We start from the raw sequence: 72,089 nt of genomic DNA, 5'->3' as shown, positions 1-72,089 counted from the left end.
AGCACTTGCTTCACTGAGATAACTTGCCTGGATGAATCCAGTTTGAACAGCACTGCAAACACTTGGCACCATCCAGGACAAAGCATCCCACTTCATTCGCTTCCCATGCATAAAGCTTCACTCCCTCCATTACGGACACAAAATGGCAGCAGTGTGCACCATCTACAAGATCCACTGCAGCAACAAAGCAAGGCTCCTTTGCCAGCACCTTCCAAACCCACGACCACGACAGCCTGGAAGTACAAGCGCAGCAGACACATCAGAATAACACCACCAGGTTACAGGGCACTGATATTTATTTATAGATTGTAGTTATTTATAAGTTGTTGTTGTTGCACGTGTGTGTTCTTTAATCTTCGTGATCTTCAAAAGAAGCGAAATATCTAATTGAAAAAGATGCTACTATTTCTAACCCAGTCAGCGAACGTCGTGTCAAACTTTAAGAAAGCCCCTGGGGTTTGCGATTTATTTTTGAGTCAGTGGTTTCCCTGGGAGCCAAGTAAACAGAAGCAGCATGGAGAGATGGCAGAGCAGGAAATGTCGGTGCCGAAGCTGAATCACATCAACGGAGCAGCAACCTGCTTTCTACTTATCGGATCCAAAGCCCGATTCTGGTGGGACTGAAACCCACAACCTTTGAATAGCTGACTTGCCATTATTTAGATGTCTAACGCGCAACCCATCGCGCCACAGAGCCACATGCTGGAAGTTTGCTCTACTTGTCCATATATAGATTTTTGACGATGTGGAAACTATTGGCAAGTTCAACAATCTCATCGTTAAAAAGTCAAGGACTGTTAAGAGGGACTTTATTGATTGCAAGTTATGTTGCTACATCTTATGTCTGTTAAAACAGCTGTGGGAATACAGACCATTTTGTCCTTTGTACATGAAATCTCTCCATCACAGAATGATCCTCCCTCTTTCTCTTCCTTATTCTCGTGTACAGCTTGGAGTGTAATCTCACAGCCTTGATAGTCGGGGGCACATTCTACTCTATCTGTCACAGCGCTGATCAGAATCTGTTCCCTGTTCCAGTAAAACATGTGCACAGAACACAACGCAAAGCTGGAAGCTGGAAACCAGAATCAAAAACCGAAAGTGCTGGATATGCTCAGCAGGTGATGGATTAATGGAGATTCCTGTAAAAGAGATCTTGGGGTACAGGTTCATAGCTCCTTGAAAGTGGAGTCACAGGTGGACAGAGTGGTGAAGAAGGCATTCGGCATGCTTGGTTTCATTGGTCAGAACATTGAATTCAGGATTTGAGACGTCTTGTTGAAGTTGTACAAGACATTGGTAAGGCCACACTTGGAATACTGTGTACAGTTCTGGTTCCCCCTATTATAGAAAGGATATTATTAAACTAGAAAGAGTGCAAAAAAGATTTACTGGGATGCTATCAGGACTTGATGGTTCGAGTGAGAAGGAGAGGCAGGATAGACTGGCACTTTTGTCTCTGGACTGTCGAAGGCTCAGGGGTGATCTTATAGAGGTCTATAAAATAATGAGTGGCATAGAGCAGCGAGATAGTTAATATATTTTCCCAAAGGTAGGGGAATCTAAAACTAGAGGGCATCGCTGTCAGGTGAGAGGGGGGAGATACTAAAGGGTCCAGAGGGGCAATTTGTTTCACACAGAGGGTGGTGAGTGTCTGGAACAAGCTGCCAGAGGCAGTAGTAGAGGCGGGTACAAATGTGTCTTTTAAAACGCATTTAGAGAGTTACATGGTTAAGATGGGTATAGAGGGATATGGGCCAAATGCGGGCAATTGGGACTAGCTTTGGCGTTTTGAAAAAAGGGCGGCATGGACAAGTTGGGCCAAGGGCCTGTTTTCATGCTGCAAACCTCTATGACTCTGTGACAACTCTCTGAAGCACAGCACAGTTGCACAGTTTAAAGTTTCCTTTCATCTACAATGGATAATCCATTCTAGTATTTTGAACAATTCAAATTGAAAATGTGCATTGTTATTCTAGTCGCTACAGCCTGAAAACAACTCCAGGCATTGATCTCTCCCTTGGATTTTAAATTTGTAAATCCATTCTCTATCTTTTAAAGCTACTATTGAAACTGTATCCATCACCCGCTCATTTCCTTGTGAATGAGCAGGAGAATTGAAGATATATTTGGATAATTTTCCTTTGACTACATTTGTACAGAAGCATCAAGGAGGGAACCACACACAGCACGTCATGAAATTCACCCACTAAAAGGTGACAGTATTTAATCAAGGGATGGTTCTATTTATTCATTTATTATTAATAGAGAATATAAAAGTTGGAACGTCTGCAATCTGGGCATTGTAACTGAGCACAGTGAAACACAATGCGGACTGGGCAGGAAAAGCCGAGCATGGGCAATGGACAGAGTGGACGTGCGACGTTAGCTGGCTTGTGAGACGGAGCAGGGAGATGTTGCAAGGTGAAGGTACACAGGAAAATGGGAGTGTAAAATGTTGAATGATGAATGTGCAAGTAGAATGTTCAATGTAGACTGCAGGCTGGATATTCAATGGGTTATGTGATGAGTGAATAGACTGTGGAATCTTGGCATGGTAAAGGTGCAATGGGGATGAGGACGGGTAAAGGTGTATCCTTTATTTTATATCACCTCTCCTCGATCTTCGGACCAAAATGCATCACTTCACACTTCCTGACATTAGTGACATTGCATCTGTCACGTGTTTGCCCATTCCACCAGCCTGTCTATATCTTCTTGCAGATTATCAATATCCTCCTCACTAAAAATCATAATATCTTCAAATTTTGCACCACTGACAATTTTTGAGATCGAAACCTAAGCACCCAGATATAGGTCAGTAATATATATCAAGAAAAACAAATTTCTCTCTATATAATATCCCCAATCAGAAATAGGTAAAACTTTCTGTAAAATATGCTTTAATAGGTTTGTACTAATAATTAAACTGTTGCTTAATGAAATTCTAACTGAGCTAATGATTCAAATGCCATTTGGTTCCAAACAAAATGCCAACCGGCACTAATACATTCAATTATAAGCATAGCCGTGCTCATTTATCAAGATTTAAATGACGAATACAGAGGGAAGCAGCGTACTGGTAGATTTCAAAATGATATGGCCAACAGATTTCTAAATTTCTAAATATTTCTAAATTCCTCCGTCCAGATTCAATATAATGTGAACAATTCTTGTCTGTTGTGTCCCTCTCTGATGTCTGAACTTCAGCCGACCAGAGTGTGCTGCCATCCACTGGCCGCAATACAGAACTGCAGTAGAGCGGAAAAATGCATCTTAACTGTCGCTGTTGCAGAGACAGATCAAACAGGAGTTAATGATTGGATATCGGCATTACATTCCATAGAGAAATCAATATTAATGTAGTTTTAAATGCAGTCAGTATAACTTCGAATTTGCTATTACCTGGAGCAGTTGAGTCGACGAGCACAGATGTACGAAAGGAAAATCTCGGTAATGAGACGATGGAGAATGAATTTCAGAGATAAGCAGATGACGTTGCGTTGAAGATTTTGAGGAGAGGATCGTGTGGAATCATGTACTAATTAGAACAAAAGGCCCTGTTTCAATTATGTACCTTCCAGATAGAATGTGTATAGATTTGCAAAGTCTCTCAGAGAGATTCATAATGAATATCACACACATATGTCGCACCAGAGACAGAGCGATACAGAATGAGTCCAACACTCATACATCTCGAATCTTAGAATGGATACAACAAAGAGAGGGAGACCATTCGGCCCTTTGTCTCTATGCTGCTCTGTACAAGAACAACTCAGCTCATCCCTTTCCCGTCCTTGTCTCATAACCATGGAAATCCTTTCACTTCAGGTGCTGATTCCATTCCCCCTTGACAGCCCTGATTTGATGCTGCCTCTGCCACCCTCTCAGGCAGTGCATCCCAGGTCCTAAACACTCTGCACATTAAAAGCCATCCTTCTCTCCTCTGGCAATGGGAGCAATATTTCTTCATCTACTCTTCTTAGACTGCACCCACAAGCCCACCACCTCTACCAGGGTAGAGGCAGAGAGATTCTTTCCACTTAGAAAGGAAACAAGAACTTGAGGACACAGCCTCAAAATAAGGGGGAGTCAGTTTAGGACAGAGTTGAGGAGGAACCTCTCCTCTCGGAGGGGAGTGAATCTCTGGAATTATCTGCTCATTGAGGCAGTGGAGGCTACCTCGTTAAATATGTTTAAGTCACAGGTAGATAGATTTCTGATCAATAAGGGAATTAACGGTTTTGGGGAGCGGGCGGGTAAGTGGAACTGAACCACTATCAGATCAGCCATGATCTTATTGAATGGCGGGGCAGGCTCGAGGGGCTAGATGGCCTACTCCTGCTCCAATTTCTTATGTTCTTATGTTCTTACCATCTCGAAGGACAGCGGCAATAGGTACATGGGAACACTAGCACTGCAAGCTCCCCCTCAAGCCACTCACCATCCTGACTTGGAAATACATCGCGGCTCTTTCACTGACAGGGTGGCAAAATCCTGAAAGACTGTTTGACTAACGGCACTGTGGCTGTACCGACACCTCATGGACTGCAGCAGTTCAAGAAGGCAGCAAACCATCACCTTCTTAATGTCATTTGGTTATTGGCAATGAATGGAACATTCGTGTGCCAAAAGCACACAATATGGAACATCATGTTTCCATGTTGTAAACCTCTATATCATAGAGCACAGCAGGAAAAACAGTGAAACACTTTGCACAACAACAGTGAACATCTTTGAACAGCAGAGAGCACAGTTACACGGCGGGAAATATATTTATAAACATATTTACAAGAGAAAGCTCCTTTCAAACATAGAAATCCTACAGTGCGGGAGGAGGCCATTCGGCCCATCGAGTCTGCACCGACCACAATCCCACCCAGGCCCTATCCCCACATATTTACTTGCTAATCCCTCGAACCTACGCATCTCACGACTCTAAGGGGCAATTTTTAACCTGGGCAATCAACCTAACCCGCACATCTTTGGACTGGTGGGAGGAAACCGGAGCACCCGGAGGGAACCCACGCAGACACGCGAAGAATGTGCAAACTCCACACAGACAGTGACCCGAGCCGGGAATCGAACCCAGGACGCTGGAGCTGTGAAGCAGCAGTGCTAACCACTGTGCTACCGTGCCGCCCCTCAGTGATCTGCCGGTCTGGCAACATCAGTGATCAATTCCGTGACTGTCGTTACACGTGAACAAAAAGCCTCTTTGGCTGCTTTTGTGTGTGTCTTTCTCTGACCCTTTATTCTTGGTGTTATGCAGTGGAATTGTGTAACCAGACTGAGCCTCCTGACACTGGTGATGGTGTTAAACAACAGTGTGGAAGTGAATATCTGACGTATTGCATTGATAGGCAGCGGGGGTGGGGGGTATGGTGAGGAGGAGGAGGAGAGGGTGGAGTGGGAAGGAGGGAGGGGGAACGGGGAGGAAGAGAGGGGAGTGGAAGGGGGAGGGGGATGGGGGAGAGGGAGGAGGAGGGGGAGAGGGAGGGGAGGGGAAGATGGGAGGGTGAGGGGAAAGGGGGAAGGGAGCAGGGCATAGGAGGGGGCGGGGGAGGGGAGATGGCAAGGGGGAGGAGGGGAAGGGAGGTGGAGGTGGAGGGGGAGGGGAAGGAGGGGGAACGGGGGAGGAAGGGGAGGGGGGAGGAGAGGAGGGAGGAGGGGGCAGGGGTCGTGGGGGAGGTGGCGGGGACTGGGGAGCGGAGGAGGGGGGTGGAAGCGAAGATGGACTTTGTGTCGCAGAGAGGCGCAGCTGAAGAGTGCTGGGCCCATAGCTCAGAGGCTGATGGATCGAAACCATCCTCTGTTACTTCCTCTCAACAACAATAACAAAACCACTTGACGACAATTCTGCAGCATTTACGTGGAATATGCAGGCAGGTATCTGCATTGGCTCCACTTTTCTGTTATAAGCCTCAACCCAGTTTGATATGCACACAAGGTGTAGATACTGTGAACATGCACCAGGATATATTAGACAGAGGTAATGGTGCACAGGGCACAATTTCAGAATTTGTGGACAATGTGAAACTTGGAAGCATTGTGAACTGTGAGGAGGATAGTGTAAAACTTCAAAAAGGACAAAGGCAAGTTGCCGGAATGAGTGGACAAGTTACAGATGAAATTCAAAGCTGAGAATTGTGAAGTGATTCATTCTGGTAGGAAGATTACAGAGAGACAATGAAAAGTCAAAGGAAAACTGTTCCAAAGTATCGAATCAATTTCATTCGTGACGTTTCTAAGTCCTACAACTCTAAATGAGGTGCAATAGAACAACTCTAAAATAACACCAAATTTACTGCGGATGCTGTCATCTGAACCCAAAAGAGAAAATGTTGGAAAATCTCTGCCGGTCTGGCAGCTTCTGTAAGGAGTGAAATGAGCTAATATTTCGAGTTCAGATGACCCTTTGACGAAGGGTTATCTGGATTGGTTTACTGCCAATTGGTAACTTCCTTAAACTCAATAATAATCCATTCAAAATATTCGCATATGCATTTTACAATCATAATTACTCGTTTGAATCAATTACTGCATCTCACATTGATTCTTATTAGCTCATAAACGTATTTAAATGTCATTTAACTGAATGCTGCGAGTTTTATCAATGCCTTAATGTCTACTGGTTTAAATATCTTACCACTCCATCAGGGGTTCCACTTACTGGTATTAAATGTCATGAGATGTCTGGACAGAATGGTTAGGGACAAACTGTTCACACTCGTGGAATGATGAAGAATGAGAGAGAACAGATTGAACATCATGAGCAAAGGACGGAATAGGAAGACGAGGAAAACATTTTTCACACAGTGAGTATTTAAAGTTTGGAATGCACTGCTGGAAAGTGCGGTGGATACAGTTTCAATTGAAACGTTCGAAAGGAATTAGATTGTTTTCTGCCGCGTTCCAGGGAGAAGGCGGAGATGTTCATTTTCTGTCACAACTCCTCACATAATTTCGCATTCATCATTCATCACTGAATCGAGTGTGAACTGTTGTCTTGTCGTTTCTAAATAAGTAGAAGTGCAGCACTGATTAAATGACAAGACAGTTGGTGGTCTAAGTCACTGGAGAGTTAAAAAATTACAAATATCTGTCTAAAAGGAGATGAGGATGGCACAGTGACGGAATTTGAAATAAAAATAGAAAATGCGAGAAACCTCATGCAGGTCTGGCAGCATCTATCGGGGAGAAACAGAATTAATGCTTTCGGTGTCTGTGACTCTTCCTCAGAGTTGAGGAGAGTTTGAAATGTGACGGATTTAAAATGTTCTGCAGAATTCGGAGGACAATCTGGATTATTCATTCAAGCAATTACAAAGGCAAATGGCATGTTTGGGTTTATTGCAAGTGATACACTGAGGGAGAATTTAACATGGTCAATGCACTTAACAAGTGCATTTTTTGGACTGTGGGAGGAAAATGGAGCACCCGGAGAACACTCACGCAGACACAGGGAGAATGTGCAGACAGTGCACAGAGAGTGATCCAAGCCTGGAATCAAACCCGGGTCACTGGCGCTGTGAGGCAGCAGTGCTAACCACTGTGCCACCATGGGGAGAGAGTGGTGACACATGTCCGTGAGAAGCCAAGTCTGACGATAATAGCGAGAGTCATACAGTACAGAAGAGGCGCTTTGACCCATCACATCTGCACCAACAAACCTACATTAAATCTACAAGTATTCCTACCTTCCAGCACTTGGCTCGTAGCATTGAAAGTTATGACATTTCAAGTGTTCATCCACATACTTTGTAAAATTAGTGAGTTTTCCCACCTCTGCTACCTCTCCAGGCATTGCAATCCAGACTCTGACCATGCTTTGGATGAAAAAATGTTTCTCTCAAATCCCCTCTAAACTCTCTGCCCCTCACCTTAAAATTCTGCTTCCTTGGTATCAACCCTGCAACTATGAGGTACAGCTGCTTCCTATCCACCCTTTCCATAACCCTCATAATGTTATATACCTCAATCAGGTCTCCCCTCAGCCTTCTCTGCTGTAAAGAAAATGACGCGAGCCAATATAGTCTCTCTTCATAGTTCAAATTCTCCATCCCAGTCAACATCCTGGTGAATGGCCTCTGCACCCTCTCCAGTACAATCATATCCTTTCTCCAGTGATTTGACCAGAACTGCACTCAGTGCTCCAACTATGGCCTCACCAAAGTTTTGTACAGCTCCAACATTGTCTTGCTGCTCTTATAATCATACATTAGTACAGCATCACTCATGTTTCATGCATCTTTGCAACTCACAGAGTGAAAGGCTCTTTTATCATCAAAAAATACAATGTACGGCAGCTGGAGCTTTCCCTTGTATTTTCAGGGATCGAGGAATCAGTGGATCATCTAGAGATAGAACGAAAAGAATATTTTCACAGTATTTGTTCACATGGTACTAACATCAGGTTGCAGTAGTTATGAGCCGACTGTGTGGCCTTATGGATAAAGTGTCTGACTTTGGTGTTTGTAGTAATGATATCAGAAAATTGCAGGTTTGAGTTCTGTCACGGTCGTTTCTGGTGGAGCTTCCTGGGAACCGATCTCCCACGTCATATTAAATCCACATTTTCTTCCAAACATTGCAGGGTGCTTTCTCAGAATGTACGTCCTTGTTATTTTATGAGTTCAATTCTAAAATAATCTTAGCTCGGAACAATTCCACAATATCTGTTTGATCTGCATAAATTATTGATGTTCCCAACTAGAGCAAAATGCTTTGTATTGATTGGGTGATTGAAATTCAGTGGAGGTAATTCTAATCTCCTCAGGACGAGGTTTAATAATGAGCTGAATGAAGTGTTTTTGTTTCCAGGGATGAAAGGTTATGTCACTGGGCTGGTAAACCAGAGGCCCGCACTGATCTTTGGAGGCATGGAGTAAGTCCCACCATGGCAGCTGGTGAAATTTAAATTAACTGATTTGATACACAGAATTATTGATCAAAAACAGAAACAGGAGTAGGCCATTCGGCCGAAATAAGTCTGGACTTGAAACCAAGCCTCAGAAATGGCGGCCTTGAAATTCCTGTTGATTGTTTTCCCAAAGAAAACATCTTCACTGAACAACAGAGAACATTTCACACAACAAGAAACACCTTTGCAGAACAGAAAATAAAAATTCCGCTCAAGGTGGCACATATTTACATAACCGGGAATCTGGTCACACCCCATTTGGAATATTGTGAGCTGTTTTGGGCCCCATATCTAAGGAAGGATGTGCTCGCCTTGGAAAGGGTCCAGAGGAGATTCACAAGAATGATCCCTGGAATGAAGAGCTTGTCGTATAAGGAACAGTTGAGAACTCTGGATCTGTATTCCTTTGAGTTTAGAAGAACGAGGGGGGATCTTATTGAAACTTACAGGATACTGCGAGGCCCGGATAGAGTGGGCAAAGAGAGGATGTTTCCACTCGAAGGAAAAATTAGAAACAGAGGGCACAACCTCAGGCAAAAGGGACGATTCTTTAAAACAGAGATGAGGATGAATTTATTCAGCCAGAGAGTGGTGAATCTGTGGAACTCTTTGCTGCAGAAGGCTGTGGAGGTCAGGTCATTGCGTGTCTTTAAGAGAGAAATAGATAGATTATTGATTAATAAGGGGACCATGGGTTATGGGGAAAAGGCAGGATAATGAGGATGAGGGAAATATATGATTGAATGGTGGAGCAGACTCAAAGGTCCAAGTGGCATAATTCTGCTCGCATGTCTTATGAATATATTTACACAACAGGGATGAATTTGACACAACCACAGCAAAGATCTGTCAACGGCAGAGACATAGTTTTACAACAGAGAGAACAGTTACACAGCAGAGAGTGCAGTTACACTTACATGAAATTAATTTTAAAACAAGGTCTATCTTTATGTAACAGAAGATCCCTTTTCAAACATAATCAGTTGTTCCATCTCAGTATCTTGTTGGTTTGTTGGGTACCTTCTCTGTCTATCGCTCTGTGTGTGTCCTGATCATCTCTTACTGCATCTCCGTGTGTCTTTCTCTGTCTGTTTGATTCGGGCTGATGTTAAGTGTTATTGTCCAGCCAGGGTGCGCTTCCCAACACGTGGGTCTTGTTTGAAATACAAATACAATGAATAGTTTCCTCTCACCCGCGCAACAGGAATAGACAGGAAGCGGCAACGTTTCGGGGCAGAGTGGCTGGACCCATAACCCAGAGGTCGATGGATCGAAACCATCATCTGCTATCATGTTCTCACGAACATCAAATCGTAACATTCGGCTGCTGCCCAAAGGTAAATCTGGGTTTTCTCGACAGTAAATTTGTTTCATCATCTTGATTTTCATTAACTGGGAACACAGCGCATATGTCCCAGGTTCACAGGAAGTAGTCTCACAACACCAACTCTCCGAAAGTCCAACAGGTTTATTTGGTAGCATGGGCTTTCGGAGAGTTGCCCTTTCATTAAATGGTTGGACAGCTTATTCAGCCAAAAGCACGGGATTAATTCCTGTATCGGTTGAGATTGTTCATGAAGGCCCGGCTTCGAAGCCTTGCTCCTCTCTTGACGTGTGAATCATCCTGTTAAATCGCCACAGTCAGCTGTCTCCTTTGATGACCCATAGGAACATCTGAGTCTGTGGACCTTGCATTAATTTTGCAAGCAATGAACACCTCACAACTCTGACACATTGTTTCAGATATAAAACTGTGCAAAAACAAAACTGAGCATGCGAACCGGAAGCATCCCTAAAATATCATTTCTACCATCGTTTTGAAATTTTTCATTTCGGGAACAATCGCAAACAATCAACTTCACCAAGATACCAAAGAAAAGCTTCATGAGCCTGACGTGATTTGAACACGCAACCTTCTGATCTGGAGTCAGACGCGCTACCGTTGCGCCACAAGCTCCGATTGGTCGCTGCATTTTACATCCGGGTTATGTTCGGTGATTTCAAAATCAAACTGGGACCAGGGAATGGAACTGTCTCCCTCTTTACTTTCTGTGGTTACACATCGAATGGAAGAGTAGCAGCGAACCGGATTAACAAGAAAGCAGCAACACAGCATTATCCTGTGGGAGAAATATGTTCTTTGTTACGGGTGTTAAAACACCCTGGTTTGGTGAGAAGTCAAAAGAGAAAACGCTAGAAAATCTCAGCAGGTCTGGCAGTGTCCGCAATGAGAGAAAAGAGCTGACATTTCAAGCCCAGACATTTCAAGCCCTTTGTCAAAGTTTGATGAAAAGTCATTGCCGAGTGGCCGAGTGGTTAAGGCGATGGACTGCTAATCTATTGTGCTCTGCACGCGTGGGTTCGAATCCCATCCTCGTCGGTGATGGTTTGTTCAGTGTTTTGAGGTTCACGGAACCATGATGAAGTTTGAACACACAGGCTTGAGAGAATAGTCCAGAACAATTCCATGTTCCCATAATTTTCATCCTCTGAGAAACTCGATCTGACAGTCAATTCAAATCAGGGCACCCGCTTTGGACACGAGTTTGCCACCATGTCAACATGTGGTTTCAGAAGCTCCAAAGCAGACGCCAGTGGCAGATTTTGTCTTTCCAGAATCGGCAGGTCAGCCATGAAAATTAGTGCTATATTAGCTGGTTTGGCCATGCTAAATAGCCCCTCAGTGTCAGGGGGCTGACATATGGTAAACATATGGGGTCACGGGGATTCATTCTGGGTGGGATTGTTGTGGGTGTAGGCTTGATGGGCCGAATGTCCTCCAAGTTCGAGGTGGCAGTTTCGCTTCTCTGAGAAGATTGACACACCAGTTCCTAATTTCTTCAAATTTTACCCAGAAAGCTGACTCCGATGAGATTCGGACCCACAACCTTTGAACATTTCACAAGACAATGACTTGCAGTCTAACATGCTGGGACCCACTGCCCCAAACAGGTCCACAGCAGACGCCATTTCCCTGGCCCTGCACTCAACCCTGGAACACCGAGATAACAAGGATACCTCTGTCAGACTCCTATTTATTGACTACAGCTCAGCCTTCAACACCATTATTCCCACGAAACTCATCTCCAAACTCTGTGGCCTGGGCCTCAGCACCTCCCTCTGCGACTGGATCCTGAACTTCCGAACTCACAGACTTACCTCGAATGGGCTTACTTTGCATGAAGTTGATCTTTCTCTCCACCCTCGCTATGACTGTAACACTACATTCTGCACTCTCTTGTTTCCTTCGCAATGAATGGTATGCCTTGTCTATATAGTGCACAAGAAACAATACTTTAACAATACTTTTTCACTGTATGTTAACACATGTGACAATAATAAATCAAATGAAATCAAATCAAAAATGCCATTCTTTGTGCCACAGAGACATTGCTGCAGCAACTATTCCCCGTTCCCATCTGGCAATTTCTGATGTCGTCGAACAGACAGTTGAAAAGTTCAGCAATTGGGCAGCGATTACATTTCAAAAATACCTTATCATCATTAAAATATTTTGGGACGTCCTATGGTTGTGAAAAGAGCTACAGAAATTCCAGTCGAACTCCGAAAGGACACAGACAGGTTGGTGGAATGGGAGGACATGTGGCAGATGATGAATGAAGTGATTCATTTTGGTGGGAATAACACAAAGCGACAATATAAAATAAAGGATTTCATTCCAAAAGGGGGTGCAAGAACAGCAGGACATATTTGGACATGTGTATATGTCATTGAAGGTGGCAGGACAGTTTTTAAGTGCCGTTAATAAAACATACTGTATCCTCCAGTTTATAACTGAAAACAAGAAGTTTATACAAATTTACGGCAAAGAAAATGCAGATGTGCTGTTAGATATTTTCAGTCTTGCCCCTCGCCTGAGGTGTAGTAATCCTGAGGCTAAATCAACACCATTAAGCTCTCCCTGTTGAGATGGGGAACAGCGGATGGTCATTTGGGATTATGGTGACTTTACCTTTATATCTGTGCCATATTCAGAATATGTTTTGCATTATCTGCTGATTTTCGAGGATTGGGCTCTTTCTGATTCTGTTGGTAGAACGGTGCGTGTGGAAGCAATTTGTTCTGGCGGTCAGCTCCCGGAACAGTAAACTAGTTTGGAATCCATTCTGTATTTGCAAACTCTGGGATTGTAAACGAGTTGATGGATCTCCTCATTCTGAATCTTCAATGCATTTTTTCAGCGTCGCTGACTGGGCTTGCATTTTTTAAATGCAAGCCCAGTATTTATTGCCCAACTCTAGTTGCCTGTGGGCAATTGAGAGTCAACCACATTGCTGTGGCTCTGGAATCACATGTCGGCCAGACTGTGTAATGACGGCAGATTTTAGTCCCCAGAGGACCAGATAGATTAATACAACAATCGACAAAGGTTTCATGGTCATCAGGAGATCCTTAATTCCACATATTTTTTATTGAATTCAAATTCCACTGCCTTGTCAGGATTTGAACCCGGGTCCCCAGAATACGAGCTAAGTTTCAGATTTCAGCGATGATTCCACAAGGCCAAGGTCTCCAAATTTCCTTTGAGCTGAGTGGCTTGGTAGGCCACCTCCGAGGGCCTACAACATTGTTGTGGGTCGGGAGTTGTATGTAAGCCAGTCCAGGTAAGAATTCCTTCCCTGAAGAGCATTAGTGCTTCAGTTGTCTTTTTTTACGAAAGTTGATTCAAGGCCATTAATTCCAGATATTTTTATTGATTTTTGAATTTCGCCATCTGTCGTGGTGGGAGATGTGTGAGTGTTGGTCTGTGAGAGGTTGTGTGGGTGTGTGTGTGTGTGTGAGAGAGAGAGAGTGATGGAGATTCATTCATTTTCAGTGAATGTGAATTAACCCCTTATATTCATACACGGACACTGTGATCCCCTTGCCCTTGCGAATTCTTAAGACGTAATTATACCACTGATATCCATTGTCGTAGCGTCTGCATGGTTTCCCCAATGTGCCATGCCTCGGGACATCCTTTCCTGCAGCGTATCAGGTACCTGCAGACGCGACGACAACGGATGAATGAACACCGCTCGACAATCACCAGGCAAGTCTGTTCTCTTCCTGTGGGAGAGCACTTCAGCAGTCACGGGCATTCAGCCTTGGATCTTGAGGTAAGCGTTCTCCAAGGCGGCCTTCACGACACACGACAGCGCACAGTCGCTGAGCAGAAACTGATAGCCAAGTTCCGCACACATGAGGACGGCCTAAACCAGGATGTTGGATTTATGTCACATTATCAGTAACCCCCACAGCTTTCCCCCTGATCTTGCAGAATCTTACTAGTTGTTCTGTCTGGAGACAATACACATCTCTTTATCCTGTGTTTAATGTTCCCTCCACCCACATTATCTGTACCTTTAAGACCTGGCTGGCTGTAGAGATTTGCATTCTAATTAGTATTCTGCAACTTGATTTCTGTGTCTCTGTGCACTGTTGGAGAACAGATTTTCACTCCATCTGACGAAGGGGCAGCGCTCCGAAAGCTTATGGTATTTGCTACCAAATAAACCTGTTGGACTTTAACCTGGTGTTGTGAGACTTCTTACTGTCCTTTCCCTCTGCCTGACATGATGATTCTTCACTCAGTTCTCTGCACAATGTGAGAGGACATCTTTCAGGCTCCTTTTATACAGCCCGCCCCGACCTGACTGGGGAAGGCGGAGTGAGAGAGCAGAGAGGGGAGGAGACAGAATGAAGATTAAACACTGAGCGGGAGGGAGGAGAGAGCCGGACTGACACACACACACAGAACGGCCCCTGATCTTTCAGCTCCACCTCCAGTTTGTGCAACTGCCAATTTCAACCCGTTTATTAACAATGGAAGCGAAACACAGCTCCCCACACAAACCCGTCACAAACAAGTGTTTCCACAAACCCGCAGCTTTGAAATATGGAATCAAACAGAAAATGCTGCAAATAATCAGCAGCTCCGGCTGCTTTTGTGAAGAGAGAGACAGACAGAGTTAACGTTTCGGGTCGTGACTTTGTTCTTTTGTGTTTTTAAACCTGGTCCCGTAATAATTCCCAGTCAGTAATATTCCGACCTAAACACAGTCGATTCTATAGCAAGAATCTTCCTCCGGAACATCCTCACACACATCTGCTTCTCGCTGTTTGCAAACACTTTATTGAAGCTGCTTGGGGCAATCTCCTGTGTTAAAATTAATGGAGTCAGGATGGCCGAGCGGTCGAAGGCCGCAGTCTCCTTTGGAGGCGTGGGTTCAAATCCCACTCCTGACATTGATGTTTGGCGAAGAATTGTCGTCTCACAGCGCCAGGCACCTGGGTTCGATTCCGGGCTGAGGTCACTGTCTGTGTGGAGTTTGAACATTCTCCCTCGGCTTTCTCCGGTTTCCTCCCGCACACCAAAGTGCGTGTTAGGTTGATTGGCCATGCTAAATTGCACAGGAGTGTCGGGGAGTAAGTCCGGTCAATAAATAGGGTCATGGGGATCCGGACTGGGTGGGATTGTGGTCGGTGCAGACTCGATGGGACGATTGGCCTCCTTCTGCACTGCAGGGATTCAGTTAAAAATGAGGCGCGAATGCGGTGTTTAGCCGCCAGTGTTACTGTCTCACACTGAATCTACCAGACATCTTTATTATGAGAGAAAGTGGCGATTGAGCAAATGAAATTCAGCCTCTTCTCTGTTTTGCTTTAGTCTGAATTTGAAATGATCTCTATTGAGAATGAGCCGGGCCGCGGGACAGGAATCATTTCCTTGCGGGATCAGCTCTTTCCTGAGAGATGTGGGTGGCTCTGAGAAGAGCCTTTGGGTTCAGAGGTTTACAATTTGCTCGAGTTCTTTCACTTCTTTCCTGACGCTTTCTTCGCTTTTGCTGCTTTCAGTTTGGGTTTGGCCTTCGATTTAGTCACTTTTTTGACAGACTTTCCGCCCGTCACCTTCTTCACAGGGGACTTTTTCTTCGCGGCTGCTTTCTTCACCGCCTTTTTTGGAGTTGCCGCCTTCTTGCTGCTTGTTTTCTTCACTGTTGATTTCTTCACTGGAGTTTTCTTTGCTGCGCGTTTCTTGACTGCGCGTTTCTTGGCTGCTGCTTTCTTTGTTGTCACCTTCTTGGCCGCTGTTTTCTTTACTAAAAATTTCTTGGCTGTTGGTTTGTTCGCCTTCTTTCCCATTTTCCCCGTGCTTTCCTTCTTAGCGAGTTTGAAGGAGCCGGAGGCCCCCTGTCCCTTTGTCTGCACGAGAGACCCTGTCTCCATCTTCCTCTTGATAGTTAACCTGATCTGGGAGCCGCGCTTCCCCACATCCACTCCACTGCCAGCCAAAGCTTTCTTTATCGCGATCGCTGCAACCCGGCAGAACACTGAGGATCTGCTCGCCTAACTTGGGACCGGCTGCCGCAGGTCGGGGAGCCGCCTTCTTCTTCCTGGGAGACTTCACTTGAGCGGGAGCGGCTGGAGGAGCCGTTTCGGCGGCTGTCGTTTCAGTCGTATCCGAGAGTGTGTGGAAAATCTGTGTGAGTCAGAACTGGATCCGAAATGAACCCAGTGGTGGCGGCACAGAGCAACTTAAAGGCAGAGAGCGGACGGAGCAGAGACAAGCTGCTGTCAGCTCCCGGCTCCTCCAGCCTCTCTGTGTTTCTCTCTCCTAACAAACTCGCCCATTGCAATGAAATTCCGCCTCTCCAGAGATCCAGCTCACATCCTTCATGTCTCTGACACACGAATGTTTGCTGTTGAAAAGGTTTCACTCGAACTGAGAACTCCATTTTCCACTGAAACCCGTTTTCCTGCTGCACTGATCGCGCTCTCACACGCGATAGCTGACATGTTCTCTACTTTTCCAATGAAATTTTGAATTTAGCGAACCATTTGCCTTGAAATCTCACTTTGGGGCTCAGCAGGGGGATTAAGGGAATCTTTGATTGGAAAATTGTTTTATTTTACACAAGAGAGACTCGGTGATCTCATGATCAGAACAGACACACAAACACAGTTGGATTAGTCTGACTCTCCCGTCCCTTTCATACACTCTCTCTTACACAATATTCACACCTACACATTCACAGGACAAAACATTTACCAACTGTAAGGTCCCAGGACGGAATTTCTGCTCCTTTTAGCCTTTGCTCTATATCCCGGGGGCGTCGTTATAGTTTTTCGCCTCAGTAACTGTTAAACACTCTGAAGCCCGCTCCCCGCAGATTGTCTTTGAATTCATTCATGGAATGTGAGTGTCGCTGTCTGGGTCAGCATTTATTGCCCATCCCTAATTGCCCTTGGAAAGGTGGTGATGAGCTGCCTTCTGGAACCGCTGCAGTCCATGGGGTGTACGGCCACATCTGTAAACCAGATTCCGCGGCAACAGCCAGTTATATCTGTTTTTTTCAGTTATTATAGCGATTGCAGACATCATTGTGTTTCTTTAGGGTGAAGATACAAATTAACTGCTCTCGGAGTCTCTCAATTTTCCTGTTTTATTTGTTTTTCCTGCACTGACAGGTAACAGTAAATCACAACCTCAACAACCAGTGACAGCCAGTTAAATGATCATCCCCCACTCGCTGATAATGGAGTTTCTGACAGTGGCAGACATGTTCTGACCATCCTCCGATTGGGCCCGAAGGTGACCAGATTCACTGTCAGAGCTGGACTTTCAGACTGAGGGGGTGGCAGAGCCAGGTGAGTGATGGTGGTGACTGTGCGAACATTTGACCAAGGGTCAGTTCCTGGCCATCACAGTGGTAATTCATTTAATTATCTATCGCAGGTCAGAACAGTAGGTGGGCACTCCTAAAATAAAATTGACTAAAAATTCTCATCATCGCTGTGTTTCTAATGGAAAATCCACATTCAATTTGCTTTCAGCTGAAATGTTGTTTTAATGAAATTAAAGGCCTCAAAACTAATCAATGAGTTCTCAGTCAGAAACAATAGTAAAAAGAAAGGTGGCCTAAACTGTCCAGAACTACGAGACAAGCCAAGTTCAGTTTACAAACTGTGCTATGGACACATCTGGTATCTGATGAAATCAGCAACTCAGGAAGTTCAGTAATTATAACTAATGAAAATAACGGTTGTTTAAGCAGAGTGAGCGATGGTGGTATAGGGGTGAGCATAACTGCCTTCCAAGCAGATGACCCAGGTTTGATTCCTGGCCAATGCATTGGTCATTTATTTTGAACCTTATCCACGGCCTCTTGTGTTTTAAACTGAGTGGACAAAAACAGGGCGAACGAAACATTTGACAGGAATGAAATAAAATGCAGATACCTTTTTCATTTTTTGTTCGGACATAATTATTTTTTAATGAAAAATATTGGAAGAGAAAATCAAGTCTCTGACCGAATAAATGAATTTTCAGCCAGACACAAAGACTCAAAGTAAAAGTAGAGGAACAAATTTCAGCTCCCGCACTGTGCATTGCGCAATCCTGGTGCCTGATGAAGTTAATATGAACTTTACTGAGGTGGTTACATTATTCTGACAAATAAGATCTGCCAAAAGATAAAACACTGGAAAATCTCAGCAGGTCTGACAGCATCTGTAAAGAAAGAAAAGAGCTGATGTTTCGAGTCCAGATGACTCTTTGTCAAAGCTTTGACAACGGGTCGTCTGGACTCGAAACGTCAGGTCTTTTCTCTCCTGACAGATGCTGCCAAACTTGCTGAGATTTTCCAGCATTTTCTCTTTTGGTTTCAGATTCCAGCATCCGCAGTGATTTGCTTTCATTTGTTAAATAAGCAGCTGCTGTGGCGGCGTGGTTAAGGCGTTGGATTTGAAACCCGATGGGGTTTCTCCGTGCAGATTCGAACCCCGCTGGCAGCGAGTGTGATTGGAAATGTTTGCTTTAGACAGCCACAGAGTTGCAAATCCTATTTTTTTGGAAAGAATTACTTGGATCTCCAGCATGCTTTCAGCTACATAACAGGAAGGTGAGCTTGGAAAGGACACCTGAGTGTCCTCAGTCTGGCAAGGACAAGATAGGCCGAATGGGTTCCTTCTGTGCTGTTACATTTCTCTGGTTCTTTCTAAGGTGACATGAGGAAAATCAAAGCATGAGCAGAATGACAAAGGCATCAAAAGGGGCACAAGGACAAAACAAGGTCTCACGTCAGAGGAAGATTTTTATTAATGACACACAGAACATAAGAAATACATTTATTTAATTGAGCTGGATCCTGGAAAATGAAACAAACTTCGAACCAATCAGTGCCTGTCTGAGAACTGGCAAGGAATATGGCTGACATTGATACGGTTCATAGTGAATTTGTTTATAGAATAATAGAATCATGCAGTACAGAAGAGGCTCTTCGGCCCATCGAGTCTGCTCTGACATCGAAGAAACATCTGACCTCCAATCAAATCGCATCCACCACCACTTGACCCATAGGCCTGAATGTTATGATATGCCAATTGCTGACCACATACTTTTAAAGAATGTGAGGCAACTTGCCTCCATCACCTTCCAAGACAGTGCATTCCCGACCGTCACTACCCTTGGGTAAAAATGTTTTTCCGCACATCCACCCTAAACATCCTGCCCCTCACATTGAACCTATGTCCTCTTTTTACTGACCCTTCAACCAAGGGGAACAACTGCTTCCTATCCACTCTGTCGATGCCCTCATAATTTTGTACACCTCGATCAGGTCCCCCCTCAGTATTCTCTGCTCTAAAGAAAACAATCCAAGCCTCCCCAATCTCCCTTCAGAACTTACATGTTCTTTCCCAGACAGCATCATGGTGAATTTCCTCTGCATCCCCTCCAGTGCAATCACATCCTTCCTATCTTGTGGCGTCCAAAACTGCACACAGTACTCATGCTGTGGCCCCACCAAAGTTCTATGCAACTCCAACATGACATTTTATTGCAGTCGATGCCCCGATTGTTAAAGACAAATGCCCCATATGTTTTTTTTTTCACCATTCTACTAACATACCCTTCTACCTTCAGAGATTATGGACAAACATGCCAATGTCCCTATATTCCACAGAACTTCCAAGTGCCATGCCCTTCATTGAATACTTCCTTGCCAAATTATTCCTTCCAAAGTGTGTTACCTCACATCTTTCGGGGTTAAATTCCATCTGCCACTTATCCGCCCGTTTGATTATCCTATCTATATCTTCTTGCAGACTAAGAAACTCAGCCTCCCTTTCACCACCCAGCCAATCTTTATGCCATCTGCAAAGTCACTCATCCTACCCCGTCATTTATATTAATGATTTGGATGAGAATTTAGGAGGCATGGTTAGTACGTTGGCAAATGACACCAAGATTGGTGGCAGAGTGGACAATGAAGAAGGTTACCTCGGATTGCAGTGGGATCTTGATCAATTGAATCAATGGGCCAATTAACGGCAGATGGAATTTGATTTCGATAAATGTAAGGTGATGTATTTTGGTGGATTAAACCACGGCAGGACCTATTCAGTTCATGGTAAGACGTTGGGGTGAGTTATAAAACAAAGAGATCTCGGGGTACAGGTTCATAGCTCCTTGAAAGTGGAGTCACATGTGGACAGGGTGGTGAAGAAGACTGTTGTGGGAAAAATCCACAAGTAGTCAGACTTCGAGATTCAGAAAATACGATTTATTAAACGGAGCTCCGTGGAGACAAGGCACATGGTCTGTAGCAAACCTTCTCTCAATAGTATGTCGGGAGCGGTTCATTTTTATACCCTTTACACAATGTGTAAACCGGTGATTCGAACATTATCACATTGTTTAAGTGAGTACAAGTATTTAACAATTTATGAATGGGTACATCTCCTTATGTCTGTATCTATCAATGACTAGTTTCGTCTCCTTCAGGTGCTAATTATGATGAGATTTCTAAATTCTTGGAAGTGCAGGGTCGGATTAAGACAAGTCAGCATGGATTTAGTAAGGGGAGGTCGTGCCTGACAAACCTGTTAGAGTTCTTTGAAGAGATAACAAATAGGTTAGACCAAGGAGAGCCAATGGATGTTATCTATCTTGACTTCCAAAAGGCCTTTGACAAGGTGCCTCACGGGAGACTGCTGAGTAAAATAAGGGCCCATGGTATTCGAGGCAAGGTACTAACATGGATTGACGATTGGCTGTCAGACAGAAGGCAGAGAGTTGGGATAAAAGGTTCTTTCTCAGAATGGCAACCGGTGACAAGTGGTGTCCCGCAGGGTTCAGTGTTGGGGCCACAGCTGTTCTCTTTATATATTAACGATCTAGATGACGGGACTGGGAGCATTCTGGCCAAGTTTGCCGATGATACAAAGATAGGTGGAGGGGCAGGTAGTATTGAGGAGGTGGGGAGGCTGCAGAAAGATTTAGACAGTTTAGGAGAGTGGTCCAAGAAGTGGCTGATGAAATTCAACGTGGGCAAGTGCGAGGTTGTACACTTTGGAAAAAAGAATAGAGGCATGGACTATTTTCTAAACGGTGACAAAATTCATAATGCTAAAGTGCAAAGGGACTTGGGAGTCCTAGTCCAGGATTCTCTAAAGGTAAACTTGCAGGTTGAGTCCGTAATTAAGAAAGCAAATGTAATGTTGTCATTTATCTCAAGAGGCTTGGAATACAAAAGCAGGGATGTACTTCTGAGGCTTTATAAAGCACTGGTTAGGCCCCATTTGGAGTACTGTGAGCAATTTTGGGCCCCACACCTCAGGAAGGACATACTGGCACTGGAGCGGGTCCAGCGGAGATTCACACGGATGATCCCAGGAATGGTAGGCCTGACATACGATGAACGTCTGAGGATCGTGGGATTATATTCATTGGAGTTTAGGAGGTTGAGGGGAGATCTGATAGAAACTTACAAGATAATGAACGGCTTAGATAGGATGGACGTAGGGAAGTTGTTTCCATTAACAGGGGAGACTAGGACGCGGGGGCACAGCCTTAGAATAAAAGGGAGTCACTTTAGAACAGAGATGAGGAGAAATTTTTTCAGCCAGAGAGTGGTGGGTCTGTGGAATTCATTGCCACAGAGGGCTGTGGAGGCCGAGACGTTGAGCGTCTTCAAGACAGAAATTGATAAATTCTTGATTTCTCGAGGAATTAAGGGCTATGGGGAGAGAGCGGGTAAATGGAGTTGAAATCAACCATGATTGAATGGTGGAGTGGACTCGATGGGCCGAATGGCCTTACTTCCGCTCCTATGTCTTATGGTCTTATGGTCTAATTGGTTCCCTCGCATTCATATTTCCCGCGTTCCTTTAACATTCATCTAAGCTCTTTGTTTTGGGGTTTCCTTATCTTAAAAAGATGTTTTGACCCTTGGCTTGGCTTCCTGAGGTGTTTGTTTGCTATGAGTCACTGTATGTACTTTGGAAGTGGCTTGTCTGTTAGGTTTTTCTGAACAGCAGGAGCCTGTGACTGCTCTTTTGGCTTTCCCAGTTAACCCTTTATGTGCCAGGCAGCCATTTTAAAGTGTGCTTTCTTGTATTGCCATTTTAAAGTGTGCTCCCTTGTATTTTCCCCTTTACAAGACATTCGACATGCTTGGTTTCAGTGGTCAGAACATTGAACATGGGAGTTGGGACATCTTGTTGAAATTGTACAAGACATTCGTAAGGCCCGCGTTTGGAGTACTGTGTACAGTTCTGGTCACCCTATTATGGGAAGGAAGGATATTAAACTAGAAAGAGTGCAGAAAAGATTTATTAGGATGCGACCAGGATTTGATGGTTTGAGTTATAAGGAGGGGCTGGATAGGCTGGAACTTTTTTTTTCCCTGGAGCACAGGAGACCTCGAGGTGATATAAAGAGTCCTGTATCATAATGAGGAAATAGATAAGGTAGATAGCCAACAGCTTTTCCCCACAATAAGGGAGTCTAAAACTAGAGAACATAGGTTTACGATGAGAGGCGAGGGATACAAAAGGGTCCAGAAGGGCAATTTATTTCACACAGAGTGGTGTGTGGAACGAGTTGCCAGAGGTAGTAGAGGCGGGTACAATTTTGTCTTTTAAAAAGAATTTAGACAATTACATGGGTGAGCTGGATATAGAGGGATATGGACCAAACACGGGCAATGGGGACGAACTTAATGGCAAAAATTGGGCGGCATGGACATGTTGTGCCGAAGGGCCTTTTTCCATGCTGTGAACCTCCATGACTCGATTTATTGACACAAACAGCAAATCCAAATTATTGTTCCCTGCTGCCATCTCCTGGCTGACCGCAAGTTGTGCAACAAGGTCACGATTCAATCAAACCTTCATAGATTGGAGTGAAATAACATCAACATGGTTCTGACCGATTAACATGATTGCAAAACATGATATTAATCAAATTCCATGTCCCAAGGATCTGCTTTCTGATTGGGTGACCCTGATCACCCCGATCTATCGGAAAGTGTAAAACCCCTAGAACGGGAATGTCGGTTATATAATTCTCTCAGCTGTGATTTCTCTGCCACTTGATTGCTTGCGTATTCGTTCTATAAATAGAGAGGGGGAGACAGAGCCAGGTGGTGTTGTGGTGACTGTGCGAGCATTTGACCAAGGGTCAGTTCCTGACCCAGAGTTTTGACTTATTTAGTTGGCTATCTCTGGTCAGAACTCCTAAAAAAAAATCACCAAATATTCTCATCATCCATGTGTTTCTAACATAAAATCCAGCTTCAATTTCCGTTCAGTGGAAACTTTGTTCAAATGAACTGCAAATCTAATCAGAGTTATCAGTCAGAAACAACAGCAAAAAGGTGGCTCAAACTGTCCAGAGAAACGAGACAAGCGAAGTTCAGGTTAAACAAATGGGCCAAGGACGCACCTGGTGTCTGCTGAAATCAGCAACTAGGGTAGTTTTGTAATTATAACTAATGAAAATAACAACTGCTTACGCAGAGTGAGCGATGGTGGTATAGTGGTGAGCATAGCTGCCTTGACCCGGGTTCGATTCCCGGCCATCGCATTGGTAATGTATATTGGACATTATCGGCGCCCTCTTGTGGTTCACACGCACCATTTGACTGAAATGAAGTGGACTTTATTTTTCGGATGCAGAATTCGGGTTCAATTTGATTTTAATGAAAGGTTATTGAAAAAGAATAACAAGTCTCTGAACTAGTGAATGAGTTCTGGATCAGAGACAAAGATACAAATTAAAGGAGACGAACAAATTTCAACTGCTCGCAGCGGGTGTGATTTGAAATATTAACTCTACTGCTTGAACCACTGGCTCAAAGAAGGCTCGCAAAGTTTTGGCATTTAGTATTTGGATCTCCATCGTGCATTCAGCTGCATGGCTCCGGGCTGGGTGCAGGAAGATGGGCTTGGAAAGGACACCTTATTATTTTGTAAATTGAATTTGTGTCTTTATATGCCCTGTTGTGAATAGAACTCCCACTCACCTGATGAAGGAGCAGCAAGCTTTGTTACCAAATAAACCTGTTGGACTTTAACCTGGTGTTGTGAGATTTCTTGCTGTCTCCTTGGACTGGCATGGCAGGATAGGTTCAATGGCTTCCTTCTGTGCTGTTATTTTTCTATAATTCTTCCTGTGGTTCGATGAGAAAATTCATAACATGAACATTTTCTTTTAAAAGGAGCATCAAGGCACAAAGGCAAAACACGGTCTCATGTCAGAGGAAGATTCTTATGCAATGGCATAAGAATGCACACAGAGCATAAAAATACATTTCATCAGAATACATTGAATGAATATTTCAAAATGCTGCTTCGGTGATATCACATCATGTTCATTCAAACACATTGCAACAAGCTGGTCATTCCTGGGCGTTCTGTATTCCTCGTTATAACAGTTTGGAAATGGAAGGAACAGGTTCACATCTGCACATTGACAGGGTCAAACTGTGTCTCAGATTGACAGCTCCCAGGACAGGCATTCCTCTCCTCTCGCTCTGTGCTGTGGATTCTCAGGGATTAGTTGGAGTTTCCCAGCTCAGTAACTGTAAAAGACTCTCAGGCCAGCAATGCTCACAGTGTCTGCTCCCCAGATTCGGGGGGCTGCAGCCAATCCGAGCTGTGCCTGATTTAACCCAGAACTGGTTGAAATGATGATCTTGTTCACAAGCTGAATTCTATTTGATCAGATGAAGGTACAGATTGTGTGCACTCAGTCACTAAACAACAATATCCCGCCTTCATATAGAGTGGATGAGAGTGGGTGGAGGGAGAGACAGAGACAGAGTGAGTTAGGGTGGTGAGAAACAGAAGGCCAGACAATGTCTCAGTGACAGAAATCCTTGTAAATTCCAGCTTTAGCCAGAAAGATTCTCTTGGAGAAACAGAAGCTGCAGTATCAGTTCTCACTGATACTGTGGAAGAGACACATTATTAATCCCACACTCAGGAACAGTGCTGCCTTTTGACAGAAGAGATGGGGAGAGGCAAAATAAACTGAATGGTCCAGTTCGAAACTGTGTGCAGGCTTAGAGGGAGTAGGTTCAGGAAGATATTTGAAAGTGAGACAGTTGAGGACAGTCGCTTGCAAAGTGGATGGGATCCTTGGCTTCACAAATGGAAGCACTGAGTATCCATTGGATCCCGCATAATCCAGTGTAAAAGGAGGCCATTTGCCCATTGCATCTGCACTGACTTTCTGGAAGAACATCTTTTGCCCATGGCTAACCCTCTCAGCCTACACATCTTGGGTCACTAAGGGGCAATATATCATGTCTAATCCATTTATTCTGCACATCTTTAGTCTATGGGAGGAACCTGGAGCACCTGGGGAAACCCATGCAGATACAGGGAGAATGTGCAAACTCCACACAGACAGTCAGCCATGGAAGAATTGAGCATGTGTCTCTGGCGCTGTGAAGCAGCAGCGCTAACCAGTGCCTCTCTGTTGGTGTAACTTTAACAATCCAATTCCTTTCTGAATGCCTCACTTGAAGCAGCATCACCACATTGTCAGACAATGCATCCCAGAGCTGAACTACTCGCTGTGGGAAAGGGTTTTCTCATTATGCTTCAATCACTAACGAAGGGTCAGTAAATTGGTCCACGGGGGTGAAAGGGTTTCATATGATGTGACCCTGCGTAAACTGGGTCTGTATTCTCTGTGATTTAGAAGCATGAGAGGCAAAACATTAAAACATACAAGATTCTGAAGGGGTTTGATTTTGTGGACATTGGGAGATTGCGGAAGCTGGCTCAGTGTAAGGATCAGATCATTTCAGACTGACATGAGAATACATTTCTGCACTCATTGGGTTGTGATCCTTTGACATGCTCCATTGTTGAATACACTAGTGGTGGCACAGTGGTTAGCATTGCTGCCTCAAAGCACCAGGGAACCCGGTTCAATTCCACCTTGGGTGATTGCCTGTATAATGTTTGCACGTCCTCCCCATGTTTGCGATTCCTCCCATTCTCCAAATGTTAGGTGGATTGGCCATGCTAAACTGCCTGTTAGTGTCCCAAATATATTGGTTCGGGGGATTAGCAGAATATGTGGGGTTACCGTGATAGGTTCTGGGTGGGATGGGATGCTCTGTCAGAGAGTCAGTGCAGATTCAATGGACCAAATGGCCTCCATCTACACTGCAGGTTATGACAGTCTATGACAATTAAGGCTGAGATAAACAAATTTTGGTTTCTCAGGGAATCAAGGGAGTGAGGAGTAAAGTGCAGTTCAATCCCAAGATCTGAAGCTCTTTAAGCAGCTGGTATGTCCACATCTGGAGTCTGCATCCACAGTTTGGAACCCACACTTTCAAAAAGATATACAGCTGATAGAAAGAGTGGAAAGCTGTGTAACCAGGAAAATGGAAGGCATGAGGGGAATACTTTATGAGGGATTAAGAATTATTGGATTGCAACCTTTCAAGAGGCTGATTTATGGTTTAGTTCAAATTTATAAATTAGTACATAACCTTATTACCCAAGCTTGAAAAGTTCTTTATTCGGAGTTACCATAGTTTTGGTCATCGTCAGTATAAACTACAGAAATTTGATTCACATCTTAATAGTCACAGTTTGTTTTCTCCCCAATAGAATTGCTGATATTTCAAATGATTTTGTTGGGAATGCTGAAAATGTAGTGACTTTTAGAAAATGTGTCAGAAACATAGTGTGATTCCTATCTCTGTATTGTCTGATGATGTTGCTGTTCTTGTTTTAATACTGTGCCTCTGTGCTTTGCACTGTATGGCAATAAAGATACAGAAATCATAATTGTTTTGAATGGTTTAACATTATTGATGAGCCACATAGTAAATGTCTGCCCTTATTTCCTGTGTTCTTGTGACTGGACAAGACACAATCATGGATACTGAGGGGAAAAAAAGGGTGGACATTGCAGAGGCAATGTTTACAAGTTTTCTATCCGAGCTAGTTTAATGGGTGGTGCCAGAGGACTGGAGAATTGCAAATGGTAAACACACTTCTTCAGAAAAGGCTGTGAGGATAAGGCAACTAAATCCAATCAGTTTAACCTCAGCAACGATGTTAAACTGGTTTGCGGTTTAATCTCCAAACACCGGAGATTAAATTAACACTCACTTGTGCTAATGTACATTAAGGAAAACACAAACATAATTATTAAAGGGGGATCATATTTAACTTGCTTCAGATTTTAATGAGGGTAACAGAAAAGGTTGATGAAGCTAATGTGGTTAATGTGAACATGGACTGCCAAAAAGCATTTTATAAATAAAGGGGCACACAGCAAACTTGTGGTAACATTTGGAGCTGATAGAATAAAAGGGACAGCAGCAACATGGATAGGAAACTGACTGAGTGACAGGAAACACAGCAGTGGGAAATGTTTTTATTTGGAATGGAGGTCGGTTAAAGTGGGATTCCAGGAGGGTTGGTGTTAGGAATACTGCTCTTCCTGACGCATATTAGAGACATTGGCAATGCTGCACAAAGCACATATTCAAACTGTGGTAATTACACAATGTGGAGATGCCGGCGTTGGGGTAATCACAGTAAGAGTTTTAACAACACCAGGTTAAAGTCCAACAGGTTTATTTGGTAGCAAATGCAATTAGCTTTCGGAGCGCTGCTCCTTCGTCAGATGGAGTGGATATCTGCTCTCAAACAGGGCATACAGAGACAGAAAATCAAGTTACAGAATACTGATTAGAATGCAAATCTCTCCAGCCAACCAGGTCTTAAAGATACAGACAATGTGAGTGGAAGGAGCATTAAGCACAGGTTAAAGAGATGTGCATTGTCTGCAGACAGGACAGCCAGTGAGATTCTGCAAGTCCAGGAGGCAAGCTGTGGGGGTCACTGATAGTGTGACATAAATCCAAGATCCCGGTTTAGGCCACACTCATGTGTACGGAACTTGGCTATCAGTTTCTGCTCAGTGACTCTGCGCTGTCGTGTGTCGTGAAGACCGCCTTGGAGAACGCTTACCCGAAGATCAGAAGCTGAATGCCCGTGACCGCTGAAGTGCTCCCCCACAGGAAGAGAAGAGTCTTGCCTGGTGATTGTCGAGCGGTGTTCATTCATCCATTGTCGTAGCATTTGCATGGTTTCCCCAGTGTACCATGCCTCGGGACATCCTTTCCTGCAATGTATCAGGTGGACAACGCTGGCCGAGTTGCAAGAGTAGGTACCGTGTACTTGTAGACGGTGTACTCACGTGACATGATGGCATCGGTGTCGATAATCCAGGACGTCTTGCAGAGGTTGCTGTGGCAGGGTTGCGTGGTATCGTGGTCAATGTTCTCCTGAAGGCTGGGTAGTTTGCTGCGGACAATGATCTAATAACATAAGAACATAAGAAATAGGAGCAGGAGTAGGCCATCTAGCCCCTCGAGCCTGCCCCGCCATTCAATAAGATCATGGCTGATCTGACGTGGATCAGTACCACTTACCCGCCTGATCCCCATAACCCTTAATTCCCTTACCGATCAGGAATCCATCCATCCGCGCTTTAAACATATTCAGCGAGGTAGCCTCCACCACCTCAGTGGGCAGAGAATTCCAGAGATTCACCACCCTCTGGGAGAAGAAGTTCCTCCTCAACTCTGTCTTAAACCGACCCCCCTTTATTTTGAGGCTGTGTCCTCTAGTTTTAACTTCCTTACTAAGTGGAAAGAATCTCTCCGCCTCCACCCTATCCAGCCCCCGCATTATCTTATAAGTCTCCATAAGATCCCCCCTCATCCTTCTAAACTCCAACGAGTACAAACCCAATCTCCTCAGCCTCTCCTCATAATCCAAACCCCTCATCTCCGGTATCAACCTGGTGAACCTTCTCTGCACTCCCTCCAATGCCAATATATCCTTCCTCATATAAGGGGACCAATACTGCACACAGTATTCCAGCTGCGGCCTCACCAATGCCCTGTACAGGTGCATCAAGACATCCCTGCTTTTATATTCTATCCCCTTCGCAATATAGGCCAACATCCCATTTGCCTTCTTGATCACCTGTTGTACCTGCAGACTGGGCTTTTGCGTCTCATGCACATGGACCCCCAGGTCCCTTTGCACGGTAGCATGTTTTAATTTGTTTCCATTGAGATAGTAATCCCATTTGTTATTATTTCCTCCAAAGTGTATAACCTCGCATTTCTCAACGTTATACTCCATTTGCCATATCCTCGCCCACTCACTCAGCCTGTCCAAATCTCTCTGCAGATCTTCTCCGTCCTCCACACGATTCACTTTTCCACTTATCTTTGTGTCGTCTGCAAACTTCGTTACCCTACACTCCGTCCCCTCCTCCAGATCATCTATATAAATGGTAAATAGTTGCAGTCCGAGTACCGATCCCTGCGGCACGCCACTAGTTACCTTCCTCCAAACGGAAAAACACCCATTTATTCCGACTCTTTGCTTCCTGTCGGATAGCCAGTCCCCAATCCACTTTAACACACTACCCCCAACTCCGTGTGCCCTAATCTTCTTCAGCAGCCTTTTATGGGGCACCTTATCAAACGCCTTTTGGAAATCCAAAAACACCGCATCCACCGGTTCTCCTCCATCAACCGCCCTAGTCACATGTTCATAAAAATCCAAGCACGACTTTCCCCTCATGAATCCATGCTGCGTCTGATTGATCGAACCATTTCTATCCAGATGCCCTGCTATCTCCTCTTTAATAATGGATTCCAGCATTTTCCCTACTACAGACGTTAAGCTGACCGGCCTATAGTTACCCGCCTTTTGTCTCCTTCCTTTTTTAAACAGCGGCGTAACATTAGCCGTTTTCCAATCAACCGGCACTACCCCAGAATGCAACGAGTTTTGATAAATAATCACTAACGCATCCACTAATACCTCTGACATTTCTTTCAATACCCTGGGATGCATTCCATCCGGACCCGGGGACTTGTCCACCTTCAGTCCCATTAGTCTACCCAGCACTGCCTCTCTGGTAACATTAATTGTATTAAGTATTTCTCCTGCTGCCAACCCTCTATCGTTAATATTTGGCAAACTATTTGTGTCCTCCACCGTGAAGACCGACACAAAAAACTTATTTAAAGACTCAGCCATATCCTCATTTCCCACTATTAACTCCCCCCTCTCGTCCTCCAAGGGTCCAACATTCACTCTAGCCACTCTATTCCTTTTTATATATTTATAAAAACTTTTACTATCATTTTTTATATTAATTGCTAGCCTAGCTTCATAGTCTATCCTTCCTTTCTTTATCGCTTTCTTAGTCTCTCTTTGTTGTTTCTTAAATTTTTCCCAATCACTTCTTTCTCCACTATTTTTGGCCACTCTGTACGCAGCTGTTTTTATTTTAATACTCTCCTTTATTTCCTTCGTTATCCACGGCTGGTTCTCCCTTTTCTTACAATCCTTGTTTTTTGCTGGAATATATTTTTGCTGAGAACTGAAAAGTATCTCCTTAAAAATCCTCCACTGTTCCTCAGCTATCCTACCTGCCAGCCTGCTCTCCCAGTCTACCTTAGCCAGTTCATCCCTCATCCTATCATATTTCCCTCTGTTCAAACAGAGGACACTGGTTTGGGACCAAACTTTCTCCTCTTCCATCTGAATCAGAAATTCGACCATATTGTGGTCACTAGACCCAAGAGGGTCCTTCACAATAAGGTCCTTAATACTACCTACCTCGTTACACAATACCAGATCCAAAATAGCTCGTTCCCTCGTCGGTTCCGTAACATGCTGTTCAAGGAAACTATCCCGACAGCATTCTAAGAACTCTTCCTCCATTCCACCCTTACCGACTTGAGTCTGCCAGTCAATGTGCATGTTGAAGTCCCCCATGATTATTGCCGTTCCGTTTTTACACGCATCCCTTATCTGCTTGTTTATAGCCCTCCCTACCTCAACATTATTATTTGGGGGCCTATATACCACACCTACTAGTGTCTTTCTCCCTCTACTATTCCTCATCTCTACCCATAATGATTCCACGTTTTGTTCCTCAGAGCCTATGTCATCCCTCAGTCCTACCCTGATATTATCTCTTATTAATAGCGCGACCCCACCACCTTTTCCTTCCTGTCTATTCTTCCTAAACGCCTGATACCCCTGGATATTCATCTCCCAGTCCTGGTCACCTTTCAGCCACGTTTCTGTAATGGCCACTAGATCGTACCCACTTGTGCTGATTTGCACCATCAACTCATTTACCTTGTTCCGAATGCTTCGTGCATTCAGGCAAAGTGTCCTTATTCCAGCTTTTATCTGGAACCGCTTTGATGAGTCGCGAACACCCTCTCCCTCTACTCCCTTATCTAAATTACCGCCTTCATTCACTTGCACCCTCTCCTCTACCATTAATTTTGTAATTCCCCTTACCCCTGCATCCTCCCCCCCATCAATTAGTTCCTTGATCCTAGTCAACTCTTCTAGCTCCCCTCCCCCCAACCTATCTAGTTTAAATTCTCCCCAGTCGCCTTAGCCAACCTACCGGCCAGGATATTGGTCCCCGTGTGATTCAAGTTCCACCCGTTTTTTGTATACAGATCACCCCTGCCCCTAAAGAGGTCCCAATGGTCCAGGAACCTGAATCCCTGCCCCCTGCACCAGTCCCTCAGCCACACATTCATCTTCCACCTCACTCCATTCCTGCCCTCACCTTCCCGTGGCACAGGCAGTAATCCTGAGATTACTACCTTTGCTTTCCTCTTTCTCAGCTGTCTCCCTAATTCCCTGTACTCCCTTTTCATGACCCCTTCTCCCTTCCTACCCACATCAGCGGTAGCAATATGTACCGCTACCTCAGGCTCCTCTCCCTCCCACCTCAGGATTTCCGGGACGCGACTAGCGACATCCTGGATCCCGGCCCCAGGGAGGCAGACCACCATGCGAGAATCCCGCCTACCTCCGCAGAAACGCCTGTCTGTCCCCTTCACCATCGAGTCCCCGATTAATACCGCCTTCCTCCTCTTTTCCTTAGCCCTCTGAGTTACAGGGCTGGACTCCACTGTGGAGACACGGCCACTGCTGCTTCCCCCAGGCGGGCTGTCCCCCCCAGCAGTACTCAAGCAGGAGTACTTGTTGTGCAGGGGCAAATCCACTGGGGTGCTCTCAACCACCCTAGCCTTACCCTTCCTGGCCGTCACCCACTTGGCCTCCTCCCGTGGCCCTGGTGTGCCCACCTGATGATAGCTCTTGTCTATCACCTCCTCATTCTCCCTCATCAGCCTAAGATCCTCGAGCTGCAGTTCCAGCTCCCTAACACGGTTCCTCAGGAACCGCAGCTCGACACACCCCTCACAGATGTGGATGTCCGGGAGGCCAGATGCCTCCAGGACCTCCCACATCCCACACTGGGAACAACACACTGGTTTCACACTCATACTGGACACTTTATGTGAAGTAAGAAAGTGAAAAGTTAATAAGAATGTAAGGAAACAAAAACTCACCCCTGCTCGTCCAAGCCCTGTGAGCCAAAGCCCTGACAGCTCACTCAACTTCCCACTCACTCTGCTGCCCGCTGTATACTTTGGTGCGCTTTTAAACCCTCCAAAAACTTCCCCAGGCCATTCCTGGCCCGACTTCCGGTTTTGAAAAAAACCTCCGATTTTAAACCCAAAATTAACTGAAAAAATAAATAATTAATTAAAGTCAGAAAACCCACTCTCTTACCCTCAGCCTGCTCCTGGGAACAATGAAGCTGAACCTCCAAGGTAAGCCCTTTTTAAACCCTCCAAAAACTTCCCCAGGCCACTCCTGGCCCGACTTCCGGTTTTGAAAAAAACCTCCGATTTTAAACCCAAAATTAACTGAAAAAATAAATAATTAATTAGTCAGAAAACCCACTCTGTTTGAGGTTGTGCGGTTGTTTGAAGGCGAGAAGTGGGGGTGTGGGGATGGCCTTGGCGAGATGTTCGTCTTGATCAATGACATGTTGAAGGCTCCGGAGGAGATGCCGTAACTTCTCCACTCCGGGGAAGTACTGGAGGACGGAGGATACTCTGTCCACCGTGTCTCGTGTTTGTCTTCTGAGGAGGTTGGTGAGGTTTTTAACTCCCGTACACACAGGATCTGCTCAGATGAGGAGGATCGCAACGGACACCTCCAGACGCTGAAAGATGCCCTCACAAGAACAGGATATGGCGCTCGACTCATCGATCGACAGTTCCGACGCGCCACAGCGAAAAACCGCACTGACCTCCTCAGAAGACAAACACGGGACACGGTGGACAGAGTACCCTTCATCGTCTAGTACTTCCTGTCAGTGGCTGACTTTAATCTTCCTGTGGATTCGGACAATCAAGTTTGCAGAGGTAGACATGAGGAAGAATTCAGAGTGCACTCGGCACAGTTTCCATGAAGGATATTTTGTGAATCCAAGCAGAAATCAGGACAGTTTGAATATTGTAATGTGTAATGAGACAGCTTTCATAACCAGAGTAAAAGCTCCGCTGGGAAACAGTGACCTTAACATGGTGGAATTTAGCATTCAGTTTGAGTGCAAACTTGGGTCAGAAGCAACTGTGTTCAACGTAAATAAGGGTAATTGCAAAGGAATGAGAGCAGAGATGGCGAGACTGGACTGCAAAAGATATTTAGCAGAAAAGACGATCGATCAGCAATGACATACATTATGAAAATAGTTTTTGACTCACAAGAAACACTCAATGTGTTTCTGGAGTCACTTTTTGCAGATTGTGTCATGGTCAAGTTCTGCCTTTCCAGCATCTCTCCAAGAATGTGGGAGTGTGTCTATAAAGGGCTAAAACAATTGTAATTTCCTTTTTTTAAACTTGATCGGCAAAAGATTCCCACAGCTACTGTAACTAGCTCTCTAAGGAGAGTCACCCTTAGATTCATAGTTACTCCCGCTTTTATAGATTTGTGAAACTGCAATATTGTTTGCATATTTCAAGATGATCTCTATGTAAGAAAATCAGAACATTTACAGAATGTTTTAATGGCAAGTTGCTTCTCCTTGCTTTATTTGCATAAGCAAGTTGCTCTTCTGTGAAGATATAGGTCTACATGGCTTATTCTACCTTGGGGACATGGTGGCACAGTGGTTAGCACTGCTACACCTCAACACCAGGGACCCGGGTTCAATTCCAGTCTTGGGTGACTGTGTCGACATTTGCATGTTCTCTCCGTGTCTGCATGAGTTTCCTCTGGGTGCTGTGGTTTCCTCCCACAGTTCAAAGATGTGCCATGCTAAATTGCCCCCTAGTGCCAGGGAGACAAATGGGGTTACAGGGATAGGGCCTGGCTGGGATTGTTGTCGATGCAGGCTCAATGGGCCAAATTGCCTCCTTTAGCACTACAGGGAATCTTATTCTGAATCTTATGTCTCTTTGCCCTCCACTTCTTCTCCCCCTGCCCTGGAATTTCAATGGCGGGGTGTTGCTGGGCCTCCCACTAAGATAAACTTGATTCAAGAGTACTTATCTGAAAGATAACACTGTATTCAATATGTGCATACTGTCTTGGGCCTTTTTTCTCTGAAACGTAGAAGGCTGAGGGGTGACCTTATAGAGGACTTTAAAATAATGAGGGGCATAGATCAGCTTGATAGTCAATATCTTTTCCCAAAGGTAGGGGAGTCTAAAACTAGAGGGAATAGGTTTCAGGTGAGAGGGGAGAGATACAAAAGTGTCCAGAGGAGCAATTTTTTCACAGAGGGTGGTGAGTGTCTGGAACAAGCTGCCAGAGGTAGTAGTAGGGCAGGTACAATTTTATATTTTTAAGTGTTTAGACAGTTACATGGGTAAGATGGGTATAGAGGAATTGGCCAAATGCGGGCAATTGGGACTAGCTTAGGGGTTTTTTAAAAAAAGGGGGCGCCATGGACAAGTTGGGGCAAAACACCTGTTTCCATGCTGTAAACCTCTATAACAAAGATATATACCAGTGACAAACAAGGATTCTGGAAGGGAATAAATCAACCATGGTTAACCGAGGAAGTTAAAGATTGCATTAAACTGAAAGACGAACATAGGATGTTTCATATATTAGTGGTAAGACAGAGCATTGGGGAAGTTTCAAAAACCAACAAATGATGACCAAAAAAATACTAACATGGGAGAAGATGAACTACAAACGTAAATGAACAAGTAATATAAAAAGGATCAGAAAGAGCTTCTTTCAATATATAAAAATAAAGAGGGAGACTAAAGTGAACATAAGCTCCTGAGAGATTGAGACTGGGAAGTAAAGGGGAACCAGAAAGTGGCAGAGGAGTGAAATACATAGTCTGTGTCAGGATGGCCAAGTCATCGAAGGTGCTGCGTTCAGGTCACAGTCTCCTCTCGAGGCATGCGTTCAAATTCCAGTCCTCACCTTGATGAAGGGAGGCAGTGGCGTCATGGGCTAGTGATCCAGAGACTCTGGGTAATGCTTGAGGGACCTGAGTTCAAAACCCAGCAGGGCAGATTGTGAAATTTGCATTCAATATGAATGTGCAATCAACAATCTAATTGTTGCTTGTCATAAAACCCTATTTGTCCTTCAGGGAAGGAAATCTGCTGCAGGAGTGTGCTTGAATTATCAAGTCTAGAAGTAACAAAAATATGGATGAGGGTTTCAGGTACGGGTGAGCTGAGATATTACAAACAATGTGTGATGTTACACAGCTGGAAATAGGTGATCTTGGTGAAGGAACAGATATGTGCTCAGAATCTCATTTCCGAGTCTAATGAGGTGCCAAGATTATGAGGGTTTGTTTCAACGTCGGACAGTGATCAGTGGGGGAGATGGGGTCAGTGATTGGGAACGGAATTTGGGGTGAGAACATTGGTTTTCCAAATATTTAATTGGGGGAATTCTCTGCTTAGGCAGTACTAGAGGTCGGAGAAGGAGTCTAATAATTTAAAAACAGGGGATTGGTTGTGAGAGCTAATGGTGGGGTAGAGCTGGGTGTTATCAGCATACTTGTGAAAACTAACACTGTGCTTTCAGATAATGCCACTGAGGGATCAGGTGTAGATGAAAAATTGGAGGGAGCCAAGGATAGATCCTTGGGCGATTTGGGTGGGAACAAAACAGGAGTGGGAAGAGAAATCATTGCAGGTGATATTCTACATATGAAGGAAAAGATCGGAACGGGGTAAATGCAGTCTTACCCAGCTAAACTATCCCTCCTTATCCTTCTCAGCCTGTCCACACCTTTGACATGGTTGACTGCACTATCCTGCTCCAATACCTTCCCACTGTCAGGTCAGTGTGCACAGCAGATGAAGATGGTAATGTACCTGACATCCTGGGAAAACTAATGATAAATGAAGGGCTGGGCCTCAGTGAACGAGTGTAGAGAAAGCTGGAGTTCTGAATCATCTTCATTTCGAGCGGCAGCTCCTCCATCTCAATGTGTATCATCAGATCAGGCCATTCTGCTCAGTCTGTAAGAGAGAGAGGCTATAATTAAAACCAAACAATGAGGGAGATCCACTCAGAGTAAGCAAACCCCACCCCCAAAGCAGAGCACAGGAAGATCCCAGTATCTAACCGTGGCCTCTGCAAAGTGAGCTGCTTTAACCCAGTGTGGCACTGAGCCCCACACACAGAGCACAGGAAGATTCCAGTTTATGTACTGATTGGTCTGACTCCAGGGGCGTTTGTAACACCGGCATTGCTGAGACTGGGGAACTGCAGCGTGACATGTTTACACAGGAAGCTGCCATTGGAAACCCTGAGCTGCGATTTATAGAATCCAACAGCGCAGAAGGAGGCCATTCGGCCCATCGAGTCTGTACCAACCACAATCCCACCAAGTCCTATCTCCATAACCTCATGCATTTATCCGAGCTGGTCCCCCTGACACTAAAGGGCAATTTAGCATGGCCAATCCACCAAACCCGCACATCTTTGGACTTTGGGAGGAAACCGGAGCACCCGGAGGAAACCCACTGGGAGACGTGCAAACTCCACACAGACAGGGATCCAAGCCGTAATCGAACTCGGGTCCCTGGCGCTGTGAGGATATTGGGTTCATGTCACACTATTTGTAACCCCCACAGTTGCCTAGACCTGCAGAGTTTCACTGGCTGTCTTGTCTGGAGACAATACACATCTTTTTAGCCTGTCTTGATGCTCTCTCCACTCACATTGTTTTGTTTCTTAAAGACTTGATTAGTTGTAAGTATTCGCATTCCAACCATTATTCATGTAAATTGAGTTTGTGTCTTTATATGCTCTGTTTGTGAACAGAATTCCCACTCACCTGAAGAAGGGGCTTAGAGCTCCGAAAGCTTGTGTGGCTTTTGCTACCAAATAAACCTGTTGGACTTTAACCTGGTGTTGTTAAACTTCTTGCTGTGAGGCAGCAGTGCGAACCACGGTGCCGCCCCATTTACAGCCGGGCAGGACGGGATTCCCGCTGCCGAAACCCTCCCGCCATCCCGAGCCCCGCCGCGGGCTCAGGATCCGGGCCCGGGGACTGAAGCCACTGGTGGGACATTTGCTGCCGCTCCGCGCGGTGTCTGATGGGCCTGTGACCGGCAGCTGGGAAAACCAATCGGAAATTGACGCATCGCGGTTCTCCAATGGACGCTCTGCGACCACTGAGTGACAGCTATTTTATCCAATCGGTGAGCTCCATCCGGCTGAACTGTGAGACCACTGAAAATGACGCTCAATTCTAACCAATCGCAGACCGCGCTGATGGTAACACACGCCCTCAATGTGATTGACATCTTCTTTAGCCAATCGTAACCCACTGCCCAATCGGAATGCGCCGCTCCTGCGCGACTCGCGGTAGCGTCACTCCCAGCCCAGCGTCATTGCGTCATTCAATTCGATCCAGAGCTGAAACCAATGAGAAATCAAAGAGCTGGAGGCGGAAAGAATCCTTAAAGTGGAACCTCACGGAAAATTATAGTTGTATAATTATAATTCGTTGACAGCAGTTAAAGCGGCCGAAGGACTGCGGAAAGTCAGAGGGTGCAAACTGTGAGACCCACGGGAGAGGAAGGAGGAAATAAATGAAGGAAACAGGCGACAAAAATGAACGAGAGGAAAGCAAGCTCGAAGCAGGGGCATTGAGAGAGGGAATTCCAGAGCTGAAACCCAGAGAGCTGAAATTACGATCATCAGTGGTGGAATGAACCAAATCAGGGATGCTCACGAGGGCAGAATCAGAGGAGCTCAGATATCTCAGATGATTGGAATGCTGGACGTGATGAAAGGGAGGAAGAGTTGAGGACAAGGAGGGTTTTGGAAACACGGATAAGAATGTTAAAATTGAGACATTGCTTAACCACGAGTCAGTGTTTGTCACTGAGCACAGGGTTGATGCATTAACAGTATTTGGACTAAAATTCTGATTTAATGATGAGAAATCAATCAGCAGCTTTCTGGACACAGCAGCACAATAAATCGGATCAGAAGTGGACTACATGGCCCCTCAAGCCTGCTGCTCCATTCAATAGGATCATGTTTTAGATTCCCAAACCACAGAATCGTTACAATGCAGTAGCAGTCCATTTGGCCCATCAAGTCTACACCGCGTTATTGAAATTGCACGCTATCTAATCCCACTCTCCCGCCTCATAGCCCCAGAGACCCGGGCTTGGTCCTGACCTTTGCTGACTGTGCAGAGTTTGCACATCTTCCCCCGTGGGTTTCCTCTGGGTGTTCTGGTTTACTCCCATGGTTCAAAGATGTGCAGGTTAGGTGGATTGGCCATGTTAAATGTTCCTTTATTTTCCTAAGATGTGTACATTAGGCACTGAATCGTTGCAATTTTGACACTGATTTTGAAAATTTTCCCCTGGTTCTTGATAAACTCTTGACTGGAACAGGAAAACATCTATCATTGAATCCCTACATTGCAAAAGGTGGTCATTCGGCCCATTGAGGCTCCACTGATTCGCTGACCTATCCACGCAACCTCACATATTTACCCCGTTAATCCTCCTAATCTCAACATACTGGGAGACATAAGGGCAAATCTAGCATGGTAAATCCACTTACCCTATCAATGGAGTGTGGGGGAAATCAGAGCACCCGGACGAAAGCCACATGGACACAGAGAAAATGTGGAAAATACATACAGCCACCCAAAGCCTGAATTGAACCCGCGTCCCTGTCATTCTGCAGCAGCAGTGCGAAAGCAACACTTCTTTCTCTTCCATAAGACCATAAGACGTAGGAGCAGAATTAGGCCACTCAGCCCATCGAGTCTGCTCCGCCATTTTACTCATTCCCATTCTCCTGTCTTTTCCCCGTAACCCCTGATCGCCTCATTAATCAAGAATCTATCTATATCTGTCTTAGAAACACTCAATGACCTGGCTTCCACAGCCTTTTGCGGCAAGGATTTCCACAGATTCGCCAATCTCTGGCTGAAGAAATTCCTCCTCATCTCTGTTTTAAAGGATCGTCCCTTTAGTCTGAGACTGTGCCCTTTGGTTCTAGTTTTTCCTAGAAGTGAAAACATCCTCTCTGTGTCCACTCGATCCAGGCCTCGCCATATCCGATAAGTTTCAATAAGATCCCCACTCGTCCTTGTAAACTCCAACGAGTACAGATCCAGAGTCCTCAAACATTCTTCATACAACAAGCTCCTCATTCCAGGGATCATTCTTGTGAACTTCCTCTGGACCTTTTCCAAGGCCAGCACATCCTTCCTTAGGTATGGGGCCCAAACTGCTCACATTACTCCAAACGGGGTCTGACCAGAGCCTTTCCCAGTCTCAGAAGTGCATCCATGGCCTTGAATTCCAGCCCTCTCAACATTGCATTTCCCTTCCGAACTGCCGACTGAGCCTGCACGTTTACCTGAAGAGAATCTTGAACAAGGACTCCCAAGTCCCTTTGTGCTTCTGAGTTCCTAAGCATTTCACAATTTAAAAAATAATCTGTGCCTCCATTCCTCCTTCAAAAGTGCATAACCTCACTTTTCCACATTGTACTCCATCTGCCACTTCTCTGCCCTCTCTCCCAGCCTATCCAAGTCCTTCTGCAGCACACCTGCTTCCTCAATGCTACCTGTCCCTCGACAGGTCCTCTCAGACTTCTTTCCCTGAGGAAAAATATCCAACTTCTCAAATCGATCTTCATAGCTACAAATCTTTATCAATAGAATCATTCGTGTGGATATCCTTTGCACTCTCCCCATTGCCTTCACAACCTTCTTCAAGTGTGGTGCCCAGAATTGGACGCAGTGCTCCAGGTGAGGCCTATCTAGTGTATTTAAAAGCTCAACATGATCTTCTTACTCATGTATTCAATCCTCCAATAAAACGTAGGATGCCATTTTCTTTATTACCTGCTCTCTCAGCATGCTCAACCACCTTCAATTACTTTTGTACTGAGAAACCGAGATCCCTTTTTTCCTGCATTTCCTTAAGAGTTTCTCTCTTTATTTCTCCACACTCTCAAAATGAATCAACTCACACTTCTCAGCATTGAACTTCAACTAGTTCGGTGATTGACCCGCACAGGTGCCCGACTGTGGCAATTCGGAGAATTTCACAGTTAATTCATTGCAGTGTTAATGTAAGACTTACTTGTGATTAATAAACTTTACTTTAACTTTACTTTCCTTTACTTTTACTTTATCTGCCACTCGTCTGCCCAGAGGACAGCAATGGAAGCGTTCACTCAGCATCTACACATTGTTCTGAGCTCTCGGGTCTCTCGCCTAATTCACTCGGCCTCTCAACATAGAACAACCTCCTCATTCCGGGGGGCAATCTAGTGAACCTTATCTGTACCGTCTCCAATGCAAGCTTATCTTTTCTCAAATGTGGATACCATAGCTGTACACAACATTGCAGATGTGGTCTCCATAAAATCCTGTACAATTGTACCAAGTCTTCATCTACTCCAATCCACTTGCAATAAAAACAAACATGCCATTTGTAATTGCTTTAATGAATAACCTGGATTGTGCTCCGAATTCTCTGCAACATTTTAAATCCGTCACATTTCAACGTCTCTTCAGCTCTGAAGAAGAATCATACAGACTCGAAGCATTTACTCTGTTTCTCTCTCCATAGATGCTGCCAGATCTGCTAATTTTTCTAGCATTTTCTGTTGTTATTTCAAATTTCGTCTCTCTGCCATCCTCACCTTTTAGACATATATTTGTTTTTTTTAACTTTCCCGTCAGACTTCGGCCACCAACTCTCCTGTCATTTAAACATTGCTGCACTTCTCCTTGTTTAGAAACGACAAGAGAACAGCTCACACTCGATTCAGTGATGAGTGATGAATGCGAAATTATGTGAGGAGTTGTGACAGAAAATGAACATCTCCGCCTTTTCCCTGCAACCCTGCACATTCTTCCTTTTCAGATAACAGTCTAATTAATTTAGAACGTTTCAATTGAATCTATATCCACCACACTCTCCAGCAATGCATTCAACACTTTACACAATCACTGTGTGAAAAATGTTTTCCTCGCGTTCCTATTCCTTCCTTTGCTAATGATGCTAAATCTGTTCTCTCTCATTCGTCATCATTCCTGAGTGGGAACAGTTTGTCCCTATCCACTCTGTCCAGATGCCTCATAACATTTAATGCCTGTAAGTGGAACCCCTGATGGGATGGTAAGATTTTTAAACCAGTCGACATTAAGGTTTTGATAAAACTAGCAGCATTCAGTTAAGTGACTTCTAATTGCGTTTATGAGCTAACAAGAAACAATATGAGATGCAGTAATTGATTCAAACGAGTAATTATGATTGTAAAACACATGTGCTGATATTTTGAATGGATTATTATTAACTTTAAAGAAGTTACCAGTTGGCAGTAAACCAATACAAATGAGACTTTGTCAAAGGGTCATCTGGACTTGAATCATCAACTCATTTTACTCCTTTCAGATGCTGCCAGACCGGCAGAGATTTTCCAGCATTTTCTCTTTTGGTTTCAGATGATCGCATCAGTAGCAATTTGCTTTTATTTTAGAGTTGCACTGTTGCACCTCATTTAGAGTTGTAGGACTGAGAAACCTCACTCATGAAATGGATTAGATACTTTGGAACTATTTTCCTTTTACTTTTCATTGTCTCTCTATAATCTTCCTACCAGAATGAATAAGTTCACAATTCTCATCTTTCAATTTCATCTGCAACTTATCCACTCATTCCGTCAACTTGCCTATGTCCTTTTTGAAGTTTCACACTATCCCCCTCACAGTTCACAATGCTACCAACTTTAACATTATCCCAAAATTCTGAAATTGTGTCCTGTGCACCATTCCGTCTGTCACTCATAGATCCTGGTGATGTTCACGGTATCTACACCTTTTGTGCATACCAAACTGGTTTGAGGCTTAAAACAGAAAAGAGGAGCCAATGCAGATACCTGCCTGCATATTCGACGCAAATGTTGCAAAATTGCAGTCAAGTGGTTCTGTTATTATTGTTAAGAGGAAGTAGCAGAGAATGTTTTCGATCCATCGACCTCTGAGCTATGGGTCCAGCATGCTTCAGCTGCGCCACTCTGCTACGGCAAGCCCAGCTTCGCCTACCCCCTCCCGCCTCCACCCCTCCTCCCCCACCGCCTCCACCCCCTCTCCCTCTTCTCTCCTCCCCTTCCCGCATCTCCCCCCTTCCCCCGTCCCCCCTTACCCCGGCCCCCCTCCCTACTGCCCTCTCCCTCTCTCCCCTCTCCCCCTCCCCTCTCTTCCCCTCCGCCCCTCTCCCCCCTACACCCTCGTCCCCTCCGCCCTCCTCCCCCTCTCCTCCCGTCCCTCTCCGCCCTCACCCCTTCCCCTCCCCCTCCAGCCTCCCCCTCCCCTCCCCGCTCCCCGCTCCCCCCTCCCCGCTCCCCCTCCCCGCTCCCCGCTCCCCCTCCCGGTCCCCCTCCCCCTCCCCGCTCCCACTCCCCCCATCCCCCTCCCCCCTCCCCCTCCCCCCTCCCCCTCCCCTTCCCCCTCCCCTACCCCTTCCCGTTCCCCCTCCCCCTTCCCCAACCTCCCCTCCCCCATCCCCCTCCCCATCCCCCGTCCCCCATGCCCCGTCCCCCATCCCCCATCCCCCTCCCCCTCGCCTAACCCTCCGCCTCCCCCTCCCCTCCCCCTCCTCTCACCCTCCCCCCTCCTCCCTCCCCCCTCTACCCCTCCCCCCCACCCCCGCTGTTCAAAGATGTTCACTGTTGTTGTGCAAAGTGTTTCACTGTTTTTCCTGCTGTGCTCTATGATATAGAGGTTTACAACATGGAAACAGCCCCATCGGCCCAACCTGTCCATGCCGCCCAGTTTTTTTTACCACCGAGCTATTCCCAATCGCCCGTGTTTGCCCCATACCCTCCAGACCCATCTTACCCATGTAACTGTCTCAATTGTTGTTGAGAGATGATTTCTGCTGTTGTGTAAGATGCTCCGCTGTTGTGTTTCCGGCTGTGTAAATGTTTTTTTTTCTCTGTTCTGTTTATATGGCCCCTGCTCTGCAAATGTGTTCTACGTTGTGTGAGAAGATTCTCCAGGAAGATGTTTCTGTCAGTAAATTGTTGCAAGTTTTGTTAAGATGTTCCCCGTTCATATGCTTTCTTGCATATAAAATTGATTCACTGCAGATCGAGGTTTTTTGGGGGAAAGAGAAGCCGATGTAAATACTTGTCTGCAGACTCCATCGAAAAGTCACAAGTCGTTTCATTATCAGTGATAATAGGAATAGCAGAGGATGGTTGTGATCCACCGACTGCTGGGTTGTGGATCCAGCACGCTTCCGCTGCGACACTCTGCCATGGTAAAAGTCAGCTGTGCTGTCTATCAATGTCGTCAGGCAGATTTTCGCCGTTGTATCATTTAATATTCGTTCCAGTGTCAGGAGGTTCAGCCACTGCATCACACCGAGAATAAAACAGAGAAAAACACACAATCGCAGGAAGAGAGATTGTCTGAACACGTAACGACAGACAAAGGTGCTGAAAAACCGGCAAAACACGGAATTGGAAAATCAATCACTATTTTAAAAGGAATTTTCTGTTGCAAATACATGTTTGTAAATATAATTCCTGCTGTGCAACTGTGCTCTCTGTTGTTGAGAGGTGTTTTCTGCTGTTGTGTAAAATGCTTCCCTCATGCTGAAAGTATCTTTTCGGCTGTATAAATATGGTCCATCTTGTGTAATTTTTAAAAATGTTCTGTTAATATATGCCCTGCTCTGTAACCGTGTTCCCTGTTGTGTCAAAATGTTCACCGTGAAGATGTTTTCTGTTCGGCAGAAAGATGATTAACTGGTCTCATGATGTTCCATATTCGGTTAAAATGTTGCACGTTGTGTTAAGATGTTCTCTATTCTTGTATAAAACTCTGGTTAAACTGCAACTGGATAACGATCGCTCAATTTCGACTGCATTTTACCCTCTGTTCGTGAATGTGATTGGGGGATTCATATTGTGTCCAACACAGGCACGTGAGTGAGATTTGTTCAGTATTCGTCCGTCTCTGGTTGTAGTTGTGAGTTTGTGTTTGTTTTATTCATTTCGAGAGGTGGGCATCACTGACGAGGCCAGCATTCGTTGCCAATCTCTAACTGACCTTAAGAAGGTGGTAGTTTGCTGCTTTATTGAACTGCTGCAGTCCCTGAGGTGTCGGTACAGCCACAGTGCTGTTAGCCAAACAGTCTTTCGGGATTTTGCCACTGCGACAGTGAAGGAGCCGCGATGTATTTCCAAGTTAGGATGGTGAGTGGCTTGAGGGGGAGCTTGCAGTGCAGGTGTTCCCATGTATCTACTGCCACTGTCCTTCGAGATGGTAGAGGTGGTGGGTTTGTGGGTGTAGTCGAAGAAGAGTAGATGAAGAAACATTGATCCCATTGCCAGAGGAGAGAAGGTTGGTTTCTAATGTGCTGAGTGTTGAGGAAATGGGATGCACTGCCTGGGAGGGCGGCAGAGGCAGCATCAAATCAGAGCTGTCAAGGGGGAATGGGATCAGCACCTGAAGTGAAAGGATATCCAGGTTTATGAGACAAGGACTTGGAAAGGGATGAGATGAGATGCTCTTTTACAGACCAGCATACAGACAAAGGGCCGAATGGTCTCCCTCGCTTTGTTGTATCCATTCTAAGATTCTAGATATATGAGTGTTGGACTCATTCTGTATCTTTCTGTCTCCAATGCGACATATGTCTGTGATATTAATTTCTAAATCAATCTGAGAGACTTTGCAAATCTGTACACATTCTACCTGGAAGATACCTAATTGAAACTGGGCCTTTTGCCCTAATTAGTGCATGATTCCACACGATCCTCTACTCAAAGTCTTCAACGTAACATCATCTGCTTATCTCTGAAATTCATTCTCCATCGTCTCATTACCGAGATTTTGTTTTAGTACGTCTGTGCTCGTCGACTCAAATGCTCCAGGTAATAGCAAATTCGAAGTTATAGAACAAAGAACAAAGAAAATTACACCACAGGAATAGGCCCTTCAGTCCTCCAAGCCTGAACCGACCATGCTGCCCGACTGAACGAAAACCCCCACCCTTCCGCGGAGCATATCCCTCTATTTCCATCCTATTCATGTATTTGTCAAGACGCCCCTTGAAAGTCACTACCATATCCGATTCCACTACCTCTCTCGGCAAAGAGCTCCAGGCACCCACTACTCTCTGTGCAAAAAATCTGCCTCGTGCATCTCCTTTAAACCTTGCCCCTCGCATCTTAAACCTGTGCCCCATAGTAATTGACTGTTCCAAACTCGGAAAAAGCTTCCATCCATGCCTCTCGTAATCTTGTAGACTTCTATCAGGTCGCCCCTCAACCTCCGTCATTCCAGTGAGAACAAACAAAGTTTCTCCAACCTCTCCTCATAGCTAATGCCCTCCATACAAGGCAACATCCTGGAAAATATTTTCTGTACCCTCTCCAAAGCCTCCACATCCTTCTGGTGGTATGGCGACCAGAATTGAACACTATATTCCATGTGCGGCCTAACTAAGGTTCCATAAAGCTGCAAAATGACTTGCCAATTTTTAAACTCATTGCCCTGGCCGATGAAGGTAAGCATGCCGTATGCCTTCTTGACTACCTTCTCCACCTGCATTGCCACTTTCAGTGACCTGTGTACCTGTACACCCAGATCCCTTTGTCTATCAACACTTGTAAGGGTTCTGCCATTTACTGTATATTTCCTATCTGTATTAGACCTTCCAAAATGCATGACCTCAGATTTGTCCGGATTAAACTCCATCTGCCGTCTCTCCTACCAAATCTCCAACTGACATATATATCCTGCTGTATCCTCTGATTGTCCTCATTGCTATCTGCAAATCCACCAATCTTTGTGTCGTCCGCAAACTTACTAATCAAACCAGTTACATTTTCCTCCAAATCGTTTATATATATTACAAACAACAGAGATCCCAACACTGATCCCTGAGGAACGCCACTTGTCACAGCTCTCCATTCAGAAACGCACCCTTCCACTGCTACCCTCTGTGTTCTTTGACCAACAACATGTCGGTCTGCAGCGATAGTTGATGTGCATTTTTTCCACGCTACTGCAGTTCTGTATTGCGGCCAGTGGATGTCAGCACACTCTGGTCGACTGAAGTTTAGGCATTCGAGAGGGACACAACAGACAAGGATCGTTCACATTATATTGAACCTGGGACGGAGAACTTCGAAATACTAATTCTGTTGGCCATATCATTTTGAAATCTACCAGTACGCTGCTTTCCTCTGTAATTAAATTAAATCACTTAAATTATGATAAATCAGCAAGGCGATGCTTTTTAAGTGAATGTATTAGTGCCGGTTGGCATTTTATTTTCAACCAAGTGGCATTTTGAATCACTGCTGTTTCGGATAGTAAGAATTGAATATCCAACCCGCAGTCTGCATTGCACCTTTTGCTTGTACAGTGATCATTAAACGTTTAGCACTCCCACTTTCTTATGTACCTTCACCCTACAACGTCTCCCTGCCCCGTCTCACAAGGCAGTCAACGTCGCACCTTTACTTTGTCTTTTACCCATGGGAGGCTTATCGTGACCAGTCCCCATGTGTTTCACTTTGCTCAGTTATATTGCCCAGATTGCATACAGTTCCAACTTTTCTATTCTCCATTAATAATAAATGAATGAAGAGAACCATCCCTTGATTAAACACTGTCAGCCTTTAGCGGGTGATTTTCATGACGTGATGTGTGTGATTCCCGCTTTTATGCTTCTGTACAAATTCAGTCATAGGAAAATTATCCAAATATATCTTCAATTCTCCTTCTCACTCACAAAGAACTGAATGGGTTATAGATACAGTTTCAATAGTAGCTTTAAAAGATAGAGAATGGATTTACAAATTTAAAATCCAAGGGCGACATCAATGCCGGGAGTGGTTTTCAGGCTGTGGCGACCAGAATAACAATGCACATCCTCAAATTTGGATTATTCAAAATCATGGAATGGATCATCCATTGTGGATGGAAGGTAACTTTAAACTGTGCAGATGTGCTGTGCTTCAGGAGCTTGTTTTCCAAAAATCTCCATTAATCAAAAATGTTGCCTCATCCGCTGAGCAGTTCCAGCATTTTCTGTTTTTGTTTCAGATTTCCAGCTTCCAGCTTTGCGTTGTGTTCTGTGCAGATGTTTTAGTGGAACAGGGAACCGGTTCTGATTAGCCCAGTGACAGATAGAGTGGAATGTGTCTCCTGGCTATCAAGCCTGCGAGATTTGCCTCCAAGCTGTACAGGAGAATGAGGAAGAGAGAGAGGGAGGATCATTCTGTGATAGACACATTTCCTGTATAAAGGTGTGAATTTCCACAGCTGTTTCAAAAGACATAAGGTGTTCCAACACGAGTTGCAATCAACGAAGTTCCTCTTAACAGTTCTTGACGTTTTAACTATGAGATTGTTGAACTGATGAATAGTTTCTACATTGTCAAAAATCCATAGATGGACAAGTAAAGTAAACTTCCAGTGCGCGGCTCTGTGGCGCAATGGATAGCGCATTGGACTTCTAAGTAAAGGCAAGTTAGCCATTCAAAGGTTGTGGGTTCGAGTCCCATCAGAGTCGCATTTTTGATCAGATTCGTGGCCACCAGTTTGCTGCTTCACTGATGTGATTCAACTTCGGCACCGACAATTCCTGCTCTGCCATCTCTCCATGCTATTTCTGTTGACTCGGCTCCCAGGGAAACCACTGACTCGAGAATAAATCGCAAACCCCGGGGGCTTTCTTAAAGTTTGACACGACGTTCGCTGGTTGGGTTAGAAATAGTAACATATTTTTCAATTAGATATTTCACTTCTTCTGGGAGATAAAAAAGATTAAAGAACACACACACGCAACAACAGCAATTGACAAATAGCGACAATCAATAAATCAATATCAGTGCCCTGCAACCTGGTGGTGTTATTCTGGTGTGTCTGCTGCGCTTGTCCTTCCAGGCTGTCGTAGTCGTGGATTTGGAAGCGGCTGGCAAAGGAGCCTTGCTGAGTTGCTGCAGTGCATCGTGTAGATGGTGCGCACTGCTGTAGTGGAGGGAGTGAATTTTTAATGCTTGGGAAGCGAATGAAGTGGGATGCTTGGTCCTGGATGATGCGAAACTTCTGTAGTGCTGTTCAAGCTGCATTCACCCAGGCACGTTATCTCAGGAAACCAAGTGCTCCTGTTTACTCCCACAGTCCAATGTTGGGCAAGTTGGGTGGATTGGCCATGCTCGATTGCCCCTTGGTCCCGAAGGTGTTTGTATAGGTAGATTAGCGGGGTGGATGCGTGGCGCCGCGGGGATAGGTCCTGTGTGCTCTCTGTTGGAGAGTCGGTACAGACTCAATGGACAGAATGGTCTCCTTCAGCACTGTTTGGATTGTATGATTGTAAGGCCATTCGACTGTGTTAGAAATTCCCTGAGAAAAAAAATGGAAAGCTGTATTTGCGGAATTTACAGCATTGGCTTTATTGCAGATTATTTTTTTTCTGCAAGATGAAGAAAATACCTGAACGAGTAAATAAATAGGAGACATATTTGTGGGGAGTCTCGAAACATGTTTTTGTTTCGTCTTTGTAGATCATCCACTGTAAAGGTAAAGACAATATCGACTAGCAAGGATAGGACATTGCGACTTGCACACTTGCACTGATCACTTGTAAGGACTCAAGGTTCACGCTGGGATTTGAAACCGGGATCTCCTGTTTACTCGGCTTGTGCAATGTCCTGTTTGCTCAAGTCAACAAAGACCCAAATCTCACCCTACGTGTTCCTTGCACGAAGGTACTAAGATTGACAGGTCTGAGCAACGGGAACTCTGCAATTGGAAGGTTTCATCCTGGCGACAGGAATATCTCCCCACAGCTGCTTTCGGAGCTGCTGCATATTTCCAGCATTTCCTGTTTCTGATTTTGTGCCTTCATTATAGGAGTTCATTACTGACAACCCAAAAGTTGTCTCTTGGACGCAGCACCAGATAGAGCTTTTCTGTGATCTTCACACAGACAAGTTCACTATTCACTTTCCTACACAAGTGCTTTAAAATCGGCTGTTTTCACACTGAGCACCCTGCGGCATTGCCTTCAAACCTCACCCCACCCTCCACCCGCACATCAGATTCTCAGTGGTACAAGTGTATCTGAGGAATTCACAAAGATAAGAGATCACGGTGTTTATGAGGGAATATAAAGGATTAATCCATACTCACAAACAGATTGATTATGTAAGAATCTCTCTCTCTCTCTCTCTCTCTCTCACACACACACACACGGCAGATGGTGAAATTTGACATCAGGAAAAACATCTGGGTTTAAAAGTCCAATGACCACGAATCGATTGTCATAAAATAACACAGCTGGTTCACTAATGTCCTTTAAGGAATGATTTTTTACCTGGTCTGGACCTACATGTGGCCCCCGACCCGCAGCAATGTGGTTGACTCTAAGCTGCTCTCTGAGGTCACCTATCAAGCTGCTCAGTTCAAGGACAATTTAGGATGGACAATAATTGCGGGCCCAGCCAGCGACACCCACATCCCAGGAATCAATAAAGAAAATTAATCAGTGATTCAAAATGAGGGGATACAGAAAGTCAGTTGCAGTACCAAAAATTGACAGATAAAGAATTAATTTATAAACTATTTTACAGTTCCGGAAGCCGACAGTCAGAACAAGTCACTTCTCCACGCACAGTTCAGCTGATAGAATCAGAAAGATCCCAATCCTCATTGAGCAGCAGATAATGCAAAGCACAGTCTGAATACAGACAGGCGCACCAGAGAAAGCATTCCTTCTGGTTGCATCACAGCTTGCTGTGGCTCCTGCTCTGTCCAAGACCGCAAAAAAACTACAAAGTGTCGTGAAATCACGCAAACCAGCCTCCCATCTATTGACACTTCCCGCTGTCTTGGAAAAGCAGCCAGTTTAATCATGGAGGGACGCACCCTGTTCATGCTCTCTTCCACCGGCTTCCGTCGAGAACAAGAGACAAAATTCTGAGGACTGCCACTAACTAACTGAAGAACGAACAGGACTGAACAAGGAATATTCCACAAACTCCACAAACAGGCAGTCTTGCGTGGCCGTAGCCTAACGGGTAAAGCGATTAATTTCGCTACTGTCCATGCTGCGATCCAACCATGGCAGGTTCCAGCCCAGTCTCTTTATACAGAAATCTGGTGGAAATTCCTGAAAACCGAGCTTTCGCCCATTAACTGAAATCCACCGTTAGTTCCAAACAGCTCTCTCAGAATTACTTTCCTTGTAACTTTGTTCATTTAATTCTCACTTATCTTAGTATTTTTAGATCGGAACTATTCCACGATGTATGTTTGATCTGGATGAATTGTCAATGTTCCAAACTGGAACAAAATGCTTTGTATCTATTGGCTGATTGAAATTCTGTGACAGGAATACTAATCTCCTCAAGAAGAGGTTTAATGCTGAGCTGAATGAACTGTTTTTGTTTGCAGGGATGAAAGGTGATGTCACTGGCCTGGCAATCCAGAGGCCAGGATTAATCTTTGGGGACACGGAGTAAATCCCACCATGGCAGCTGGTGAAATTCACTGATTTAGCACATCGGCACATGGATAGAAAACAGAAACAGGAGTAGGCCATTCGGCCCAAACAAACCTGGAATTGAAAGCAAGCCTCAGAAATGGCCGCTTTGAAATTTCCGTCGATTGTTTTCCCACAGAAAACATCTTCACAGAACAGCAGAGAACATTTCACACAAAGGGAAAACTTCTGCTCAAGACGGATCATATTTGCAAACCGGGAACACATTTACAGAACAGGGAAGAATTTGTCAGAACCACAGTGAAGATCTGTCAACGACAGAGTCACAGTTCCAAACAGAGAGATCAGTTACACAGTAGAAAGCACAGTTACAGAGCAGATAGCACAGTTACACAACAGGACATACATTTCAAAACAGGGCCTATATTTGTGCAACAGAAAATCCTTTTTCATACATAATCAGTTTTTCCATCTCAGTATCTTGGTCGAATATTTTCTGTCTCTCATTGTGTGTGTGTCCGAATAGTTTTTTACTGCTTTTCTATGTGTCTTTCTCTGTCTGTTACATTCGGGATGATGTTATGTGTTATTATTCAACCAGGGTGAGCTTCCCAACACGTAGGCCTTGTTTGAAATAAAAGAACAGTGAATAGTTTCCTGGCTCGCGGGCCGCAGTAACAAGCAGGGAGGTATCAGCTTCCGCAGCAGAGTGGCGCAGCGGAAGCGTGCTGGGCCCATAACCCAGAGGTCGCTGAATCAAAACCATCCTCTGCTATCACATACTCACTCCATGAAGTAGGACTGTTCTGTTGCTGCCCAAATGCAAATCCGGGTTTTCTCTGTCGTTCATTTGCTTCACCTTCTTGATTTTCATTAACGAGTAGCACAGCGTATTTGTCTCAGTTGTCTGGACAGTTTATTCAGCCAGCAGCGTGGGAATTGTCCCGTATTGGTTGAGATTGTTCATGAAGGCCCCGCCTTCTCAGCCTTGCTCCTCGCCTGAGGTGTGAATCCTCTGGTTAAATCACCAAAGTCGCTGCGATGGCCGAGTGGTTAAGGCGTTGGATTCGAATTCCAATTGCGTTTCCCTGCGCAGGTTCGAACTCTACTCGCAGTGATTATCGTTGGAAATGTTTGCTTCAGGCAGGTACAAAGTCGCCAACTTTTTCTATTAAGTATGTGGATCTCCATCATGCTTTCAGCTGCATGGCTCTGGGCCGGGTGTCGGAAGCTGAGCTTGGAAAGGACACCTGGGTGTCCTCGGGCTGACATGGACGTGATAGGCTGAATGGGTTCCTTCTCACCCGGTGCGGAAAGGGGAGTGTCGGGATGGCGACCTCCTCGTGAACCTGCTCCTGGGCCTGGCGAAGCGCGCCATTTACCGGTCCAGGCAGCGAGCGATCGAGGGGGCCGTCCACCCTGACTGTCTGCCCCTCTACCGCGGCTACGTTCACGGCCGGGTGTCCCTAGAGAGGGAGCATGCGGTGTCCAAGGGCGTGGTTGACGCCTTCCGCGCCCGTTGGGCACCGCAGGGGTTGGGGTGCGTTATTGACCCTGACAATCACATTTTAATTTGATGTTTTTAAGTTTCCTTTGTACTTTGATTTCTGTTCGGGTTGTTCCCCCTCCTTGTGGGGAGCTGCCCCTTTTTACTTTGTCCTGACTTAATCTGAGTTTGTTTATTTGGTTTGACCTAAAAAGAGGGCAAACCGGGCACACATTTACACAACAGGGAAGAATTTGTCAGAACCACAGTGAAGATCTGTCAACGACAGAGTCATAGTTCCAAACAGAGAGAACAGTTACACAGCAGATAGCACAGTTACACAACAGGACATACATTTCAAAACAGGGCCTATCTTTGTGCAACAGAAAATCCCTTTTGATACATAATCAGTTTTTCCATCTCAGTATCTTGGTCGAATATTTTCTGTCTCTCATTGTGTGTGTGTCCTAATAGTTTTTTTACTGCTTTTCTATGTGTCTTTCTCTGTCTGTTACATTCGGAATGATGTTATGTGTTATTATTCAGCCAGGGTGAGCTTCCCAACACGTCGGCCTTGTTTGAAATAAAAAGAGACAGTGAATAGTTTCCTGGCTCGCGGGCAGCAGTAACAAGCAGGGAGGTATCAGCTTTCCGAGCAGAGTGGCGCAGCGGAAGCGTGCTGGGCCCATATTCCAGAGGTCGATGGATCAAAACCATCCTCTGCTATCGCATACTCACTCCATCAAGTAGGAATGTTCTGCTGCTGCCCAAAGGCAAATCCGGGTTTTCTTTGCAGTTCATTTGCTTCACCTTCTTGATTTTCATCAACGAGTAGCACAGCGTATTTGTCTCAGTTGCCTGGTCAGTTTATTCAGCCAGCAGCGCGGGATCAATTCCCGTATTGGTTGAGATTGTTCATGAAGGCCCCGCCTTCTCAGCCTTGCTTATCGCCTGAGGTGTGAATCCTCTGGTGAAATCACCAAAGGTCAGCTCTCCCCATTGATGCCTCCCAGAAACAACTGGGACTGTGGACCTTGCTTTAATTTTACCAACAATGGACGAATCATTTCTCTAACACATTGTTCAAATATAAAAGTGTGCAAAAAGTAAACTGAGCATGCGAACCGGAAGCATCCCTAAAATTTCATTTCTATCACAGTTGTATCATTTCAGGAACAATTGGAAACAACCAAAATCCAAAGACCTACGCAGAACAGCTCCGCGATTCGGACAGGCAGCCCTCTATTCTGAAGTCAGGCGCTCTACCGTTGCGCCACAAACTCACAGCGCTTACGACTTTTTGCATCAGAGTCATGTTCGGTGAATTCAAAACCAGACAGGGACAAGAGAGGTGAACTGCCTCTCTCTTTACTTTCTCTGGATTTACATCAAATGGAAAAGTAACAGCGAATCAAGATTAACGAGAAGGCAGAAAGGCAACATTTTCCTGTGGGAGAAATGTGTTCTTTGTTACGGATGTTAAAACACAAGAGGTGGTTTGGAGAGCCACCATTGCATGACGAGGTGGCCGAGTGGTTAAGGCGATGGACTGCTAATCCATTGTGCTCTGCACGCGTGGGTTCGAATCCCATCCTCGTCGGCGGTGCATTTGTTCTGTCTCCTTATTGGCGGTAAACTGATGATTCGTTCAGTATTTTGAGGTTCACGGAACCAAGATGAAGTTTGGGGACGGGTGAATCGTCCAGAAAAATTCCACATTCCCATTTTTCTAATCCGATGAGAAACTCGATTCAAATCAGGGCACCAGTTTTGGGCAGGAGCTTGCCACCAGATTAAAATGTGCTTTCAGAAGCTCCAAAGCAGACGCCAGCTTCATTTGCGGCTCGAATGGCAGATTGTGTCTTTCCAGAATAGGCAGCTCAGCCATGAAAATTAGCGCCGTCTTCGCGGGACTGGACATGCTAAATAGTCCCTCAGTGTCAGGGGGATTAGCACGGTAAATATGTGGGTTTACGAAGTTACAGGCTGGCTGGGATTGTTGTCGGTGCAGGCCCGAGGGACCAAATGTTTTCCTTCTGCGCTGCAGACATTCTCATGAAGTTCCAGGCGGCAGTTTCACTTCTCTGAGAGCACTGATACACCAGTTCCTGATTTCTTCAAACTTTACCTAAAAAGCCGACTTCGATGAGATTCTGACCCACAACTTTGAATGTCTCACCAGACAACATTCTCTCTTCCACATTCTTCCATCGGGAGAAAGATACATCAGTCTGGGATCACCTACCAATCGACTCAAGAACAGCTTCTGCCCTGCTGCCATCAGACCTCTGAATGGACCTCCCTTGCATTACGTTGATCTTTCTCGACACCTTCGCTATGATTGCAACACTACATTCTGCAGTGTCTTCTTTCCTTCTCTATGAACGGTATGCTTTGTCTCTATAGTGCACAAGAAAAAATACTTTTTCACTGTATACTAATACATGTGACAATAACAAATCAAATCAAATTAAATAAAACAATGACGAGAAGTCCTACATGCCATTCTTTATGCCACAGATCCGCAGCTGCAGCGCTCATACTGCAACAAAGAGTGTTCAGAGTAGAAAGTGCATCTTGCTGAAATAATAGGCCAATTCCAGTTCAACATTTAAGCAAACGAGCAAATAAGCACGACACGTCGCGCTGGGGAAAGGGTATCGTGGGGGGAAAAAGACAAGAATCAAAGTGCATCAGACGTGACTGCCGTCAAACTGAACAGAACCAGGCATCCATTATGCAAATACTCCCAGTGCCACAAGAGAAGCCCTTTCTCCAAATAAGTGTTTGTATAGTTTTATTTGTTGCTCTTGCACTGACAGGTAACAGAAAATCACAACCACAACAACCAGTAACAGCCAGTTAAATGATCATCACAGACTCGCTGATAATGGAGTTTCTGACAGTGACAGACAGTTTCTGACCACCCTCCGATTGGGCCTGGAGGAAACCAGATTCACTGTCAGAGCTGAACTTTCTGCAAATTAACAGATACAGTGAAAAAAAAAACACATAAACGTAACATCGCAGCTGGAGGAGGCCATTCGGCCCTTCGAGCCTGCTCCACCTTTCATTATGATCATGGCTGATCATCCAACTCAATCGCCTGGTCCCACATTGTACCCACATATCCTTTGCTCCAGTTTGCCTCAAGTGCTATATCTAACTGCTTTGAAAACATTCAGTGTTTTGACCTCAGAAATATCCATCTGAGTCCAAGGTAAAATTCAGTTTGAAGTTGCTGTCAGTGGAAACTTGGTTTAAATCCAAGAGCAGGCCTCAAAGCAAATCAATGAGTTCTCAGTCCGAAACAGTAGTAAACAGGTGGCAGCCGTCCTGAAAAATGAGACAAGCCAAGTTTAGTTTATAAACTGTGCAATGGGCACACCTGGAGCCTGATGAAATCAGCAACTAAGGTAGTTCTGTAATTATAACGAATGAAAATAAGGGCTGTTTAGGCAAATTGAGTGATGATGGTATAGTGGTGAGTCTCCCTGCTTTTCCGAAAGAGTTGACCCGGGTTCGATTCACGACCATCGAATTGGTAATTTATTTAGAACCTTATCCGCGGTATCTTGTATTTAAAACCGAGTGGACAGAAACAGGGCAAACGCAACATTTGACAGTCATGAAATAAAATGGAGATTTCTCTTTTTCAGTTTTTATTCGGATGTAATTCGTTTCTAATGAAAAATTATTGAAATAGAAAGATCAGTCTCTGATCTAATAAACGAGTTCTCAGTCAGAGACAAAGATACAAAGGACAGGAGCAAATTTTACCTCACACACTGTGCTCTGCACAATCCTGGTGCCTAAGGAAGTTAATATGAACGTTACTGAGGTGGAATCCAATAGGGTTTCCCCAGGCAGGTTCGAACCTTGCTCACAGCGATTATGATTGGAAGTGTTTACGTCGGCTGCTTCACAGAGCCGCAAATCCCAGTGAATGTTTGGTATGAAGGTTTTGGATCTCCATCATGCTTTCAGCTGCATGTTTCCGGGCCGGGTGCAGCTGGGTGAACTTGGAAATAACACCTTAGTATCCCCGGGCTGGCATGGACAAGTTAGGCCGAATGGGTTCCTTGTGTGGCTGTTACCTTTCTTTGGTCCTTTCTATGGTTCCATGAGGAAAATAGCATGAACAGAATTTTTTTTAAATCAGCATCAGGGGCACAAGGGCATGTCAGAGGAAGATTCTTATGCAATGACACACAGAGCATAAGAAATACATTTCATCAGAATATAGTGAATGAATGAGAATTTCAAAATGCTGCTTAGATGATCTGACATCGTGTTCATTCAAACACATTGCAACAAGCTGGTCATTACTGGGCGTTCTGTATTCCTGATTATAACAGTTTGGGAATGGAAGGAGTAGGTTCACATCTGCACATTGTCAGGCCAATCTGTGTCTCAGATTGAGAGCTCCCATGACAGGCTTTCCTCTCCTCTCGCTCTGCGCTGTGGATTCTCCGGGATTAGTTGGAGTTTCCCTGTTCAGTAACTGTTAAAGTCTCTGAGACCAGTAATGCTCACAGTGTCTGCTCCCGAGATTCAGGGGGCTGTCTCCAATCAGAGCTGTGCCTAGGTTAACCCAGAACTGGTTGAAATGTTGATGTTGTTCACAAGCTGAATTCTATTTGATCTGATGAAGATGCAGATTGTGTGCACTCAGTTACTAAGCAACAATATCCCGCCTTTATATTGAGTTAATGAGAGGGGTTCGAGTGATAGACAGAGACAGAGTGACTTCGAGCAGTGAGACACCGACGGCCAGACAATGTATGAGTGACTGAAATCCTTGTAAATTCCGGCTTTATACAGAAAGATTCTCTTGGAGAAACAGAAATTGCAGTCTCAGCTCTCACTGATATTGTCGCAGAGAGACATGATTAATTCCACACTCAGGAACAGTGCTGCATTTTGACAGAAGAGATGGGGAGATTTTAGGAAGTGTGTCAGGGTCCTTGGGAGGGTGTAAATGTGATTTACTCCACTGGACACAGCGATGAGGGATTTTAGCTGCAAGGTTTGGTTGGAGAATCCAGAGTTCCTCTCGTTGAAGCAAACTCAATTGAGTGCGGCTCTAAGAGATGTGTAAAAGTGTATAACATATTGAACTAAGATGTGGAGATGCCGGCGTTAGTATTGAGTACTGAGGCTATTGTAGCAATGTCATCGTCGCGGGGGATGCTGGTGTAGAGTGCCATTGTCCATTGTGACAAGGAGTATTCCTGGTTCAACTACTCCATGGGTGTTGAGTTTCTGTAACAAATTCGTGGTGTCGTTTCAGAAGCCGTGGGTCCCTTTTCGTTGGGTTTCAGGATGCCCTCGACTTAGCCAGAGAGGATCTCACACAGAATCCTATTGCCTAATATTGAACTAAAGTACTCAGACGGAAATTGTTGCAGTAACAGCTAGCAGAAAGATTTGGGAACAGTGAAGATTTAAAATGTATGGGAGGCATAGGGGCATCGCACTTCAGAAGGAAGCATTCGGTCGATTGAGTCTGTACCGGCTCTCTGACAGAGCATCCCACTCTATCCCCAGGTAAATACCCCGATATTCCCCCTAACCCAAACATCCTGGGACATTATACGGCAATTTAGCATGGCCAATTCACCAACGCTGCACATCTTTGAGGAAACCCATGGGGACACTGGAAGAATGTGCAAACTCCACACAGACAGTGAATCACGGACAGATTTGAAAGCTGGTCACTGGCTCTGTGAGGCAACAGTGAAAGTGGTTGTGGATAAGATAAGTTTATTTATTTGTCACAATCGGCTTACATTCACACTGCAATGAAATGACTGTGAAGATCTCCTCGTCGCCACATTCCGGCGACTATTCGGGTACACTGAGGGGGAATTTACCGATTCACCGAACCTGCACATCTTTGGAGTGTTGGAGGAAACTGGAGCACCCAGAGGAAACCCACGCAGACACGAGGTGAAGGTGTAAACTCCACACAGACAGTGACCCAAGCCAGGAATCGAACCTGAGGCTCCGGCGCTGTGAGGGAGCAGTGCTAACCACTGTGCCGTCCCAAATAAATTAAAACAATGCGATAGCCGGGAGTCGAACTCGGGTCAACTGCTTGGGAAGCAGCTGTGTCACCACTACAGCAACATCACTCGGCCAGAAGAGCCGAGTAATGGATCAATCAAGTTCTCTACGAGGATGGTGGAAGCAGAGACGATCAATGATTTCACAGAAATAGTTTATCGATATTTGCTGCGGTGTGTCTGATCTACAGGACACCCTGCAGTAAGTCACCGTGCTTATTTGGACAGCAGCGTCCTCCTTGTGACATGTACCACCAAGAAGGACGAGAGAGTCAGCAAAGTGGAAACGGCACCACGTTAAAGACATAGTTAATCATTATTTGGACAGAAATCAACATTCCTTCTTAATGGTATAAAACATGGAATTTTGTTCCCAAAATCACTATAAATTGATAAAGTGAGGTTTCCATCCTTTCCGGTTGTATTAGATACATATTGTTCCATCTGTTTCTTTCTGTGTCTCCGATTGTTTGTGTTTGCCTGTTGGCACCTGTTCCAATTTAACATGTTCAACTTACCGCTTATTCTGTCCATATCAACCTTACATAAGGTAAAAATTACAGCATTTGAGTGATTTTGCCCTGCCTCAAACACTCATTTCTGAATGTTTCGCTGCTGTCAGAATATTAATTAATTATTTCTTGATACCTATTACTGAATTTAGCGTTAATATTTCTCTTCTGGTTTCAAAGCATCGTTGAGGGCAGGAGACACTAAATGACAAAGGAGTTGATGGTATGAGGCTAAGGTAAATGCACTAGTACTGAGACTATAAATGTGCATAATATTCCAAGAAATGTACAAAATTGGGACAGAGATTCCACACTCAAAGAAATGCAACAATTTCAAAGAAGAATCATATAATCCCTGCAATGCAGAAGGAGGCCGTTTCGCCCATCAAGCCTGCACAGAAAACAACCCACCGAGTTCCTATCCTCGTAACCCCATGTATTTACCTTGCTTGTCCCCCTGACACTAAGGGACAATTATAACATGGCCAATCAACCGAAGGCACACATCCTTGGAGTGTGGGGGGAAACAGGAGCACTCAAAGGAAAGCCACGAGGACACAGGGAGAACATGTGAACTGTACACAGTCACCCTAGGCTGGAATTGAACCCGGGTCGCTGACGCTCTGAGGCAACAGTGCTAAACATTGTGCTACCCACCTGCCTTAAATTTGATTTTATTTGATTTTTGGTTTGATTTATTATTGTTACCTGTATTAGTATATTGTGAAAAATATTGTTTCTTGTATGCTATACAGACAACGTATACCAATCATAGAAAATGAAATGAGAATGTAGTATTCCAGTCATGGCTAGGATGTAGAAAAAGATCAGTTTAACATAAGGTAGGTCGATTCAAGAGTTTGATGACAGCAAGAAAGAAGCTGTTCTTGAGTCAGTTGATACGTGATGACAGACTTTTGCATCTTTTTCCCAACAGAATGTCGAAGACAGTATGTCAGGAGTTTGTGAGTTCCTTGATTATGATGGCTGCTTTTCTGAGGCAGCGGGATGTGTAGACAGAGTCAATGGATGGAAGGCTGGTGTGTGTGATGGACTGGGCTTCGTTCATGACCCTTTGTAGTTCCTTCCAATCTTGGTCAGAGCAGGAGCCTGTGATGCAACAGGAAATAATGCTTTCTATGGTGCACCTGTAAAAGTTGCTGAGCGTCGTAGTGGACATGCAGAATTTCCTTAGCCTGCTGAGAATATAGAAGTGTTGGGGGGCTTTGTTATAGCGTTGGCCTGGACGGACCAGGACAGGTTGTTGTTGATCTGCACACCTAAAAATTTGAACCTCTCGACCAAAAGAAAATGGCAGATTGATAACGGCAGAAAAAAAGGGACAAAATGGAAGGTCTGTGATTGTGTAGAGTACAAGATAGATGAAATACAGGAACTGGTGGTGCAAAACTACCATGAATAGAAAAAGAACGAGTGAAGATATCAAAGTAATGCGTTGAGGAATTGTGCACTGAGGTTCATTGGAACACGAGAGAAGACGAAGGACAGAGAGATCAGAGTGAAAACAAGTGAAGAATTAAAAAGATAGTGGACCAGAATTCTGATCAGAAGTGGAGCCAGAAGTTTGGACTGAATGGAGGAATCCCACAGGGTTATTACACAATCTTTGTTTAGTCTCCACAATCCAGAGCAGAGCATGATGTAAACAGCAAATACGCTTAATTTGGGAGACGAAACTGGCCTTTCATCTGGAAGTAACGTACGAGGCGTTTTACTATGAGCAGATTGGATCGGATGAGGGGGGGGGGCGGGGAGGGGGGAGGGGGGCGTTGGGGGGGGGGGCGGGGGGATTGCCTTAACTGATAGGAAATGGGTGAAGGTGTAAAGAGGAAAATCTCCACTCAGAAAATTGAAAGGACTGCAGAGGGGTGTGGAATTCTAGTGGTGGCAACAATCTAGAGTTGGCAGAAATGACAAAGGATGATGCATTAAATGAGAAGAATATTGGGGAAGAAGGTAAAGTGAAGTTTGTTTATTTATTAGTGTCACAAGTAGGCAGACATTAACACTGCAATGAAGCTATGGTGAAAGTCCCCCAGTCGCTTCAATCCAGCACGTGTTTGAGTACACTGAGGGAGAAGTTAGCATGGCCAATGCACCTAACCAGCACATCTTTCGGACTGTTGGAGGAAAGTGGAGCACCCAGAAGGAATTCACGCAGCCATGGGGAGAACGGAGTAACTTCAAACAGACAGAGACCCAAGTCAGCCATCGAACCCAGGTTCCTGGCGCTGTCAGGCAGCAATGCTAATCATTGCACCACTGTGTCGCCGTGAGGACAAGGGGAAAACATCCATAGTTTTAGAGGGGAAGGGATGGGAATGAAAAACAGGAAGTGGGACAGAAAAACTTGAAATCCCTGTCAAACTCAGTGGGAGCAGATCATCTGGTGAGGAAACAGGAAAATGGATTACAATTGCTGGTGTGATAAGTTCCATATTCTCTCCTCACTGTTCAGATCCCGAAACTCAAATTCCACATGTAAAATTGATTTCTATATTTCTTTTTTCCAACATGTTATTTTGCTTATAAAGCTCACTGTCATATTGGGCAGAGTATTTATTTATTATTTATTATTTGATTTATTATTGACATAAGTATTAACACAGTGAAAAGTATTGTTTCTTATGTGCTATAGAGACACAACATACCGCTCATAGAGAAGGAAACGAGAGAGTGCAGAATGTAGTGTTACAGTCATAGCTGGGGTGTAGAGAAAGATCAACTTAATGCAAGGCAAGTCCATTCAAAAGTCTGATGGCAGCAGGGAAGAAGCTGTTCTTGAGTTGGTTGGTGCGTGACCTCAGACTTTTGTGTCTTTTTCCCGATGGAAGAAGATGGAAGGGTCCAGGGTGCGTGCGGTCCTTAATTATGCTGGCTGCTTTGCCGAGGCAGCGGGAAGTGTAGACAGAGCCAATGGATGGGAGGCTGGTTTGCGTGATGGATTGGGCTACATTCATGACCTTTTGTAGTTCCTTGCGGTCTTGGGCAGAGCAGGAGCCATACCAAGCTGAGATACAACCAGAAATAATGCTTTCTTTGGTGCATCTGTAAAAGTTGGTGAGAGTCGTAGCTGACATGCCAAATTTCCTTAGTCTTCTGAGAAAGTAGAGGCATTGGTGGGCTTTCTTAACTATAGTGTCGGCATGGGGGGAACCAGGCCAGGTTGTTGGTGATCTGGACACCTAAATACTTGAAGCTCTCGACCCTTTCTACTTCGTCGCCGTTGATGTAGACAGGCGTATGTTCTCCTTTACGCTTCCTGAAGTAGATGACAATCTCTCATTTTGTTGACAATGAGGAAGAAATTGTTGTTGCCGCACCAGTTCACCAGATTTTCTCTCTCATCATTGTTTGAGATCCGACCCACTACGGTGGTGTCGTCAGCAAACTTGAAAATCGAATTGGAGGGGAATTTGGCCACACAGTCATAGGTGTATAAGGAGTATCGTAGGGGGCTGAGAACACAACCTTGTGGGGCAGCGGTGCTGAGGATGATCGTGGCGAAGGTGTTGTTGTCTATCCTTTCTTATTGTGGTATGTAATTTCGGAAATTCAGGATCCAGTCGCAGAGGCAGTGACTGCTTCGTGAAACACCTCTGTTTAGTTCATAAACATCACTCAGATTTCACAGTCTCCTGTCATTTCAATTTTCTACCTTGCCTTATACTGCTCTTTCTATTCAGCCTCCTGCAATGTTCCAATGAAGCTTAACGTAATTTCCAGGAACAGAAACTCATCTCTCAAGGAAACATTTTACAGCCTTCCAGACTCAGCACCGAGTCAAACAATTTCAGACATTAAACACAGCTCCATTTTGCTTCCATTTTTCTTTGCAGGTTTTGGTTTTTACCCTCATGTTTATTCTTGTTTTTGTTTTCACTTCCTTTTCAACACAAACTTGGGTTCTTTACCTCCCGTTTAGACTTAACCCACCAACCTTTTTGTCAGTTAAACATTGCTGTACTTCACCGTGTTTAGAAACAACAAGAGAACAGGTCATACTCGATTCAGTGATGAGTGACGAATGAGAATTTATGAATGTTCTGACAGAAAATTAACATCTCCACCTTCTCCCTGTAACCCTGCACATTTGTCTTTTTCATGTCACAGCCTAATTCTTTTTAAAATGCTTCATTTGAACTTACCCTCATCACTCTCTCCGGCAGTGCATTCCACACATTAAGCATTCACTGTGTGAGAAAGGTTCTGTTTGTATTTCTATTCCATCCTTTGCTAATGGTGTTCCATCTGCTTTCTCATCCTTGATCATTCCAAGAGTAGTTACAGTTTGTCCCTATCCACTCTATCCAGACGATTCGTGACATTTAATACCTCTATTAAATCTCCTTCAATTTTCACTTCTCCAAGGAGAACAATTCCAAAGTCTTTGGTCCATTTCATTAGTGAAGTTTCTCAGTCTCACAAACAATCTCATGAACCTTTTATGCACTCTCTCCAATGCCTTCGCATTCTTCCTAAAGTGTGGTTTCCAGAACAGGCTACAATACTCCAGCTGGATGTTTTAGTGTCTTACACCATTTGAACACAACCTCCTTGCTCTTGTAGTCTATGACCCTGTTAATAAAGGGTAGAATTAAATATGCCTTATTAAACGTATCTTAACCTGTCCTGACCTGTTCAGTGACATATGCACATGCACAACCAGCTCCGTCTGCTCCTGCACATCATTTAGAGTTGTACCCTTTATTTTGTATCTCTATAATCTTCCCACCAGAATGAATCTCTTCACAATTCTCTGCTTTAAATTCCACCGGCGTCTTTTCCATTCATTCGAACAACTTATCTATGTCCTTTTTGAAGATTTGCACGATCCTCCTCAGAGTTCGCAACACTTCTAAGTTTTACATTATCCACAAATTCAGGAACTCTGCCCTGTAACACATTACCTAGATCACTAATATATGCTGATGCATTTTCATAGTATTTCTAGCTTGTGTGAATATACAAGAGATTCGCTGCAGATTGAAGCATTTAACGAAAAAATGAAGCGAATGTAAATATCTGTCTATATACTCCACGTAAAAGTCACAAATGCATTGGTGTTGATTTCAAGAGATTTTATTATCAGTATTAACAGAAATTAGCAGAAAATGATTTTGATCCATCGACCCCTGGGCTATCCGCTGTGCCACTCTGCTACAGCACTCTGAATTTTTGCTGCCTATTAATGTAGCGAGAGAAATATTCATTGCTGTATTGTTATTTAACCCAACACCAGTGTATTGTCCATAGTTGACCTTGAGAATGACTGCTGCAGTCCCTGAGGCGTAGGTACCGCCACAGCGCTCGTAACCTAATAGTTTTCGGGAGGTTGTCCCAGGATTTTGCGACAGTGAAGGTAGTGACATTTTTCCAAGCCAGGATGGTGAGTGCCTTGGAGGACAATTTCTAGGTGCTGGTGTTCCCATGTATCTGCTGCCACTGACCTTCTGGACGGTAGCAGTCGTGGGTTTGATTGTGCTGTCCAAGGAGAGTAGATGAAGAAAAACTGTTCCCATTGGCAGATTGGAGAAGGATCGTTTTTAATGTGCTGAGAGTTTAGGACCTGGAAAGCACTGCCTGAGCGTGTGGCAGAGACAGCATCAAATCAGGATTGTGAAAGGGGAAAGGGATTAGCACCTGAACAGAAAGGATTTGCAGGTTTTTGTTACAATGACTGGGAAAGGGTCGAGATGAGTTGTTCTTGTACAGGACAGCACACAGACAAAGGGTGTAATGGTCTCTCTCCCTCTCTTTTGTATCTATTCTAAGATTCTAAAGGTGCTGGACGCATTCTGTCTCCGGTACAACATAAGTGTGTGATATTCCTTATCAATCCATCTGAGACACTTTGCAAATCTGTACTCATTCTACCCGGAAGATATCGAATTGAAATTGGGCCTTTTGGTGCACTTAGTACATGATTCTGCACGATCTTCTGCTCAAATCTTTAATGTAACATCATCTGCTTATCTCTGAATTTTATTCTCCAACGTCTCATTACCTAGATTTCCCTTCAGTACAGCTGAACTGATCGAGTCAACTGCTCCAGCCTATAACAACTTCAAAATTAAACCGACTACATGGGAAAGTACATTAATATTGAATTCTCTATTGGATTTAATGCTGACATCCAATCATTAATTCCTGTTTGATCTGCCTCTGCAACAGGGACAGTTCATGTAAATATCTTCCTCTCTGTTGCAGATTCGGGTTGCGGCCGGTAGGTGGCAGCACACACTGGTAGACTGAAGTTTAGTAAGAAGTTTCACAACACCAGGTTCAAGTCCAACAGGTCTATTTGGTAGCAAATGCCACTCACTTTCAGAGCGTGCTGCTCCTTCGTCAGGTGGAGTGGGAGATGTGCTCACAAACAGGGCATACAGAGACACAAACTCAATTTACAGAATAATGATTGGAATGCTAATCAAGCTAATCAATGCTAATACAGCTTCATAGATAGAAACCCGACAGTGCAGAAAGAGGCCATTTGGCCCATCGAGTCTGCACCGACCACAATCCCACCCAGGCCCTACTCCCATATCCCTACTAATCAAGTCTTAAAGGTACAGACAATGCGAGTGGAGAGGGCATTAAGCACAGGTTAAAGAGATGTGCATTGTCTCCAGACAGGACAGCTCGTGAGATTTTGCAAGTCCAGGCAAGTTGTGGGGGTCACAGATAGTGTGACATGAACCCAACATCCCGGTTGAGGCCGTCCTCATGTGTTCGGAACTTGGCTATCAGTTTCTGTTGGAGGGATAGACAGAGACAAAGTCTGCTCGGCCAGATAATGCATCAGTGTCAAAAATCCTTGTAAATTCTGATTTGGAGAAAAAGAAGCTGCAGTCTTAGCTCTCACTGATATTGTAGCAGAGACACATTATTCATCCCACAATCAGTAACAGTGCTGCTTTCTGACAGAAGGGATGGGGAGCGGCGACAGAACATAGAAACGCTGTAGTTCAGAAGGAGGAAATTTGGCCCACTGAGTCTGGACTGACTGTAATCCCACCCAGGCCCTATTCCCACAACCCCACACATTTACCCGGATCATCCCCCTGGCACTATGCATTCAATTCCTCTGACATTTAGCGTGGTCAATCAACCTAACCCACACATATCTGGGCTGTGTGAGGAAACCAGTGCACCCGGACGAAACTCACGCAACCCGGGAGAAAATGCAAACTCCACACAGACAGTGACCCGGGGCCGGAATGGAACCTGGGACTCTGGTACTGTGAGGCAGCAGCGCTAACCACTGTGTCAATCACTTTGCCGCAGTGGCATTCTGAAAGGTCCAGTTCTAATCAGTGTGCAGGATCAGAGGGACCTGAGGTTCAGAGAGATCTTTGAACGTAAGAGGAGATTTTGAGAGATTCGATCGGAAAGTGCACTGAATCCTTGGCTTCATCAATCGAGATACTGAGTATAAAAACAGGGAAATTATGCTCAATCTTTATAAAGCTCTGATCAACTGCAGCTGTTTTAGGATTGCACCCAGACCCGGGAACCACATTCTCGGAAGAGTGTGAGGGTCCATGGGAGGGAGAAAAGGAGATTTACCATTTTAGATCCAGCGATGAGGGATTTTAGATACAAGGTTTGGTTGAAGATTTCGAAGTTTCTCTCTTTGCAACAAAGAAGATTGAGTGGTGCAGTAAGTGACGTGTAAAAGAGTATAACATATTGAACTAAGGTACACAGGGGATGTTGCTGCATTAGCTGCGAGCAGAGGGATTCTGGGGATCAGTAGTGAATGTTTAAGACAGGATTTGTAGGAGATATAGGATCCCTATAGTGCTGTATGAGGCCATTCTGCCCAGTGATTCTGCACCGACTCTCCGTCAGAGAATCCCTCTCCAACCCTGTAGCCACAAGTAATTACCCTTATAATCCCCCTGACACTAAGGGTCAATTTATTCTGGCCTATCCATCTAACCTGCATTGTTGAAGCTGGGATGAAACCGGAGCACCCGAAGGAAACACAGGCAGACACGGGGAGAACATGCAAACTCCACACAAAGGGTCACCTGGATTCGAAACATCAGCTCCTTCTCTCCTTACAGACGCTGCCAGACTAGCTGAGATTTTCCAGCATTTTCTCTTTTGCTTTCAAACTCCACAAAGGCAGGCACCCAAGAATGTAAAAAGTGGACTTTAGTTTTCGCTGGTTACAGCAGCTGGAGATTTCCCTTCAATTTTCTGGTATCCGGAAACCAGCGGAGCATCCAAAAATAGAACTGACAGTTAATCTCACCACAGTAGTTATTCACATGGCGCTGGCACCCGCCGCTTTCATGCGTGTGCTAACGCCGTGGGCTAATGGATAAGGTGTTTGACTTCGGCGATCATGATGACGATAATATCAGAAGATTGCCGGTTTGTGTCCTGCCGCCGTCGCTTTATGCAGAAAATTTCTGGTGGTATTTCCGGAAAACCGTGATATGCCTCGTCAGCTGAAAGTTCTGCATTTATTGCCAACATTGCAGGGCGCCTTTTCAGAAAGTATTCCCTTGTTGTTCTGTTCATTCAATTTTCTCAGATCATTAATTTTTTGAGTTCCGAAAAATCAATCTTACCTGTGTGATCCTAATATATTATTGATGCTCCAGAATAGAGCAACAGGCTTTGCAGCAATCGGTTTAGTAGAACTCTGTGGGGGGAACTCTAATCTCCTCAGGAAGAGGTTTAATAAGGACCGGAACGAACTGTTTTTGTTTACAGGGATGAAAGACTGCGCTGGTAATCCAGGGGCCCGCACTAATATTTGCGGACATGGAGTGAATTCTACCATGGCAGCTGGTGAAATTTAAATTCACTGATTTGATCAAAGTGGAATTGAAAACTGGTTTCAGTAATGGCCGCCTCGAAACTACCGTCGATTGTTGTAAAACCTCATCTGGTTCACCAGTGCACTTTAGATAAAGAAGTCTGCCCGCCTTACCAGGTGTGGCCTACATGTGTCTCCAGACACAGAGCAATGTGGGTGACTCTTACCTGCCCTCTGAAATGGCCGAGTAACCCACTCTCAGTTGAAGGGCAATTAGGGAAGGGCAACAAATGTTGGTCCTGCAGGTGACACCCACAGCCCATAAAAAGTAGTGCCATTGAGAACAAAGGAAAGACCTGGTAAAGTTTTGACTGCTTGCATCTTTCTTTTCTTGTAATCACAAGGCTGAGGTGTGGCCTGATGCTGGGCTTTAAATTAGTGAAAGATTATTTTAAAAATCATTTCGATAAAATGGACCAGAGAAGGGCGGATAAAAATGTACCTTACCCTTTCATACATGTCGTTGATAGTTGGTATGTACCTGGACTGCGTGGTTAGGGCTCTGAATAGTGAGGACGGATAATGGAACATATCACACCAACACTTCTGATCCATTTTCCTATTTCCTCAACAGATGATCTGCTCGCACTCGTGTTGATGTGGAGGCGCCGGCGTTGAACTGAGGTGGGCACAATAAGAATTCTCACAACACAAGGTAAAATTGGAATCACAAGCTTTCGGAGATGTGTTCTTTCATCAGATGAGTTGAGGGAGGTTGACAAACACGGCATCGATAGACACAAATACAATAGTACGATAATTACAGATTGGAGTGTGGACAATGGTTAGAATGCGAGTCTTTTCAGGTAAAGATATAGACAGCAAGGGTGGAGAGAGGGATAAACACCGGTTAAAGAGGTGTGAATTCTCTCAAATCAGGAGAGTTAGAAGGATTTTGCAAACTCAGAGAGTATGGTAAGGGTTGTGTGTCCTGTGGCTTGAACCCAGGATCCCGGTTGAGGCTTTCTTCATGCATGTGGAAGTTGCCTGTCAGTTTCTGCTCGGCGATTCTGCTTTGTCGTGTGCCATGAAGATACCCGTAGATCGGAGGCTGAGTGGCCTTTACTGCGGAAGTGTTGCCCGATTGGAAGGCAATACTGCAGCCTGGTGAGGCCGCACGCACTTTCCGATGGTCGAGTGATAAAGATTCGGCGCTTTTCACCGCCGTGGCCTGTGTTCGATTCCCAGCCAGGCAAGCTACTTTCCATGCCCAAAACAAAGGAATTTCATTCCCAAAAGAAATTTGGTATGTCAGCTATGATTCTCACCAGCGTTTACAGATGCACCAAAGAAGCATTCTTCCTGAGTCTATCATAGTTTGGTATGGATCCTGCTCTGCCTAATACCGCAAGGAACTACAAAATGTTATAAATGTAGCCCAATCCATCACGCAAACCAGCCTCCCATCAATTGACTCTGTCTTCACTCCCCGCTGCCTCGGCAAAACAGCCAGCATAATTAAGGACCCCACGCACCACGGACATACTCTCTTGCACCTTCTTCCGTCGGGAAAAAGATACCAAAGCCAGAGGTCACGTACCAACCGACTCAAGAACAGCTTCTTCCCTGCGGCGATCAGACTTCTGAATGGACTTACCTTGCATTAATTTGATCTTTCTCTCCACTCTATCTATGACGGCAACACTACATTCTGCACTCTCTCCTTTCCTTCCCTGTGAACGGAATGTTTTATCTGTCGAGCGCGCAAGAAGCAATAATTTTCACTGAAGGCGAAAACATGTGACAAAAATAAATCAAATCAAATCAAGTGAAATGAAACAACTGATCAGATAACATCAGACTCTGGCGAAAGGCGTGTTTTTGCGCTGCAGGGATTACGTGGTTCTATGTTGCAGACACTGCTTGGAAATCTGTTTGGTTTTCGAATCCGTGGCCGAACCATGGACAGTAGAGCTTTAATTGAGCTTCTTAAAATTATCATCGGAGACAGAGAATAATTAACTTCAACTTCATGAGTTCAGAAACGGGTTGGAAACTTCGCTCATTTTCCAGTGGCTCACAGAAATATGCACCAATAAGATTTTAACTGAGGCAGCTTTGAGCAAATGTATCTATGTCAAACAACTGATGAGATGGTCAAAGCCACAGAAATAATTTTTCCATGATCCTGTGAGATTGGGGATGATATTTTCTGTTTTTGCTCAATCCGCACCTCCCTCGGGCAATACAAAAGACAATAGAATTAAAGAAAAGCATCTGAGCTGTAAACCACTTTGGAAGTTCCAGCAGTTTGGAGAAAATAAACGCATTTCTAGACAAGATAAAAGCAAAATACTGCCGCTGCTGGAATCTGAAACAACAAATGAAAATGCTGGAACATCTCAGCATGTCTGACATCATCTGTGGAGAGAGACGAGCTGAGATTGTCCAGATTGTTCAGATTTCAACACAGGCCGTCTTTCCTCCAGAATTAATAAGAACATGCAGTTTGAAATGAACGGCAACGCACCTTTCTGTCTCCGCTTGATTCTTGTTTTTTTCATGCATCCATCTCATTCTCTTTCTTGCTAATCCAAAAGTCGGTTGGTGAAAGCCGCTGTTTGCTGCATGAAATGGGACTCCGGATTGGGGAAACGAAGTGATCTCGTCCGAACTCAGTTGTCGCTCTGAAAGTGTAAGTGGCAAGTGTACAGTACGTAAAACATCGCTTCCTCGTTAGTATAGTGGTTAGTATCCCCGCCTGTCACGCGGGAGACCGGGGATCAATTCCCCGACGGGGAGCTTGTTGCATTTTTATTATGTCAAATTGTACATTCTGGTCGACTGAAGTTTGGACATCAGAGAGGGACACAACAGACAAAAATTGTTCACATTATATTGAACCTGGGACTGTGGAATTTCGAAATACTACATCTGTTGGCCATATCATTTTGAAATCTAGCCGTACCCTACTTTCCTCTGTAACTAAATTAAATCATTTAAATTATGATAAATCAGCAAGGCTATGTTTTTTAAGTGAATGTATTAGTGCCGGTTGGCATTTTATTTTGAACCAAGTGGCATTTTGAATCACTGTTGTTTAGGATAGTAAGGATTGAATATCCAGCATGCAGTCTGCATTGCACCTTTTGCTTGTACAGTGAGCATTAAACGCTTAGCACTCCCACTTTCCGATGTGCCTTCACCCGACAACATCTCCCTGCTCCGTCTCACAAGCAGCCAACGTCGCACCTCCACTTTGTCTTTTGCCCATGGGAGGCTTATCGTGCCCAGTCCCCATTGTGTTTCACTTTGCTCAGTTATATTGCCCAGATTGCATACAGTTCCAACTTTTCTATTCTCCATTAATAATAAATGAATAAATAGAACCATCCCTTGATTAAACACTGTCAGCTTTTAGGGGGTCATTTTCATGAAGTGCTGTGTGTGATTCCCGCCTTTATGCTTCTGTACAAATTCAGTCAAAGGAAAATTACCCAAATATATCTTCAATTCTGCTTCTCACTCACAAAGAACTGAATGGGCGACAGATACAGTTTCAATAGTAGCTTTAAAAGGTAGCGAATGGATTTACAAATTTAAAATCCAAGGGCGACATCAATGCCTGAAGTGGTTTTCAGGCTGTGGCGACGAGAATAACAATGCACATTCTCAAATTTGGATTGTTCAACACCATAGAATGGAGCCTCCATTGTGGATGAAGGGAAACTTTAAACTGTGCTGCTGTGCTGTGCTTCAGGAGCTTGATTTCCAGAAATCTCCATTCATCGAAAATGCTGCCTCATCCGCTGAGCATTTCCAGCATTTTCTGTTTTTGTTTCAGATTTCCAGCTTCCAGCTTTGCGTTGTGTTCTGTGCAGATGTTTCACTGGAACAGGGAACAGGTTCTGATCAGCCCTGTGACAGATAGAGTAGAATGTGTCTCCCGACTATCAAGCCTGCGAGATTTGCTTCCAAGCTGTACAGGAGAATGAGGAAGAGAGAAAGGGAGGATCATTCTGTGATGGACACATTTCCTGTATAAAGCTATATATTTCCACAGCTGTCTCAACAGACATAAGATGTTCCAACACGAGTTGCAATCAATGAAG

The 72,089-nt window shown here is 44.7% G+C and overlaps 6 non-coding genes across 6 annotated transcripts; 5 read left to right on the top strand and 1 right to left on the bottom strand.

Annotated features, from left to right (window-relative positions):
- Window positions 1–10,808: 10,808 nt before the first annotated feature.
- Window positions 10,809–10,880, bottom strand: trnaw-cca (transfer RNA tryptophan (anticodon CCA)). Its single transcript has one exon. It is a non-coding gene; the product is annotated as a tRNA-Trp (tRNA).
- Window positions 10,881–11,223: 343 nt separating this feature from the next.
- On the top strand, window positions 11,224–11,304 carry trnas-gcu (transfer RNA serine (anticodon GCU)). The gene has a single exon. It is a non-coding gene; the product is annotated as a tRNA-Ser (tRNA).
- Window positions 11,305–48,089: 36,785 nt separating this feature from the next.
- Window positions 48,090–48,180, top strand: trnar-ucu (transfer RNA arginine (anticodon UCU)). The gene is given in 2 exon segments: window positions 48,090–48,126; window positions 48,145–48,180. It is a non-coding gene; the product is annotated as a tRNA-Arg (tRNA).
- Window positions 48,181–52,149: 3,969 nt separating this feature from the next.
- On the top strand, window positions 52,150–52,231 carry trnas-cga (transfer RNA serine (anticodon CGA)). The gene has a single exon. It is a non-coding gene; the product is annotated as a tRNA-Ser (tRNA).
- A 1,887-nt stretch (window positions 52,232–54,118) lies between these two features.
- trnas-gcu (transfer RNA serine (anticodon GCU)) lies at window positions 54,119–54,200 on the top strand. The gene has a single exon. It is a non-coding gene; the product is annotated as a tRNA-Ser (tRNA).
- A 16,507-nt stretch (window positions 54,201–70,707) lies between these two features.
- Window positions 70,708–70,779, top strand: trnad-guc (transfer RNA aspartic acid (anticodon GUC)). The gene has a single exon. It is a non-coding gene; the product is annotated as a tRNA-Asp (tRNA).
- Window positions 70,780–72,089: the final 1,310 nt, after the last annotated feature.

This window comes from Mustelus asterias, unplaced genomic scaffold (genome assembly GCF_964213995.1).
Source record: "Mustelus asterias unplaced genomic scaffold, sMusAst1.hap1.1 HAP1_SCAFFOLD_76, whole genome shotgun sequence".
NCBI classification, from domain to species: Eukaryota; Metazoa; Chordata; class Chondrichthyes; order Carcharhiniformes; family Triakidae; genus Mustelus; species Mustelus asterias.
Note: the sequence above shows the minus strand (reverse complement) of the source record. Positions and strands in the feature narration are given on the sequence as shown.